Genomic DNA, 55676 nt, shown 5'->3' with positions numbered 1-55676 from the left:
AAGAAAGCCAGGGAAGGAGAGAATTTCAAAATCCTGAGTGAGCAGCAGCAGCAGCACAGCAGAGGGGTGCTGTAAGATGAAGGCTGAAAGCTTGTGTAAAACGTGAGCTACGCTGTTTGCTGTTAGCATGACAGCAAGCACCAAAATGAGGATTGGTTTGGGACTGAAATCCCTCCCCACACCCACTTCCACTCTGCCACCAACCCTGGCTGTGACCGAATGTCCCCAGCTTCACCGTTGATGGAAAAAGGGTACCGACATGTGACTTGAAAGGTGTCTGTGCTGCTCAAGGGAGTAAGGAAAGGAGCAAGTGCTTTCGAAACTATTCATTGGTTCTTCTAACACATGGGTTATAGTCAAGGCTATGGTTTTTCCAGTAGTCATGCATGAATGTGAGAGCTGGACTATAAAGAAAGCTGAGCACCGAAGAACTGATGCTTTTGAACTGTGGTGTTGGAGAAGACTCTTGAGAGTCCCTTAGGACTGCAAGGAGATCCATCCAGTCCATTGAATATTGAAGGAAATCAGTCCTCAATATTCATTGGAAGGACTGATGCTGAAGCTGAAACTCCAATGCTTGGCCATCTGATGCAAAGAACTGACTCATTGGAAAAGACCCTGATGCTGGAAAAGATTGAGGGAAGGAGGAGAAGGGGACGACAGGGGATGAGATGGTTGGATGGCATCACCGACTCAATGGACATGAGTTTGGGTAGACTCTGGGAGTTGGTAATGGACAGGGAGGCCTGGCGTGCTGCAGTCCATGGGGTCACAAAGAGTCAGACACGACTGAGCGACTGAACTGAACATGAGGGTTGGAGCTCATGTGAGAGCTTTGGATAATAAACCATGGAACAGCTTCTGCTATAGACTGTGACACTTTGGTGAGGGCTGGCTTTCCTCATCTCCAGTGAGGACATCTTGAAGCTTATCATGTGAAATTGTCTGAGTCAGTAAAAAGGGGCTCTGAAATGCTTCAACACACAGAATGAGATGGAGATTTGAGGCTTTGTGAGTCAGTGTTCTCGATCTGACTGTCCTTGGGGCAGCAGGTGCCCTGCATTTACTTCTGCTTTGTGGTCTGTGCCCTTCCAGGAACAAAGTCAGGGTCTCATAGTCATCACACCCTTTCCAGTGACTGACACAGAAGAGACTCAAGACATGTGGTGAATGGCTGGATACCAGGAGAGAGAAGAAAACACACGCTGGAAGAACATGAAATCAAGAATAAACCAAGGAGAGGAGTTTTCGGGCTGGAGGAGCTGGAATGGTTTCCCAACCAGAACTTTGAATGAAGGAAAGATGGGACAGGCAGGGAGTGGAAAGATAAAGGGCTTCCCTGGTGGCTCAGACAGTAAAGAATCTGCCTGCAATGCAGGATACCCAGGTTTGATCCCTGGGTCAGGAAGATCCTCTGGAGGAGGGCATGACAACCCACTCCAGTATTCTTACCTGGGGAATCCCATGGACTGAGGAGCCTGGTGGGCTCCAGTCCATGCAGTCGCACAGAGACAGACACGACTAACACACACACACACATGCATACGTGCAGAGCAAAGTGTGAACACAAGCACAGTGTACAGCAAACACAGGCACATTGGCAGGCCCCCCGTGCTCTTTCTAGCTGATCATGAAAGATGCACACACAGAGTGCTTGCTACGTGCTAGACACATGCCGGATAATTTGCCTTCTCGTTAAAATGATAAATACCTGAGTTCTAGGCACATCCCAGGATGGTAGGTAAGTGAGTGGGCTCTGGGTTCAAACCAATGTGTGTTTTAACCCCAGTCCCGCCATCTATGAGAGTGTGACTCTGGGCGATTTAAGGAATTTCCTGTAGCCTCTGGTTCCTTGTCTACCCAGTGGAGGAAACAGTACGTCTTCAGGGGTGTGTGTAATGATTAAACAATATGATGATCAGGACGTGCCCAGCACTGAACTTGAGACGCTCAGGCAATGTGACTCCTGCCCCCTTTCACTGCAGCCAGTGACCCTGGGCATCCCAAGGGCACATTGGGGTCCTCACGGGTTCGTGTTCGCTCTCAAATAGTATGCGCTGTGGGAAAGCAAGGTGCCTTTCCCACACCAAGATGGAGAGAGCTTTCTTTTCCTCCCAACTCAGGTCTTTTTATTTATTCATTTGGCCGCACCGAGTCTCAGCTGCAGCACGCGGGATCTCTGATCTTTGCTGTAGCATTCAGGATCTTTAGCTGTGTCAAGCAGAATCTTTTCTTTTTTTTTTTTAGTTGCAGCACGTAGGATCTAGTTCCCTGGCCAGGGATGGAACCTCAGCCCCCTACATTGGGAGTGAGGAGTCTCAGCCAGTGAACCACCAGGCAAGTCCCCCAAGCCAGGTCTTTATGGGAACCTTCAAATAGTACAATGTTTCAGCCCCTCGGCTCCCTTCCCTACCTCTATTTTTATCTCTTCGCATGTTCCTAGGATGTAGCTTCTTGCTGTGGCGACAGACACGAGGCTGGGTTGGGAGCAATCAGAGACAGATGGGAAGGACCTCCTGGAAGAATCCTGGCAGGAGGAGCTGGGAGGACGGTGTGTTCTCTGGCTCCACTGCTCCCCATGGCCTGACTCCAAAGCCCTCGTCCATACAGGAGAGCAGAGCCTCTCCCTACATCTGGGTCAGCTGCACCGAGATACCCACCCAATGGAGAAAAATACTTTCAAGCAAATATGCTCTTCTATTTGAAAAAATGCTTACACACTTTATACTCCACTCCAAACAGATCAAACCCCATTATTCACATCAAGGTAATATTTGTAAATCACCTATTTTTTTTTTTTTCACAAAAATCTATATGTAAGATGGATGCTCCAAGCATAAAACCACACAAAATGTTTCTTTTCCTGAACTTCAAGCACTGCTTGAAAGACGTCCATCTCTTCCAGGTGAAATGTGGACTTAGGTGGGAAACATGAGAAGATCCAAACTTCAAACTATGAGACTAAAACTTGGAATTTGGAAATTGATTCTTTTTGGACTTCATTCTCCACTTATTTTCATCAGTGTTGCTTATTTAATACTCACAAGCCAATAAGAGAAGAAGGAAGAACAGGTTTGCTATTACTTCCATTCCAGAGATGAAGGGACTGTGATGCAGGAAATTGGCATGCTTTGGTTGCAGCCTCCCAGGTTGCCACGGTGGATTTCAGTCTCGGAAAGAAGATTCTCCTAACAGCCGAATGTGAGAGCAGCATGGCAGGTGCTACAGCAGAGGGGGTTGCAAGGCCTGATGGGAGCACCAGGAGGGCACTCAGTGCAGCCTGGAGACTCAGGGAGGACCTGGGCTCTGCTTAGACAAGGCAGTAGTGACCTGTGAAAGGAGAACTCACTGCAAATTCAAGTCCTAAATGGACCAGCCGAACACAGGATGCTGTAGACTGAATGTTTGTTCCCCCCAAAACCCCTGTGTTGCAACTTTATTCCCAAAATGATGGTGTTTGGAGGTGAGGGCTTCAGGGGATGATTAGATAATGGAGATGAAACCATCATGGGATTAGTGCCTTTACAAGAGAGACCCTGGAGAGCTCCCTTCCTTTCCACCATGTGAGGAGACAGGGAGAAGACAGTTGTCTGTGAACCAGGAAGCTGGTTCCCACCAGACACTGCATCGGCTGGTGCCTTGATCTTGGCCTGCCTGGATCCCTGAACTGTGAGAGATCCATTTCTGTTGTTTATAAGCCAAACAGTCCATGGTATCCTGCTACAGCGGCCGAACGGACTAAGACACTGGGCCAGCCATTGAATGGGATGACAACTAGACAAACCCGAAGATGATCTTGTTGGTGATAAAGGCTCGGAAGCAAACAAAAAGGACCCCAGCATATTATGAAGAAGCTCTGTCCACCTTTCTCAGAAAGAAAAGAAAATCAACCAGACGGCTGCTCCCTTCACCTGATGCAAACACCACTTAAATGAGTCTTAAGTGTGAACTGAGTGTTAGTCACTAAGTTGTGTCCGACTCGTTGCGACCTCATGTTCTGTAACCTCTCTCCGTGGGATTTCCCTGGCAAGAATACTGGAGTGGGCTGCCATTCCCTTCTCCGGGGATCTTCCTGACCCAGGGGTCAAACCTGGGTCTCCTTCCTCACAGGTGGATTCTTGACCATCTGAGCCACCAAAGAGCAGTGCTAATGAGCAGAAATTCTCCAAGGTCCAGGAATCCCAGTCTTGACCCCCAGCCCCTCCCAACTCCTAGTAGGAAATTCCCCAGACACCGTCATCTAGCCATCAAGTAGGCACTGCAGCAAACGCCTCTTATTTGCTGAGTGGCTGTCTCCCCACATGGCTCCTAGAAAGGACTGGAAGGAGATTTTTCTGGTCCAGGGACACCCCGGGGACAGGGACAGACACTGTCATGCCAGGGCGAACACCCACTTGTGAGCAGTCACCCCATCTCACCAGAGTATGCGTAGCTCTGCCTCGTGAGGATAATTTACCAAACTGGAAATTGATGAGCAGCCAAAAGCCCTGAAGGAACAAATTCTCATTTCCTACGGAGCAGATTGAATGCCTGGATTTCTCATCTGCAAATAAACGTGGTGTGGTATCTCACACAACCCCAGGAGTCAGTTCGCCTTGCAGCATTAAGAAATGATGAGATGGCCCTGCTAAGTGGGCAGATGGCTCTACCTAGTGAACACTGTGTAGCCAAAATTCTGCCTCTGTACACCAGTAGCAAATTGAATCTCAGAGACAGAGGTTTGGTTGAAGTAGAAAAACATATAGCTTTATTGCTTTGCCAGGTAAAGGAGACCAGAGCCGGGTAATGCCCTCAAAACTGTGTGTCCTAGCCTATAGCAGGTAGTGAGGAGTTTTACAGTAATGGTTCAGAGAGGGTGACCATGATCGTGGATCGTGATGGTTTCATGAGGAGCTAAGTGAGAGTCAGCATCATCCACTTTCTGGTTCCAACTGGTCTGGGGTCTTCATGCTTCTGGGCTGCATACTGTTAACTTCATGTTAATATCACTTCATGGCAAATAGATGGGAAAACAATGGAAACAGTGGCAGACTTAATTTTGGGGGCTCCAAAGTCACTGCAGATGGTGACTGCAGCTATGAAATTAAAAGAAGCTTGCTCCTTGGAAGAAAAGCTATGACCAACCTAGACAGCATATTAAAAAGCAGAGACATTACTTTGCAAACAAAGGTATGTCTAGTCAAAGCTATGGTTTTTCCAGTAGTCATGTATGGATGTGAGAATTGGACCATAAAGAAAGCTGAGTGCCAAAGAATTGATGCTTTGAACTGTGGTGTTGGAGAAGACCCTTAAGAGTCTCTTGGACTGCAAGGAGATCCAACCAGTCCATCCTAAAGGAAATCAGTCCTGAATATTCATTGGAAGGACTGATGCTGAAGCTGAAACTTTGGCCACCTGATGCAAAGAACTGACTCATTGGAAAAGACCCTGATGCTAGGAAATATTGAGGGCAGGAGGAGAAGGGGACGACAGAGGATGAAATGGTTGGATGGCATCACTGATTCGACGGACATGAGTTTGAGCAAGCTCCAGGAGTTGGTGATGGACAGGAAAGGCTGGCGTGCTGCAGTCCATGGGGTCGCAAAGAGTTGGACATGACTGAACAACTGAATTAACTAACTGTTAACTTCTCCCACCTGGTGTTTCAGTATCTGCAAAACCACTCAAAGATACTGTTCTGTGTATCCCTTGAGGGGGAGCCAGGACCCTGCCCAAGGCTGCACTATTGTTTCTTGCCTGCTTCTCGCTTGTTTTTGCATCGTCTTCCTTCCCTGATTAGCAACTGTTTGAACCGGCCCTTTGGATCTCAGGAAAGGTCATGGAGGCTGAATGAAACCTATTTCCTGAGAGGAAAAAAAAAAAAAACCTGGAACCACACAGAGTTCTGCTCAGTTTCACCTCCACTTTGCAGGGAGATGGTGCTGGTAGCCGAGGGGACCCTACCTCCAGGATAAGGCCTTATGATAGGAGTGTGTGGCTTGGCTTTTCAGGAGATGTCCCTGACTGAGGCTGCAGACCCTGTAGTTTGTCTACTCAGTATCCATGTGCTGCCTACCAGTATACGTGAGTGCTAAGTCTCTTCAGTTGTGTCCAACACTTTGTGACCCCATGAACTGTAGCCCACCATGCTTCTCTGTCCATGGGATTCTCCAGGCAAGAATATTGGGGTGGGTTGCCATGCCCTCCTCCAAAGGATCTTTCCGACCCAGGGGTTGAACCCAAGTCCCTTATGTCTCCTGCATTGGCAGGTGGATTTTTTACTGAAGGGGGGTGGCGGAGGGTCAGTAGACATGTGATTTGGGTGAAGGGGGTGTACATGCAATCAAGCGCTTATTTTCGCAGAAGGTTTCTGCTGGACACAAGGAAAAGACTTCACCATGAAGGATTTTGATACTTTTCTAGCTCTGAGGAGATGCAAGAATTGGGCTCAGAAAATCTTCTCTGGAAAATATCTATCTGAAGGCCCGTTCTGCCATTTTCCCCAGAGCACAGAGTGCCTCATTCCTGCTCTCCACCCTGAGCTCCTTTCAGGGGGTGTTGAAGGTCAGCAACTGTAGCAGTTCATGATTTAATATGTGTAGAGGTCGATGACAATTGCCAGTTTGTATTGAAGTTGGCGGGCTTCCCTGGTGGCTCAGACAGCAAATAATCTGCCTGCATTGCAGGAGACCTGGGTTCAATCCCTGGGCTGGGAAGATCCCCTGGAGAAGGAAACGGCAACCCACTCCAGTGTTCTTGCCTGGAGAATCCCATGGACAGAGGCACCTGGTGGGCCAGTCCCTGGGGTCACAAAGAGTCAGACACGACTGAGCGACTAACCCTGAACACTGACTGTAGCTGGCAGTTTGTAGTTGATGGTCACCCTTCCATGTGTGTCTGCGTCTGAATTCATCTCTGTATAAGGACAGCAGCCTTCCTAGATTAGGGCACACCCCAGTGACCTCTTGTCACTTCCCTTGTGGCTCAACTGGTAAAGAATCTGCCTGCAATGTGGGAGACCTGGGCTCGATCCCTGGATTGGGAAGATCCCCTGGAGAAGGGAAAGGCTACCCACTCCAGTATTCTGGCCTGGAGAATTCCAAAGACTGTATAGTCCGTGGGGTCACAAAGAGTTGAACATGACTGAGCGACTTTCACTTTCACCAGTGACTGCTATTTAATGACATTTCCTCTCTAATTGATAATTGGGTCCTCTCTCCAAGCCCCGAGACACTGGGAAGTTAGGGTTTCAGTGTGCATTTTGAGACCCTCCAGTACCGCCCACTGTGAGCTTGTCTGTGATTGGCTGTATCTGCACAGCTCTTTGCCGCATCATAGAACCAGGGCATCGTGCTGTCAGGCGTTGCTTTGTCCAGGGCAGGCAGCCATCCTGGGAGACACAGGTGTGTGCACAGCCTATAGGAGGAGAGGCCCAAGTGAGAAGATGGACTTGCCGCCCAGCAAAGCGCCTGTCTTACGAGCAGCTCTGCATGGGGGCAGTGGGTGCTGGGGCCACACAGGCGGGTGACCACCTTCCAGGGCCGGCGCCCACTCACCAGTCTGCTGGTATAAGGTTTGTATCTGTCCACATGGCCCTGATGCAGGTTACCAGGCCTGGAAATTTGGCACCAATGGAAACAAGTGCTATGAGCATAACCATTAACCCTTCACTAGTTCAGAGAATAATGGCCAACGCTCTGATGGAGGCCGAGATGCCATGAGGAACGGTGGCTGCAGCTAAGTGAGGGATCAGGGCTCAGGCCCTTGAGCCACATTCAGGCTCTGCTACTCGCTTGCTCTGTGACCTTGAGCAATTAATAACCTTCTCTGTGCCCGAGTCCTCACCTCTGAAAAGGATGACTTCACCAGACTTGCCTCTTTGAGTTCCTGTAAAAAATAAGCAATTAACATTTACCAAGAGTGCCTGGCACTTTTCTCAAGGGTTTATTTTATTTTTATTCAAGTTCCAACATTTTATCCAATACCACAGGTTCCATGGGCCAATCGCTACCCTATTCTCAGCTTCTGATTCCTCACTGTAAATGTCGAGTCGGCAAATGCATTCAACATATATTTATTAAGCGCCTACTCTATACCTAAGGTCTGTGCTAGGAGCGGAAGGCTGGTAACACCATTCCTGTGTTCCTGTAAGGGTGGTGGTAAGGATTAAGTGGAACTGGGGCTGGTGCCAAGCACAGTTGGAGTGGTTTCTGTGTCCCTCCACTGTGTTGCCAGTATGTTTTCCAGCAGTCTGTGTGGACAACCCGGCAGAGGGTGACCCAGAGCAGCGAGGGGAAGGGAGGCAGAGAGAGACCAGATGTCAGGAGAGGTAGAAGGCCTGTGTCCACATGCATAGAGCGTAGGCCTGGTTCAGGCAGACGCAGGTCTGAGTTTTTCCTCCGCATCTCCATGCGAGGTTGGCAGCTTGCTCACGTTCTGGCTGTTTGTCCTGTTCTGAGAGATGGAGAAGATGAGGGCTGGTGTCTGCTCTGTGCCCACCCCACCATAAGGCTTGAAGGCTGGCGTGGCTGGCATCAGTTCTGACGGGTTTGTGCAGTGTCACGCCAGGACAAAGCCTGACCATCTCTGGGGAACCCCACCACAGAACTTGGCACTCACCCCTCAGCCAAATTCAGATCCTTCTTTTAAGATGAGGGATGAATTGTGGACGACAGCTCACAACACTGGCCCTGGCAGAAATAAATGCACTTTGACAAATGACAGAAAGGCCTAGCTTTGGGAATTAAAGGTTCTTCCTTATTTATGGAATTAGAGGTGGTTGGTAGATGAGAAGAAATTCGCTTAAAGACAGTCTTACCTGAATAAAGGACTTTCCACTCTTGAAATTTAATGGATGATGATCCTCTTGCTGGAATTTGTGGACAGGAAGCTTTGAAGTCAGATGCTGTGGTTTGTGGTTCAATGACACCTTCCCTCTCTCTCGGTGAAAAGAGAGAGAGCACTAGAGCTCTCTCACAGCAAGAGAAGCACTAGAGCAGGTTTGAAAAACCAGTTATCTGCTCATGTGTTTCTTTGCACAAGTCAGACTTATTTACCATTCAGACACTTTCTAACTTGCTGTGTGATTGTGGGGCTGTCGTTCATTCCTGTCTGGTTTTTGTGTCTTGAGGATGATGTGGCTTGAACAGATACCATCTAAGAGTGAGAAGGAGTCTTAGGAAAACTCGAGTCCAGTTTCTGACCTTACAGATGAGTCTGATGGAGAGAAAAGGGTTTACCTTGTGATTCCAGAAGTCTTTGGGCTTTAAATTCTAGACATCTCACACAACCCAGCAGAAAGTACCAATGTTAGACACACAGAGACAGCCTAACCCAGCAGATTGAGACTTTTCCTCGGCCATGCCTGCCAATGATGAAGATGGAGGCCGGATGAAGTGCTGCTTCAAAGCATGTTCATTTCCATTCATCGTGTCTCTGTCAGCCCTTGCCGGGTGAGAGGAAAGATAATGCAGCTGAATCTGATTCCCTACCCAACTGATAAAATGCTGGTGCCAGGTGCATGGGTGGGGAGTGTTTCCATCTTCCCCAGCCAGACAGCTCCATGACTCTTAGGTGGGAGATGTATTCTCTTCTGGGTTGATTAATAAACCCAACTTTGATTCTACCTCTTGAAATGGCTATTTGGACACAAAAGTAGAAAATAATGGGGCTCGAGAGAGAGAACCCTGATATCAGAGTCTAGCATCTGTCAGACAAAGGGAATTGTGGAGCTGAGAGGGGGCACACGTGTCCCCGAGTCCCCCAGCTCCGATATATGTGGAAATATCTTAATACCTTTGGGGTCAAACTAGTTGTTTTTTTCCTGTATTGTTCATAAGTTCCTTTGCTCTGCCTGATCCTTCAATGCTGCTATTCTTCAGGCTTCCAAGCTTTTCCATTCTCGTCTCCCATTGGGAAGGGAAGGGGTCATAGATCCTCCCTGGAAGCCTGACTCCCTTGCCAAGAAAAGCCCTGTAAACAAGTATGTGACAATGCAGACCACAGTTGCAGGGATCTCAGAACCCCTAGTCTACACTGGCGGGTTCAAGTTACTCCAGTATCTTCTCTACCCTATGTACTTGCAAATCTACCTCTTTAATCTAGAACTTTCCTCACATATCATCCTTCTGTAAGCCAGAACACCCTCTTCCATCAATACAGTAGGGACATAATTATGCCACCTGTGCACCCCGTTAGCTTTTAGTCTGAAATGAAATGCCCAAGGGAAAGGGTGACGGTGTATGACCAAGGGTCCTACAGGTATCTTGGAGAACCCTGATCAGGGTCTTCAGTGCTGAAGATCAGGCTCCTAGAAGAGGAACTGTGTTTGTCATTTTCACCTAAAAGAGCAGAATAAGGGACGGAATTTTGTGTGGCAGCCTATCTTAGGTGAATGGGAAAGGAAAATTCCTCACGGTGACAGCTGTCCCAAGAGAAGTTCAAAATGTGGTGAGATTCAAGGATCTGCTCTTGGCTTCTAGGGTTTATTTTGGAGGCAAGCTCTTGGTTGTCAATCACGTATTTCCAAACTCGGAATCTAATAGGTGTGTCTTGGGAAACAGAATTTCCACATCTATTGCAGTCCCTAGTGGAGCATTTCCTTGGGTTACAAGTGTGTGTGCTGTTTCAGAACAGTGTACAGCCTCCACTCCCCGATGGAGCTCAAGAGGATGGAATCTACCCCACAAAACATTAGAAAATATGCTCATGGCAACAGCACCTGCTTCTCCTGGAGTCTTACTTGGTGCTCTCTCTGTCTCTCTTTCTCTTTCTCTTTCTCTTTCTTTCTCTCTCTTTCTTTCCTTCTCTCTCTCTCTCTCTTTCTGTGTCTCTCTCTCAACAGAACAGAGGTCTGGGTAAAAGCCAAAGGCTTGGGCTCAAAGAGATCCCAAACCTTTACATATCTGTTTAATTTGAAGTCATTTCCAAGAACTTGTCCTTTTCTGCCCCTGCTTATACTATAGACCCTTCATTCATGTATGTGAAACTGTCACCAAAGCCCTCTCCGTGATTTAGAACTAAGATTCATTCTCAGAATGTAGGCTCAAAGTTGACAGACATGAGAACAATGGAGAAACAAACATATTGAGCAAGTCAGGCGAGGAAAAGAAAATGTTTTATCCTCATGGTGAAATTCACAAATCATCATCATTGACTTTCCTTCAGCCACAAGTGTGCTAATTACCACTGTTGATATCTATTTGCTTATTATAAGTCTTTGCAAGCTCCTTGGAGGTGTTTAATTTGATTGACTCTTCCTTTGCCCCTGATGGCTGTGATGCTCTATTTACCTGAAACTAATAAAATCAAGTTCTTGTGAAAATAAGAACTAATGGGAAAAGTCAAGGGCTTTACAGGAATCCTTCAGAGGTGTTAACAACCATCGGATGTGAGGAGAGAGGGAACTGGGTTTAAAATTTAAAAGTTATTAAAACTACTTAACTCTCAATTTTTTCACCTATAAAATTATACTGAGTACCTATTGTTGGGCTTCCCAGGTGGCCCAGTGGTGAAGAATCCTCCTGCCAATGCAAGAGACTCATGTTCGATCCCTGGGTTAGGAAGATCCCCTGCAGAAGGAAATGACAATCCTCTCCACTATTCTAGACTGGAGAATCCCATGGACAGAGGGGCCTGGTAGGCTACAGTTCATATAGTCATAAAGAGTCAGACATGACTGAGCACGCATGCACCTATTGTTAGGATTTATTGACGATTAAATGTGATCGTATATTTGAAGTGCTTGGCATATTGTCCAACATGTAGTAATTTTTCCCATGAATGCTGGTTATTTATTCATATTTGGTGCTACTGATTTTATTACTCAGATGAGACAAATTGTTTCTAAAATTGTATAGGAATGCCAAGGACCTAAAATAGCCAAAACAATCTTGAAGAAAAGTCTAAAATTCTCACACTATGTGATATCACAACTTAATAGAAATCTACAGTATCCAAGAGAGTGTGGCGTTGGTGTAAGACTAGACAAATAGATGAATAGGGTCAAAGGAATAGAGCAAATCATATATATCATCTGTTGTTTGACATTTCAATGGAGAGAAGAATAAATTTTCAACAAATGGGGCAGGAAGAACTGGATAAATATAAGAAAAAATAACACATAGCTAGAATATGGTGGGGCCAAGGTCTAAAGAAAAAATTTTAACCTTCAAAATCTGAATTTAACACTTGCCTACACTGCCATTCCAGCATGGTGATCTGAAAAGGGCTCTAATTTAAAAGCTAGCCATCTTTGTCAAGCTGCTTTCTCAAGCTGTTTACAAGGAATGAGAGGATAAGGTGAGACGATTTCTAAGATTACTATAGATTTGGGGAATCTGTCCCTAAATGGTAGACCAACAATTGGACCCCTGACCTTCCTGGGCACATCACTGTCCACTCCCCTGACTTTCTTCCCAAAGGAAATCTTGATCCTGTGGTCAGGGAATGAGGGCTCCCTTGGGACCCCAAGAAGCCCATTGTCACTGCAGAATACGGACAGATCCAGAAATATCTCAAGGGTTGGCAATGCACTTTCTCGCCTTGCTCCCTGAAATTGATTAGACTAATTTTTTAAACTCCAGAAGCTTTTGCAGGATATAGCCTTTCTCCAAAGTCATCAGAACACCTCTCTGGGCAGGTGAAAGTTAAAGTGTTAGTGCTCAGTCGTGTCTGACTCTTTGTGCCCCATGAGTTATAGCCCACCAGGCTCCTCTGTCCATGGAATTCTCCAGGCAAGAATACTGGAGTGGGTTGCCATTCCCTTCTCCAGAGGATCTTCCCGACCCAGGGATTGGACTCACATCTCCTGTAGTGCCAGGCATTGGCAAGTGGGTTCTATTACAGTTGAGCCACCAGGGAAGCCTCCATATATAATAGCTTACATCTGCTAATCCCAGACTCTCACCCCATCCCTCTCCCACCCCTTGCAAACAGTCTCTTCTCTATGTCTGCGAGTCGGTTCCTGTTTGGTAGATAAGGCCCTTTGTGTCATATTTTAGATTCCACATATAAGTGATATCATACAGTATTTGTCTTCCTCCTTCTGACTTATTACACTTAGTATGATAATTTCTAGGTCCACCCACCTTGCTGCAAATAGCTTTATTTCATTTTTTATGACCAAGTAGTATTCCATTGTACCATCGCACCATTTCATATGTACCATATCTTCTTTATCCATTTATCTGTTGATGGACATTTAGATTGTCTCCATGTCCTGGCTATTGCGAAAAGTGCTACTATGAACATTGGGGTGCCTGTATCTTTTTGAATTAGAGTTTTGTCCAGATACTATGCCCAGGAGTGGGATTGCAGCATCATATTAGAGCTCTGTTTTCAGTTTCTTAAGGAACTGCCATCCTGCTCTCATAGCGGCTGCACCAGTTTACCTCCCCACTGACAGTGTGGCGGGTTCCCTTTTCTCCACACCCTCTCCCGCATTTGTTATTTGTAGACTTTTTAATGATGGCCATTCTGACCCAGGTGAGGTGGTACCTCATTCTAGTTTTGATCTGCATTTTCTCTAATATTAGCAACTTTGAACATCTTCTCATGTGCTTATTGGCTATCTGTATAACATACTGGAGGTTTTAGGCAAGGGTAACAATGATGGTCTATGTTATAAGATGAGACTGAAATCTGCCTCTCAGAGGGAATCAACAAATGCTTGTTGAGTGTATAAATATGCATAAACGGTATAAACACCAATAATGTGGGAGAAACTGATAGTGAATTGATTAGCGTGTTTTTTTTTTCTCTCTGAGATGGGATTTCAGGGGGATTTTGCTTTTCCTATTATGCATTTCTGTATCTTACAAATATTTAAATCAATACATTTTGTCTTTTCTGTGAGGAAATAAAGTTTATTTTGTTTTCCTTTCTAAAAGTAAAATCTCTGCAGACAATGCCTTCTGTAGACAATAGGAATAAATTGCAAAGGAAATTGCCCTAATGTGACCCAGACTGGGACTGGGCAAGCTTTAGACATAAATAGAAAGGTCTTTTGATGATGCAATTTTAAAAGTGTCCTTGACATTCTTGAAGGTTTTAGCAGCCCCAAAGAAAAGAAAAAAACATAGAATCGTGTTGCTGAAAAAGATCTTAACAGTTCAAACAATCCAACTTGCATATTTTACCACTGTAGGAAATAAAGCTCTGAGAAACAGATATTTCATAGAGAAATCCACTCAAAAATCAACATTAATAACCCATTAGACATTGAATTTTTTAAAAGATTCAGTCACTGAAAGAAACAAAATTTAAGTTAAGAATACATCTAACCAAATGTGTGCAAGTTCATCATGAAGAAGATAAGAAAAAATATTTAAAACATAGAATGACCTGCGCTAATGAAGATCTATATATCGTGGTTAAGGATGGAAGATTCACCATCAGGACCTACAAAGTGGACTGACATGCAGTAGTGATCCAGTTATCCTAGTTCAAGTGAATTCTTTAGAAATGTGTCATTTTTCCCCCATATGTTAAGCATGGTTTTGCTGTTGTTCAGTCACTAAGTCCAACTCTGTGACCCTATGGACTGCAGCATGTCAGGCTTCTCTGTCCTTCACTATCTCCCAGAGTTTGCTCAAATTTATGTCCGTTGAGTTGGTGATGCTATCTTATTATTTCATCCTTTGCTACTCCCTTCTCCTCCTGCCTTCAATCTTTCCCAGCATCAGGGTCTTTTCCAAAAAGTCGACTCTCCGTATCAGGTGGCCACAGTACTAGAGTTTCAGCTTCAACATCACTCCTTCCAATGAATTGTTTTCCAGGCCAAATCCTGACAAGTTTTGGTTGATTAGTGGGTTGGTTTTTCTTTGTAACATCAATTTTTTTGCACTATAATTTACATTAAAATGTGTCTTATTTTCAAGGGTACAGTTTGACAAACATCTACATCAGGGTAAACAGCACCCCAGCTAAGACTTAGAACCTTTCCATTACTCGGAAAAGTCTCACAGGGCTTTTCAGGAACTTGGCAAACTGATCTTAAAATAGATCCAGTGAAGTAAAAGGTCAAGGATAACGTAGACAATTTTGAGGAATAACAAGGGGAAGGATTTTTCTTATCTAGAAGATATAAAGATTAATTTTAAAACCACAGTAACTAAGACCTAAGTAAACAGTCCAAAGGCATAGTTACAAGTTCCAGAAATAGACACACTCAGATACGAAATCTCTCTATATTTTCCAAACTCTATCTACCAAAAATGGCATCTCAAGCCAGTTATTGGAAGATGGCCATGTCAACTCGTTTACAGATTGCTTGTGGCTGCTCTCCTGCTCTGATGGCAGAGCTAAGCAGAGACCACATGGCCCACAAAGCCTAAATAAAGTCTGGCCCCATCTAGACAGGCATTTACTATCTGGCCCTTTCAAGACATTTGCTGAATTCTGAAGCTGCATGATAGGGAAGGCTAAAACCATGCTAAAATTATCTGTATTTCATACAAATTCTCATAATCATCGAAATTTAAAACTCTTTAACTCTTTTTACTCCTCTCATTTTTGCATGGCTTTTAGAAATTTCTGTTCTACACATGTCTGCTAAATTTGGGCTCTTCATCTCATGCCACATTTCCTTGTTTAATAAGGAATCACTTTCTTCTGCCTTTGGTATTTAGAGCAGATCTGATGATATTAAGTTATTGCTCATTTCTTTCAGAAGTAATTTTGTTTTCCCTTCATCTTTGAAGCTACTTTTGCTAGATATAGAATTACAGGATGAATTTGTTAGCATTCTAGTGGTTGCCCCCTGACTTACTACAAATCCAATACAAATCAGTTTTCTTATAATGGTAGGGCCTTGGAATGGTCTAATTATTACCTTTATTCTTTGTTGTTGTTTTAGATTACAATATATCAAGGACCCACATTCTAATCACTGAGTAATGACTAAAAGAATAATAACAGATGTATAACTAAGTTCAGAGAAAAAGCAACTTTTTAAATCTAAAACGATGCTGCTGCTGCTAAGTCGCTTCAGTCGTGTCCACCCCATAGACGGCAGCCCATCAGGCACCCCCGTCCCTGGGATTCTCCAGGCAAGAACACTGGAGTGGGTTGCCATTTCCTTCTCCAATAATCTAAAAGGCAAAAAATTACAAAGAACAGAAAAAGGAGCGTAGAATAAGTAGATGACTCAAATAGAGAACAAATAGGAAGGTTGATAGACCCCCCGCTTTTATTAGTGCTTACTTTAATTGTGAATGGAATAAACATTCACTTAAAACACTGAGATGATCAGAGTAGATGTAAAAGAAAATACAATAATACTTTTGCAGACAGGGGTCATGCCTTTAGTATAAGGATACAGAAACACACAAAGTGAAGGATGAAATGTGCATATCTTGTGACTACCTAAGAAAACTGGTTTAGCTATACTAAGGTAGACTTTAAGGCAAAAACATTACCAAAGAAAAAAAGACATTTCCTTAACGAAAAAGGAGCCAAATCACCTGGAAGGAATAACAATTCCACGCCTGTATATAGCTTCAGAACACATACAGCAAAAATTGACAGAACCTGAAGGAGAAGTAAAGAAATTCACAAGGATACTGGCAATTTTATAACAGTCCTTACAATAGCTGCTAGATCATAAAGGAAAGAAAAATCTATACAAAGAAAATCAGAACAATGAACAGATTATTTCATGTCATGAACCCTGCACCTATATATACATTCTTCTCAAGTGTACATGACCACTTTCCAAAACTTACCATATAATGGGTTGAAAAGCAAGCCTTTACAAAATTCAAATGGTTGTGATTATTCTTATTATACTGTTGTTGTTTAGTCACTAAGTCATGCCTGATTCTGTGCAACCCCATGGACTGTGGCCCACCAGGCTCTTCTGTCAAGAGATTGCCCAGGCAAGAATACAGGAGTGGGTTGCCATTGCCTTCTCCAGGGGATTTTCCTGACCCAGGGATCAAATCCATTGGCCGGTGGATTCTTTACCACTGAGTTACCAGGGAAGCCCCTTATTATATTATCATAGTAAAATTAAGCTAGAAATATATATGGCAAAAGATAAATTTTAAATCATCAAACTATAAGTTAAGCAATATGCTTTTAAATAATGCATCTCAAAGAAAAAATATCACAACAAAAAGCAGAAAGGTTTTGAACTGAACATTGAAGAGACAAGATAGCAAAACTTCTACAAGGCAACTAAAGCAGTCCCTGGAGAGAAATGTACAGCCTCAAATTCACATACTATTAGAAAGGGAGTGAAGGTAAAAATTAATTTGATTCTATCTCAAAAAATTGGAAAAAAATGAAAAGGAAGCATGTAAGAAATAAGTACTAAAAATAGAAACTGATAGAATTAGAAAAATGTGAAATAGAAAAGTTCATCAAAACCAAAAACTGATTCTTTGAAAATATCAATAGAATTGCTGATTCCCTAACAATACCATCAAAAAAAGCATGAGTGAATGAAAATGTTTTACCAAGGTCAAGAAGTAAAAGGGAGAAATAATCGATCTTCGTACATCATTGATGGGAAAGTAAATTGGGAAAGCTACTTTGAAGAGCAGTTTGGTAATATAATACAGATGTTGATAATTCTGCCCTTCTGTACAGAAGCACCATGGGGATATGGCGTCAGGTCCTGGTTCTGAAACCTGGATGTACCTTAGAATTGCCTAGCAAGCTAAAAGCCAAATTAAACCAAGAAGATTAATGAAACTGGAATGTCTAGGGATCGAGTGTGCCTTCATTCTCCCTTCTTTTGAATTCTCTCATTTTACAATTCTTTTCAATGTATAGCCAGAGTTGAGATACACTGCCCAGGGGAAATACATATAAATGTTCATAGGAGAGAATGTTCTCTGTACTATCCATAAGAGAGAGAGAAAAAAAGAAACTGTATCAGTATTTATCAACAGAAACCTTAATAATAAATTTGGAAGTGTTCAGTATTGGCATACCAGACAATATTTGAATGAATGCCTAAATACATTACATGGATGAATCTCACAAATGTGGTAGGAAGAACAATTGCACTATGATAAGGCCAGTATGATACCAATTTTGGAAAGGTGAAAAAAAAAAAAAAACACAAAAAAACTATATGTTTTAAAGTCAAAGGAGCAAGGCAGTAAAGGGCACAGAATCTGGTTGGCTGGTTCAGACAGCGGCCTCCCAGAGATGAACATGACCTTAGCCATCACAGGATTTCTGTGTGTGCCTCACGGTCCCCCTTTATAAAAGGAGGACGCTCCCACTTGCCCCTCGAAGGACTGCGGCAAGGGCTGGAAAAGCTGGCAGGTGTGAAGGGCCTGGCACGGGGCATGTGATGGGGAGTTGTCTGTTGTTACTCTTACAGCACGGGCCTCAGCTGTACTTAGTCTTTCTGCCCTGGCAAGATGTTAGAACAGAGTAGAACTGGATGGTGAGTGTACACCTGTCTTTATGCTATTTTCTTTCCCATGCACTTAAAATAGTTAAAACAAGAAAAGCAATCTGAAGCCCAGAGACCAAGGTCGCTCAGCGGCTCAGAGAAATCCAGAAGTCGTCTGGCGCCAAAGATCTTGCCCCTAATTTAGCCAATGTGATACAAGAAATTAAACTCAGTGTGTGTGTAGGAATCGTTTCTATTCATTCCAGGCACTGAAGATTGGCCTGCCGAAGCCATGGTTTCCAAAGTCTATTATAATTCTTTAATTAGTTTTTTTGTTGTTGTGTTGGGTTATGCTTTTATAATACTTGGCTTATCTCTCCTCCATTGACTTATGACTAGAAAGTTGCATGGTACAAAAGAAAGAAAAATAACCACCCCCATGGCTTCCTATCTCACTGAGAATAGAATGCAAAAAAAAAAAAAACTTTCCAAGGGTGCATGTAGTATCTGGCCCCCAAATGCATTTCTCTCTTTGTCTCCTACAGCCCTCTCCTCTGTTCGTCTGCTGAGACCATACTCACGACAGTTTTTTCCCCTCTTCCAGATCTCCTAAACATCCTCCCATCTCAGAGTCCTGGAACTCACTCTGCCAGGGGCCCTTCCCACAGGCTGCTCGGGAGCCTTCTCCCTCCCTCCCTTCCGGTCTGAGCCCACCGGAGGAGCACCTGAGCACCAGTCTAAAATAGCCATTCCCCAACATTACTCTCCACCCAGCCTGGTTTATTTGTCCTCGTGACTTACTCATACTGGCCCCCAACATGCATCAGACCAGGGCACGGATACAGAGAGAAGCCCAATAATAATAAATCCAATTATTTACAAGCTACAAGCCAAGCTTGGCAAGCTGTGAGTAACATGTTTTCTAATATCCCTACACTGACAAATATGCAGTCATAACCATCTACCAAGCGATTTGCATTTAGATTTTTCAGACTCCTCTGAGACGTGTACTAGAGAGCATGGAGGGTGGCCCTCTGGTTCCCAGACTCTGTCTCACGCCCTTCTTTTCTACCTCGGCTCATAGAGACCAAGGGAAATGGCCCCACTGCTGATTTTCAACTGCCCTGTGTCTTTCCTCCTACAGTTCACAAGGAAAAGGGGGTCTGATTTTCTCGGCGTGGGCAGAGCCTTTCCAGTTACCAGCTCTTCCTCACACACACATACGGCTGCCCAACAAATGACTCAGCGCCTGGGGTCGCGGGCAGAGACAGTCACAACAAAAGAAGTCAGATGCACAGGCAGACTGACACGCCTGGCACAAATCTGTAGCTCAAAGACGTCAAAGCTCTGGTCCTCATCATACAGTCATGATGGACTGTATCAGGCTGCAGCCCAGACATGGCAGAGGGTTTTAAATACATGGGATCTAAAATCACTCAGCTCAGGGTCAAATCCCGGCTCTGTCACTTACCAGCTCTGTGACTTTGAACAAGGCAGAGAATCGTCCTCTGGCAGCTCCAGAGGGTATTTGAGGTGACTGCTTGAGTCAGTGCAAGTGAGCAGAACAGGGTCAGGCAGTTATTCAACTTCCAACCAGTTGGGCATTAGATTGTCGTAGCCTTCAAAGTAGTCCTCTCTCTAACCCTCCACCAAATCCTCATGGTTTATAATAGAATCAAGGACGAATAGACAACTTAGATATCTCCTTAAAAATAAGTTCTGAGATGTAGGCTTTATATTCCATAAGGTTTCAGAGAAAGAAAAGGAAAGTAAGCGCTGAAATCAACCAGAAAATCTTCCTGGAGGACATGGGACCCAGATGAGCACAGAGGATGGGGATGTTTGGCTGGGGAAGGACTCCCCAGAAACGCTGCTTCCTTAATGAGGGTTGAGTGTCCCAAGGGCAGTATTGTGTTTAATATTCGTATTGGAGGATAGTTGATTTATAATGTTGTGTTACTGCCAGGTGTACAGCAAAGTGATTCAGTTATGCATGTTGCTCAGCTAAGTCACGTCCAACTCTTTGCCACCCTATGGACTGCAGCCTGCCAGGCTCCTCTGCCCTTCACTATCTCCCAGGGTTTGCTCAAGTTCATGTCCATTAAGTCAGTGATACTATCTAACCATCTCATTTTCTGTCATCCCCTTCTCCTCTTCCCCTCAATCTTTCCCAGCATCAGAGTCTTTTCCAATGAGTCAGCTCTTCACATCAGGTGGCCCAAGTATTGGAGCTTTAGGTTCAGCATCAGTCCTTCCAATGAACATTCAGCATTGATTTCCTTTAGGGTTGACTGGTTGGATCTTGCAGTCCAGGGGACTCTCAAAAGGACCTAACTTTGTTGGCACCTGGATTGTGAAATTTCTAGCCTCTGGAACTACAGGAGAATACATTTCTGTTGTTTTAAGCCAGCCAGTTGTTGTATTTAGTTATGGAGCTCTCGCAGACTACTATAGAAGCCACCTGTGATTTGTGTTCAACATCACATAGACATCAGGAACTCAAAGGGTGATGACTGTTGACCTCGTATCCACCAGCCCTGCCTAGGGGGGCCTTTTGCATGTCTGTCTCACTTCTGGTGTTGTGGGGTGTGTGCGTGTGTGTGTGTGTGACTATCACAGCAACATGTTAAGTTGTTTCTCCTGGATGCAAACTTCTTCTGTGATGTTGGACCAACTGATGTAAACTTGTCATCCACCTTGGGTTTACAATAAGTACTTGAAGCCTATGGACTCAGAGTGGGAGACCAGCCTCTCAGATGACTCCTAATGACTTCATATCCTGATATTTACACCCTGATATAGTAGTCACTCCTCTTTCTGAGAATAGACTCCTTTTAACATCAGTTCCCCAGAACTGCCTCTTGCATCAGCATTTACTCATTCATCCATTCAATAAATATCTATCAGGAGGAATTATATTCTAGACACTATTCTGACTGTTATAGTTGCTGGGGATATAGCAGTAGACAAAACTGACAAAAATCCCCACCCTCACAGAATGTACATTCTAGTAGGTGAAGCCAAACAATAAAACAAAAAATGGAAATATATAGTGTTCAGTTCAGTTCAGTTGCTCAGTCATGTCCAACTCTTTGCGACCCCATGAATTGCAGCATGCCAGGCTTCCCTGTCCATCACCAGCTCCCGGAGTTCACTCCGACTCACGTCCATCGAGTCAGTGATGCCATCCAGCCATCTCATCCTCTGTCATCCCCTTCTCCTCCTGCCCCCAATCCCTCCCAGCATCAGAGTCTTTCCCAATGAGTCAACTCTTCTTATTTAATATAAGATATATTATATTGTTGGCTTCCCTGGTGGCTCAGATGGTAAAGAATTTGCCTGCAATGCAGGAAACCCAGGTTCAATTCCTGGGTCAGGAAGATCCCCTGGAGAAGGGAATGGCAACCCACTCCAGCATTCTTGCCTGAAGAGTTCCACGGACAGAGGAGCCTTGCCGGCTACAGTTCATGGGATCTCAAAGAGTCAGACACGACTGAACAACTTTTTCTTCCTAAGATATACTATATTGTAGATACAATATACTACAGATTCTATGGAGAAAAATAAATCAGAAAAAGAGGATATGAAGCTCTGAGTCAGGGAGAGGAAGTTTCCATTTGACTGAGTGCTTTAGCCAACTTTCTCTGCAGTAATAACCCTTTGCCAAACCTCATTGACTTATGACAGCCATCATTTATTTCTCATTTGTGGGTCTTGAGGTCAGCTGCAGTTCGGGTTTGTTCAGCTGGATTCCACAAATCTTCCCAGTCCAGGACTCAGTGTGTGGGAGGGGGCAGCCTCTAAGATGACCCCCAAGGACCTCACATCCTGATATTTACACCCCAGTATTATATCCTCCGAGTATAGGCTGGGTTTAGTGACTCAGTTCTAATGAATGAATAAAACAAAAGCAATGAGGTCGCACTCCTGAGATTAGGTTATAAAAAGACCGTTTCTTCTGTCTCTCACTGGCCCTTTCTTATTCTCGCCCTCTGGGTCCTCATTCTGGGGGAAGCCAGTGGCCATGCTGTCAGCTGCCGTATGGCGAGGCCCCCAAGGTGAGCAACTGATGTCTCTGGCCAACAGGCAGTAAGATCCTGCAAGTCTGGTTCAGGGTAAGTCAGGAAGTCAATGCTTTGTGCTCCACAGGGCAGAAAATGAGAATGAGAGAGGGTGAGAGAACCTCTCGCTGGGGAGGCAAGGACAGACACCTCTTAGAATGTGGCATCCTACTAGGATGGAGGAAAACATAGAAAACATATTTTTCACAAATTTATTCCAGGAAAATCAGATGCTGTTTTCTTTCTTTTTTGGAAAGAGTGAAGTGTGATGAAGACAGAATTTTTTTTTTTTTGTAAGTTTCCCAACTGAGGAGCTGTTATTATTTTTTCTTTGCTATTTTTTTTTTTTTTTTACTGATCTGATATTTTGGATATCTTTTTTCACCATGATCTTTTTATTGTTTTTCTTTCATAGAGAACTAGAAATACAACACTTGCTACTTCCCCCCACTCCTCCAAAATCTGGTTTTTATGATACCCAGATACAAGACTATTTTGGGATCCCTCCGCCACACCTTTAAATAAATCTATGTTGATGCTTTCAGAGTGGCTTTGGGAGGGGAGATTCAGTCCCAGAGAGGCACTGAGACCATGCTTGGCTCTGACAGGCTCCCTTGAAAGGTGCAGCATATGCTGGGGTCAGGAGGGCTCCTACAATTGCTCTCACAAACTGAAACTCAGGATTTTTAATCAGGGCACGTGTGTTCAGTTCTGCCACTTAACATCTGTGTGGCTTACAGCAAATTCCTTCATCTCTCTGGTTAATTTCACTCACCTGAATATGGATATGCACGTGGTGGTGCTCTTTTCCCCTCCAAGTTCTGATAGACTTTAAATAACACAGTACAGAAAAAAAGAGCGTCCCAAGTGGGAAACTAACTTCATATAACGATGCAATGGTCGTAAGTCTGAGAAGGTAAGTGAATGTTCTTGGGAAAGTATAAGCCACTGTACATATACTGGACCTTGTTATTGTAACTCTAAGAAATTGTTGGTCCCGTCTTTCCAGGGGACATGATGGAGCTAGGTGGGCAGTGGGAGTTCTGATTATTGAAGGCTGAGAGTTAAAGTCAACTCAGGGGCCTGATAACCTTTGAAATCTATGAGTCTCAGGATAATCATGATCCTAGATCATGCTAACCCGTCTCACACCTTCATCTTTCTTCTCTTATTTCTTATTTCTCTTTTATGATTTTGTCTCCTTCATCCTGTCTCCTCTGTGTCTCTCAGGGGGGTACACAGCATGCGAACCGGCCACCTCCAGCGGCAGTCTCCTGACAGCATCCATCTGAACAGCTTCAGGGAACACTGCACACCTGAGGATCCGTCTGCAGTGACCACGCCCAGCAGGGGGCCTGGCCATTTCCACCCATAACCTGGTCAGGGAAGGTATAACCGGCTGGGGATGAACCTGGGGTGGAAGTGTCAGGATTCAAGGGCAGGTCAAAGGTCTCCTTCCAGGGGGTCCAGCCCAGAGTGTCAGGGTCAGGAATCAAGCTCAGATGGTCCTCTATTCCCTGGGGGTATGACTGATGACCTGGGCCTGCCCTCTAGAGAAAACCCACCGCACTGGGCATCTTGACCCTCCTAAGAAGGCTGAGGGGGGCCAACAGGACAGGGTGAGCCTGGGGCTGGGCACTGGAGCAGGCGGGTCACAGTGAGGGAGAGGCTGGGGAGCGGAGACTTCAGGGAGGCCTGGAGATGTAGCCTCATGATCGAAAATGAGAAGCAGGTGGTCATGTCACCGAGCGGCAGGAGGCTGCCGCCAGCTTCCTGATGCCAACTCCACTCTCATTTCAAGGTGATGGTGGTCCTCTAGGCACTGAAGTCATTTTCTCAGAATTTAATCTGAACCACAGGTTTCTGGAATGGACTTGGTCAGGGAGTCAGGAGGAGACTGAGCTGGGGAAGAATTCCAGGAAGTAGTGGCCAGATGCTCCAAGGACCAGGAGCAAGCAGGTGTTAGGGTTTTTGGCTTGTCTCCTCTTCTGGAGCTTTCCCCAAGGCCCCACACACATACTCCTCTCTTCCTCCCCCAAGTATTTAGTGCCTCTTGATCTCAGTTTTCCCTCAAACCAGCCCTGGAGAGAATCGGATTAACAGAGCCTGGGCTACAGCAGGGACTTTCAAAAACTTCAGGAATTTTTTGAGTGACAATTGAAGTTACCCAGAGGGCATACGCATGCTAACAGGGGTGAAAGACGATACTTTCAGCCAAAGAAAAGAATTTCAAGCAGTCTGAGCTCAGATCCTGTGGGACTAGAGGGTTTTGGTGTGTTCTATTTAGTATTTTGTGGCTCTTAAGTTTCAATTTATATTCACCCACATCTCTCCACTTCTCAAGAGGCAAGCATTTACACAATCCCCCATCTACGTGTGGCATGTAGCTAAACCTTTCAACATATATGATTAGCAAGCATTTATCTTATTCAAACTTTTCAACAGTCCTCTGAGGCAGGTTTTAAGAAATCTCGGTTCATTGTTTTGTTTTCAGGAAAAGAAAGAGCTAGGCCTTTGAATTGCCAAGGGTGGGAAAACAGCGACAGAACAGAATCTGGGACCCAGGTCTGGCAGACAGCAACCTACTAGGCTTTCACAAATCTTCCTGAACAGAAGAGTCACCTAAGATACTCATGGACAAGGCAGCTGCTGGAGGCCCCAGCTATGAGCACAACCTACCTGGCTCAGGGTAGGAGCCGTGGGCCTGGTTCCTCAGAAGCAGGTAGAAAGAAGGTGCAGGACACTCATTGGGGAGAAGCCTCAGATCTTCATCTCTAGGGGTGCAGATTCGACTGTAATAAGTCATGACAAGGCTTCTGAGGAACCTACTGGAAACTCTGGAGCTGGGATAACCCTTCAGAACCGGCCTGAGCTGGAAGAAGGGGGCCACATTTTACTCCACTTCTTGAGCAACCCCTGGGTATGAACTGGCCTAGAAGGTGAGGGATGCGGCCCAGGGCTGAGTAGCCTTCCTCAACAGTTCCAAAAAGAGTCGAGAGCGGACAAGTCAGCCAACAGCCTTCCCAGCAGCTGGCAAAATGGGTCCTTTAGTGATGAAGGGGAATTTGAGCAGCACAAAACAACAGGAATGTCTGTATAAAATCCGTGGGGATCATGAAGTTCCAAGGGTGATTATCATGGGGGAAGGCTATGGACTTCATTGTCCTCACCAATAGTTCACGAAGGCCAGTAGGGGGAAGCAAAGAGCTTTCCAGGTGCTACTCTGGAGCGTTAAGGTGAAGTAGGAGCCTGGTGAACAGCATCACCTGGGAAGAAATTGCAGGGTGCCCACAGGAATCCAGGGTTTCCCTGGTGGCTCCAATGGTTAATAATCTACCTTCAATGTGGGCGACTTGGGTTCAATCCCTGGATTGGAAAGATCCCCTGGAGGAGGGCATGGCAACCCACTCCAGTATTCTTGGCTGGAGAATCCCCATGAGCAGGGAAGCCTGGAGGGCTACGGTCCATAGGGTCTCAGAGTCCGACATGACTGAGCAGCTAAGCACAGCATGAGGGAATCCAAGCAAGCCCAAGACTGAGCTATCAGTAGCAGAATCTGAGAAGGGGTAAAGGATGGGACCCAGATCACAAGAAGATATGCCGTGCAAAGAAGTTGAGCAATACCCTACAGCTGTTGGGGGACCCTTGAGTGGTTTGAAGCCCAGGAAGTAATGCATTTAATGGGTGTTAAGGAACTTTCTGCCTGCGAGGAGGATGTCTTATTAAAGGACTCCACCTCTTTGCAGTCACACAAATTACTTATCTTCATTATCCAGATTGGAAAAATTGTGGGAGGTAATAATGCTCACCTTATATGGTCTCTTTGCCAAGGAAGAGAGATTCACTTATTCGTAAATAAGGGAAATTTTCTCTCTTCTTTCTTCTTTGCGACTTTCTCTCTTTCCTTGTAACTCTTGTGTCTCTCATTTTTTATTCTTCTCTTCTTACTATGCTAAGTAGGATCTCCAGTAAAATGTCAAATAGACATGCTATTTGATAGAAGAGCATGATAGAAAGTATTTGCTCCCGTTTTCAATATAGTAATAGAAATGCTTCTAACAGGTCACCCTATGTATGATGCTTACTATAATGTTTTAAAGTAAATACTGTTTAGTCAGTTAAGGAGGCTCCCTTTGGTTTCTATATTTCCCATAAGAATTTTTATCATAAATAGGTGTTGAATTTTTTTTTTATTTAACACTTTTTTTTTCCTGTGCCAAGTGATAATAACCTTATCTTTTCTTCCTGAAATATGTTAAGGTATTTCATTGCCTTAGTGAATGTTCTGGTTAAACCATCTTTGCAATTCTGAGATAAAATGTTGCCATCTGAAATTTTTTTTTTAATTTAATGCCAATCACCCTAACCTATTATAATACATGGTCATGTCGAGAACCCTTCTACATAAGCATTTTCCAAGAGGTATCATTTGTCTTCAAGAGAAAACCATGTATCCAATTGTCTCCCTCCCCAGTTTAAATCTTTCAGTGACTCACCACTGTCTTTTGAAGACAAGATCCTTTGATGCACATGATTTGATTCTCAAATCGTGTCTCCAAATCCTCTGCCTATCTCTGGCCCATTTTCTTTACTCATTGCATCTAACCTGGCATCAAAGCTTATTAACTTTCCTCTAAAACATATGTATTTATTATATTTAATATACAATGTTACATTTTAGTAATGCTTATTTTAATGTATTTAATAACATATATATATATATATATATAGCTAATGAAGAAGGCGATGGCACCCCACTCCAGTACTCTTGCCTGGAAAACCCCATGGACGGAGGAGCCTGGTAGGCTGCAGTCCATGGGGTCGCTAAGAGTCGCACATGACTGAGCGACTTCACTTTCACTTTTCACTTTCATGCATTGGAGAAGGAAATGGCAACCCACTCCAGTGTTCTTGCCTGGAGAATCCCAGGGACCGGGAAGCCTGGTGGGCTGCCATCAATGGGGTCGCACAGAGTCGGACACGACTGAAGCGACTTAGCAGCAGCAGCAGCATATATATATAGCTAAACTAAGAATCTTTCATCTCGATTATTGCAATGGGCTCTGGAACAGTTACACAGTGCTACTGTGGGATACAGATTGGTTCCTGTATTTGTATATACATAAAGCTTGAAAGCTCCTTCAGTTGGCCCAGTGGCATGCTAGAGTCTGTTCATATCATCTTCTGAGCATCCATTGTTAATACTCAGGAATTTCACAAGCCAGTTGTCAAACTGTTATTAGCTTGAAATTGACTGTGGTAGAACAATTTGCTCTAGGGAAAAAAAATGGCCAATACTACAAATCAATGAATTAAAAAAAAAAAGCTTTACCCATGATATAAAGATTGTAGCCCATGATCAAGCTTCTCTGCTTTGTGCCTGGTTAGAAGTTCTAGTTCCCAGAACTTCTATATTTCCTTGATTTTGTGGTACCTTCCTTCTGAGTATAATGCATTTCCTCTCCCATCTGTGAGCACCTCCTCCTGGACTCAATTCAGTGCCCGTCCCCTAAGGTAGCACTTAGAGGGCGCTTCTTCTCTGCAGCTCTACAAAAAGCACTTATCACATGATTCCCTAGTCATTGGTTTCTGGGTCTGTATGCTCTGTAAACTTCTGAAAGGCATTTCTCTTCATTATTCATCCATTTATCCTCATGGTTTGTCCACTGTCTAGCACATGACAGGCACCGCATATATGTTGGACAACTAAGGAGTAAATAAAAGATCTTCCCACCTTCCTTTTAGTTCCCGTGTTTCCAGCAAGATCACCCAATTTCCAAGCCATGACTTCACGCTCTCTCCCCCTATTCCTTATCTATAAGGAGAACTGCAGCATGGCACCACTTCTAATCCCACCTTTATCCATGAAGCAGAACTCTTGAACCAACCGCAAGTTCAGAGGGAAATGGAACTGAATGGAAATTTTTCTCATCTGATGAAAGAGCACTAGAAAAATAATCACTGGGGCAAAATCATTGAAAGAGATTATTCTTGTTATCTATTGCTGCATCGCAAACTATCCTCATGTCTGGTGATTTATTTTTCTCCCAGTTTTGTGGGTAAGAGATTTAGACCCACAAAGTCTGTGGGGACTCCTAACCATGGGATGTCCAGGGATGCAGCTGGGGTTGGATGACCCATTTCCAAGCTGGCCTCTTCACACACAAGTTCAGCATTTCTATGTCCTTTGGTCCCTCTGTCTCCACAGGTCAGGTCCTCTGCAGGGGCTGCTGCATGCAGGGTGGGCTTCTCTCAGCATGGTGATCTCGGGATAGCTGTCCTTCTCTGGGGGCTATCTTCTAGGAGAACAAGGCGGAAGTTGCCGATCTTAAAGGGCAGCCCTAGAGAGAGTATCAGATTACGTCCTGTGTGAAGTGAAGTGAAAGTAGCTCAGTCGTGTCTGACTCTTTGCGACCCCATGGACTGTCCATGGAATTCTCCAGGCCAGAATACTGGAGTGGGTAGCCTTTCCCTTCTCCAGGGGATCTTCCTGGAGATCGAACCCAGGTCTCCCATATTGCAGGTAGATTCTTTACCAGCTGAGCCACCAGGGAAGCCCTGTGTAATCTATGGTAAAAGCAGACCCAGGCCAGTCTGGATTCAAGGAGAACCCATTTTCAGGGGGAAGAGTATCAGACACTTCATGTTTATCTCTAATCTGCCACAGAGGGGTCTGGCTTCTGTCTCGCTCTGATAGAAACAAGGGTGGCAAACTATACTGGGGAGGAAGATATGAAGCCCAGAGGTATCCCCCGTGAAATGAGTTACTGTCTCCAAACACCTGGAGTACTACCTGGCACCAGCTGCTGCTGCTGCTAAGTCGCTTCAGTCGTGTCCGACTCTGTGCAACCCCATGGACAGCAGCCCACCAGGCTCCCCCGTCCCTGGGATTCTCCAGGCAAGAACACTGGAGTGGGTTGCCATTGCCGTCTCCAATGCATGAAAGTGAAAAGTGAAAGTGAAGTCACTCAGTCATGTGCGACTCTTAGCGACCCCATGGACTGCAGCCTACCAGGCTCCTCCGTCCATGGGGTTTTCCAGGCAAGAGTACTGGAGTGGGGTGCCATTGCCTTCTCCAACCTGGCACCAGACATGTCGTCAAATCCCCCAAAGGTGGTACTGAACTCTTTTTTTCTAACATTAATCCCAAATCCATCTCAGCTGACGTAACCCCTCATCTAACCTCTAGCAGTTCCCTGAGTCGGAAGAGTAGATAGAACCTGTGACTTTTAGAGAAAAGGCCCTGCCTCACTATGGTGAGCAGTCAGTTAAGAAGTATTCTCACTACATCTGAGCGAACAGAAGTGAGAGGCGTCTAGAGGTGATTGAAATGCAAAGAAACGGCTCCTAAGCCACTGGAGCACACTAGAAGGGGAGGCAACAAAAATAAGCATACAAAACAAACAAACACAACAAGTTCTTTCCAGACATCTGGATTTCAAGGCTTTAATGCATTTCCCGAGGAATATAAAGTTTAATCGCTAAAGGATTTTATGCTTATAGATCATTACCGTCAAGGTTAAACAGGAAACAGATGGCATACTCAAAAAGGGTGAATGAAAATAATGAAGCAGAGAGTCTATTAACAAAGGTGAGGGAAACATTCAGAAAAATCAGCAGGAGGTGGTGGAGCACAGAGGTGCAAACAACAGCAAGAGGTAGGTATAACCCCGGGGGGGCTAACAGGATGCAGGGTAGAGGCTGATGCTGAAAGCCCGCAAGGATTGGAGCTGTAGGGAAGGGCTGTTTCGTGGGAGCTGTGACCTGGGGAGAGGAGCCCCGGCCCTCCCAGCTGTGGCCCAGGAGAGAGGGACCTCTCTCAGCTCCCCTCTGATCTCCTGTTACTGCCTCTCTTGCCTGAACTCGATCGGAAGGAAGGTCCTAGGGAGCCGAAAGGACATGGCCCGCAGCAGGTAGCCTCCTGGAACACCCGGCAGAGTGAAAAAGTGCGCCAAGTGGGTCTGGAGAGATGGATGTGGTGGTTGCTCAGTCATTCAGTCGTGTCTGACTCTTTGCCACACCTTGGACTGCAGATGTATCTTACACAACCGAGTTGGCCTGGTAACAGTATTCAATTTAAATCTTAACATTTGAATATATGTCAACAGCTGTATCCCTATGGAAGAAGACTCTGGAATGATCTTTATCTTCCCCCTTTTATGTACAGAGGTTTTAGAAAAATGAATCCATTTTATTCTTTCTCTTAATGTATATGGAAGCTGTATCAAATTGACATTACAGAACTAGTAAGTTTATTCAACAGAATAAGCATGGTTGACTGTTGAACCATCAGCATAGAGGTATGGGTTTCAATTAGTGATTTCTGATGAAAAGGAGAAATATTAAGGCAACTAAAGGTCCTGGTGGTCCCATGGCTAAGACTCCGTGGTCCCAATGCAGGGGGGCCCAGGTTTGATCCCTGGTCAGGAAACCTGATCCCACATGCCACAACTCAGACCCACTGCAGCCAAATAAACAAATAAATAAAAATAAAGCAACTAAAGATGGCTAGTAGGTACGTAGGCCAAAAACAAGACAAACTCTAACTGGTGGCTCTAAAGGAGAAAACCCAACAAAGGTACAGAAGGCATATTTAAAGGTAAAATATAAGGGGATTTCTCTAAAATATAGAAATGATATAGGAAGACAGATGAATCTATCACTTGGGGAATTGTTTCAAATTCTTCAACTCCACGGCATTTCTTAGTTGATGTATTGAGCTCAACAGTTAAAAAACAATACATTTCAAGCAGAAAAAAAATTAATCACACACAAAGGAAAACAAAACGTCAAGCAGAACTCAAGCCTTCCAGATCCACTTTAAATGTCATAAAACAACAGAGGAATATCTACAGAATTCCAAAATCAACAAGTTTAAGCCAAGAATGTGATTCAAGGTGAGATTACCGAATGCATATTCTTGGCTAACAGACTTGAGATTGTTTTTAAGTTTTTACAGACATTGAATATAGTTTCCTATCTGATACAGCAGCACCTGTTGTTTATCGATTTTATATATAGTAGTATCTGACTCCTAATTTATCCTCTGGCCCCTTCCCCCTTTGGTAACCATAACTTTGTTTTCTATGTCAATACATCATTTCTTAATTCTATAATAGAAAGAAAACTCAAGAAAATATATTTAGATGATGTGAGAGTATATCTAGATGTTTTGTTGTTGTTGTTCAGTCGCTAAGTCATGTCCAACTCTTTGCAACCCCATGAACTGCAGCATACCAGGCTCTCCTGTCCTTCACTATCTCCCGGAGTTTGCTCAAATACATGTCCATTGAGTCGACGATGCCATCCAACCATCTCATCCTCTGTCATCCCCTTCTCCTCCTGCCTTCAATCTTTCCCAGCAGCAGGGTCTCTTTCAATGAGTCAGCTCTTCGCATCAGGTGGCCAAAGTATTGGAGCTTCAGAATCAGCCCTTCCAATGAATATTCAGGGTTCGTTTCCTTCAGGATTGACTGGTTGGATCTTATAGTCCAAGGGAGTCTTATGAGTCTTCTCCAGCACCACAGTATCAATTCTTTGGTGATCATCTAGATTAAATCATCTAATTGAATTTTAGGCCACTAAACCCTCTTGTAAACTGATAGGTAAAAACTCCAGAAATAATATTTGTCCAGAACAGGACACAGGAATTCCAGGAAGAATCATCCTCTCTTGCTCCTTCTTGGATATTCCTTCTTGTCTTAGAAGAGCTGGTCTCAAATTTGATGTCAGCTCTCTGGTGTATCTCAGTAAGCACTAGCACCTGGAGGTTAATGACCATTAAATAATGGATGTACTTCAAATGATGTACTTTATAAATAACTTGGGGAAAATGCAAGGTTACCTCTGTGAAAGCATCACTCTTGCTTGTATTCCCATGGGTTTTCTTAAAGTGTTATTCTGGATGTCATCCACATCCTGGGGCTTGCTCTGTGCCCCCTGAGGCTGGCTCTGTGCCCCCTGAGGCTGACCTGAATTTCATACATCAATGAATTCTGTGGGGGGCTACAAGCAATAGCCACAGATTCCTCCCCTTCCTGTATCCATGCTCTACTACAGCATGGCTTTGTGGTTCTTCCCATCAAGAAGTAGAGTCTATTTCTCCACCTATTCCTCCTCTTTCAGCCCCGGAGTCTGAGTCAGCTTGTGATTTACTTTGACCTTTAGGATGGAGCAAAAGCAAAACTGTGGGGGAGTTCTGATCCTGGACCTGATGATCCCTAAGCTTCTGCTCTTTCTTAGAACCCTGACAGCACCATACGAGGAAGCCTGGACTCCCTTCCCTGAGAATCAGAGACCAAATGGAGACAGAAGTTCAGCCTAGAGCCAGCACCAACTGCCAGACATGTGGGTGAGGCCACCTGGGACTCACCTGCCCCAGTTGAACTGCCAGATGATGCCACTGCCGGAGCCAAATGGGGAGTGACAGCGAAAGAGCCACCCAGTTGAGCCCATTCCAAAATGCTGAACAACAACAGAATCTTAAATTCCAAGAACATTCCCCAGTGGTCCAGTGGTTAAGACTCCGTGCTTCCACTGCAGGGGGCCTGGGATGGACCCTGGTCAGGGAACTAATATCCCACATGCCATGTGGTATGGTCAAAATTTTCTTTTTAATTCCAAGAAAATTCAGCGAGATTTCTAGGAATCGAGTGATCTGGGGCATGTTGATGTATTTCTTCCAAGGTGAACTACAGGCTTCTGTATCTGGTCCCTTCTCCCTCTATGAAATAGACACAATGCCTCCTGGGTCTCTCTGGATCTTAGAGGTGACATATGCTTCATTTGGTGACCCGTTTTTCCAAGTAACATGAAGGCTGCCCACGCTGATTAAGAAGCAGAGGGAAAAAAGGCACTGGATCACGTCAGAGCTGTCACTCAAGCTGCTCTGCCCTCAGGCTGCGTAACCAGCAGATCTGATGGTGTTTGAAGTCTCTGGTAGACACAGATGGTTTCTGGAGCCCATGGCAGGCCCCATGGAAGAATCACAGCACAAATTTTGAAGGATTTAGAGTGAAGCTATGCCATCATCTTCAGATCCTATTCTTCTGAGAGTCCCTGGTTTGATATAGGCCCTGGTAGAGAGCAAATGTTTGGCTGCAACACACCAAATTACTAGACAACATGATTTCTCCATCGTGAATCGGATGTTGTCTGACACATCACGTTACAACCCACTGGCATGCACTGCAGCACTCCATCATCAGGGAAAATGGTGTGTACCGATTGGATTAATAGGATCTGAAGGTTCAAGCAAAGTCCTTGGGCAGATGACCATGACTCCTAGGACTCTTCCTCTGTCTGCATCATCTCCCCTCCCTCGTTAGTGCCCATCACCTCAAGGGGAATTCCCCATGACCAGTTAACTAAAGAAGAAAATAGGCAAGCCTTGTTGACAGAGAGTTCTGCACAAGATTCTAGCAATAGGCCAAAGGTGGACAGAGGCAGAGCTTCAGCCACAGAGAAGACCTAAAGGGCCATCAAGGCAATAAACTGAAGGCCTTGCAGGGGCCAGAACCTCAAGAAGCACACACACCTCTGGCTATTCAGTTTGCTTAAAAGAAGAGGTCTCCGTCTATACTGGTTCATGAACACTGACTAACAATTTGGCTGGAGAGATGAGGATTCGAAAGTAAGATGGTTGGGAAATTGATAATGAGGGTGTCCGGGGAAGATGTGTGTAGATAGACCTCTCTGAATGGGCACAACCATGAAGACATTTGTGTCATGAGTGAATGCTCACCAAAGAGCACCTTCGCCAGAGGAGGACCTTCATAACCAGGTGAGTGAAATGATTCATTCTCTGGATGTCTGCTGACCTCTTTCCCCAGTCATCTTGTCTTTATAATCAATGGGCTCATGGGCCCAGGGCATGGTGGCAGGAATGGAGATTAAGCCCAGGCTGGGGCTGACATTCATCGAAGCCAGCCTGGCTGCGGTCACTGCTGAATGCCCCACCGGCCGACAGCACAGACTGCAAGTGAGCCCCTGATGTGCACAGAAGTTGGGTCAAAACACGGTGGATGGGAAGCTGCATGGTTCACTTGAAGAGCCAGGAACTAGGAGTGACAAGTCGGAGGTTTCCATTTCTTCTCCCAACAACAGCAGCAGAAACATGAGTGGCTACATCTGTAATGAAGTGAGGGCACAGGAGAAAGTTGAAGTTGGAGTCAAGAGCTGAGATCCTGAGTGGTGGGGTAGGGGTGGGCAGGGATCAGCTGGGAGAACTGGCATCAGCTGGATCAGCTGGCAGCAACTAGGTACCACTTCATGGGTGGGGGACTCTGTCACTGTGTTAGGAAGCCCGGACAACAATGACCTGAGGGGCCCTGGAGGCATTGATGCTGTCTGCTCTGGGTCGCTCACTAGCTCTGTGACCTTGGCTGTGTCTCCAGTCCTCTCGGAACCTCGGTACCCTCATCTGTCAACTGCAGGGCTGCTCGGGAGGGATGAATGAGATACACCGTATGTGCAGTTCACGGCACAGCGCCTGTGCTGGTGTGCTCATGGCGTGACCCCAGGTGAATGTCCTCACCCTGCTCTCAGACGCTGCTGTCGAACTAGGTCAGTGACTGCTAAATTGAACAAGCCTCAGAATCACTCAGAAACTTGTTTAAAATACAGACCCCTGGGGCCAAACCTGGGTCTGCTGGTCTGGGATGTACAGAGGCAGGACCTGAGAGGCTGTACTGTCAAACAATCACCCCAGGGGTTCCGGTCCGCAGACGGCTCCGTGGACGGGGCTGGAGGCCTCAGCACAGATGCCCTCCAGGGCCGGGCCTGCACGCCTCAGGTTCCAGGCTGTGTGGTCCTCTGGAGGTCACCTCTGCACACCATCTATTTTCAGATCCACCTCCGGGCTCCGGCCGAGTCTGTGCAGATTACACTGGACGCCGTCTCTCCTCATCTCTCTGCTTCCTAATCTAATTATCACAACAACCAGATGTGACAGGCTCCCTCTCAAACCCATTTAAACGTCTCCAAAGGCACCTCTCCGTATTCAAGCCTCCTCTAATTTCCCCCCTCCCTCCTCTAGAGGGACACCTTGGCTCCTGGCGCTCTCCCTATGCCAATTAGCAATGAAGTATACTTCTGCTGAAATAATCCGATTATGGGGCACTGAATAGCAGCCACAGACTGTCACACTCAAATCCTCATCCCCAGAGAAACTCAGGTCAACCCTCTTAGCATCCAATGGGCTCAGCCTCCTGGAATAGGAAGGCATCTTGCTCCGACAGCCACACTTCTGAGCTCTTTGGTGCATCTGGGCCTCTCTCAGTATCTTTGAAAATGGGATGGAGGTAAAGGGCTCTCCCCACCTCCCAAAAAAGCATGTGTGTGTTGATTCCTAGTCAATATCCTGAGTTCATAGCCTCTTAGAGACCATCCCTGGGCCGCTGGCTGACATGGCCCCACCAGGGTCCACCACTCACCACTCATGTTTCCACATCCCCTTCCTTACCTTTTCCTATTCCGGAATCATCTTTTCTTTCCAGAAGAGTAAGTGGCATCTTACCATACCCCTCACTCCCCATTGTGCTCTTCTCACTTTACGATACCTCCTGGCCACCTTGCCGTGTCATGCATTATCCACCCATGCATTATTTTTAATGCCCCACCAATCCCACAGTGTGGATTTTTCTTAACCATGGATGGACATTAAATTGTTCTCCTCCACTTTCAGACAGACCATGCATCCCTAGAAAACAAAGAATTAAGAAACTGGCATAAACAACATCGATCAGGGAAGACTTCAGGGAGGAGAAAACATTTTAAATCACTGCTGGCAAGGAGATCCAACCAGTCCATCCTAAAGGAAATCAGTCCTGAATATTCATTGGAAGGACTGATGCTGAAGCTGAAACTCCAATACTTTGGCCATCGAAAAACGGACACATTGGAAAAGACCCTGATGCTGGGAAAGATTGAAGGCAGGAGGAGAAGGGGATGACAGAGGATGAGATGGTTGGATGGCATCACTGACTCGATGGACATGAGTTTGGGTAAACTCTGGAAGTTGGTGATGGACAGGGAGGCCTGGCGTGCTGCAGCCCATGGGGTCTCAAAGAGTCAGACACGACTGAGCGACTGAACTGAACTGACCACAGATCACATCCCATTGAACCAGCAGACCTGCCCCAGGTCCCCCTCACCTAGCTGAGCGCATGGTCCCCAGCATGGCCTGATTCAGGCCACCGCCATCTGGACCCATCAACCATTCCAACCTACACCGGGAGAACTGCAAACCCTGGGTTATTTATGATTTCCTGAACATGCTGTGCTCTTCTCCCGCTTTCCCTTCTGGAACTCACCCTCTCCCTCTCCCTTCAGCTGGAGCTCAGACTCCCTCCCTCCCTCCCTCTTCCCCCGCCCCCCAGCCCCACCAGAGAAATTTACATACTAAAGGCTTAAGGAGGAAAGGGACTGATTTAACTCCCATTCACAGGCTGCACCTTCTCCTCTCTCTTCCTTCTACACCTGGCCTCCCTCTGTGCCAGTTTTGTGGGGGCAGCAGGCCCCCCTTCCTGGGACTGGCAAACCTCTCCCCCAGTGGAGGGGACGTAGTTTGGAATATCTGGACGTGCACCGGTCTTCTTGTGGTTTGGGCTTCCACTGGTCTGCAGTCATCCTGGACTGTCTTAAAAAACACAATTCCACTGAGTATATTTTAAAGATCTTATTGGCTTCATTCAACAATTTTCGGGTAGTAGTCAATGTAGCAGACAGAAAGGACTCCAAGGAGCTGTACAAAATGAAAGACTTTTATGGGCAGAAGAGAGCAGATATGAATGTTCCGCTAGACCAAAAAAAAAGCAGATTGGGCTACGACAAGGTCACTTTTCTTTAAGGGATGGCAGGGATGTCTCAGCCAGGTGACCTAACTAGTCCTGATCAGACGATTCCTGATTAATCTGTGGTTCCATTTCTGGGAGAGCAGCAGCTGTAATGGAGGTGAGTCTTGGTGTGGTGACGTGGACTTAGCAGAAGCAGCTCCATGCTGGGTCTGCTGCCTTGTTTTTAACAACTACAGCAACAGTCCACTCAGCTTGACCATCCCTCTCTCCCTCCTGCAATAGCCCAGCACAGATGGGGCTGATCACGTTTATCAATAATCTTGAGGGCAGGGCTTTGGCCAAGGACAGGTCATAGGACCCGCACAGCCAAGCAGAATTCACCTTTGAGGGGGTCTCTATTCCAGGTGCTGGATGAGAAACGCTCCTTTTTCCCCCAAGAGTGCTGAGCTGGGACTTGTCCCGTGGAGTGGAGGGCAACACTGGGACCGCCGGCGATGCAGAGACCAGCGGAGCTTCCGGAGCGGACAGAGACGAGGGGCAGGTTGTTCCTGTCCTTCCTGATTCTCTGAGCTGCCCCAGACTGCTTTCCAAGTGGTGGGATGGTAAATTCCTTTCCTTTTTTAAAAATTTAAGTCACTTTGACTTGGCGTTCTGACACTTGAAAATATGCGTTTGACAAATATATACCAAATTTAGCAGCTACACAGGTCCTTAGTATTTAGCTGAAAGGTTCTGCATTCTCCAAGCTCTTGTATCTCTCTGAGCTCACCCTGTTCACTCAACTCCAGGACAGGCATTTTTTTTTCTGCTTCTCAAAATAAGCTCAGGGAATTTGCAGGCATTTTCCATTCAGCTTAAGGTTCTCTCTGCCCAGGTCGTCTCGCGGCTAGCTTCACAGTTGTGCCTCCAACAGCTAGGATAGCACCTGGTGATAAATACTTATCAAATAAACAAATGAGGAAGGTGACAAAGCTTATTGGAAAAGACCCTGGTGCTGGGAAAGATTGAAGGCAGCATGAGAAGGGGACGACAGAGGACGAGATGGTTGGATGGCATCACCAACTCAATGGATATGAGCTTAAGCAAACGCAAGGAGATAGTGAAGGACAGGGAAGTCTGGCGTGCTGCAGTCCACAGGGACGCAAAGAGTCGGACATGACTGAGTGACTGAACAACAACGAATAGAACAAAGGGCTCAGATCTTGAAGCAGATGGGGGAGCCTGGTCTATGGGGTCGCACAGGATCGGACATGACTGACGAGACTTAGCAGCAGCAGCAGCCCTAAAATCACACAAACTCCACCACTTACAAGCTTAGTTTTCCTTAGAAAAAAATAATTAACATTCTGTTGCTACTTGCAATGAGGAAAATATTCATACAAGGTATTGCTTTTTTTTTAAGTAAAAGAATTCTTTTATGTTTTGGCTGTGGTGGGTCTTCACTACACGCTCTAGTTGCGGTGAGTCGGGGATGTGGGTGGGTGGGCTCCTCTTCACTGTCAGCTACGGGCTTCTCACTATGGTGGCTCCTCTGTTGAGAAGCACAGTTTCTCAGCACTCAGGCTTCAGGAGTTGTGACACACGGGGTTTATTGCTCTGTGGCACACGGGATCTTCCTGGACTAGGGATTGAACCCAGGTCCCCTGCATTGCAAGGCTGATTCCTAACCATTGGACCACCAGGGAAGCCCCATAGTATTGCTTTTTAGTTGATTTATCCTTTACTTCCAACAAGACTGGAAGATGTGAAAGTTCTATGTTAACTGCAATGTGCTGACTGCATGATGATGACTACAGCCAGAAATATTAACCATGGTCTTCTGTATTCTAGACATTGTGCTGATAGCTTTATTCTGTTCATTAAAACACTCACCACAACTGGGAGGCAGGCATCAATATATCATCTTAATGATGAGCGGCTGAAACCTGGTGATGTAAGTAGCATCTTAAAGTCAGCTGGGAAATATGGAGCTTGGGATTTGACTCTATCACAGTCTACAAGGAGATGCCATGCAAAGTGGACCAAACAGCCAGCTGATAGTTGGACTAAGTGATCTGATGGTATCTTTAGAGCCCAGGGATTCTGTGGTCTTTGTGGTCAACCAGCTCCCATTTATAATCTATTTCTCCAGAACATCTCTGCTTCCTCTTGGCTGTCATTTAATCAGCTCATCACTGCTACTGCTAAGTCACTTCAGTCATATCCAACTCTGTGTGACCCCATAGACGGCAGCCCACCAGGCGCCCCCATCCCTAGGATTCTCCAGGCAAGAACACTGGAGTGGGTTGCCATTTCCTTCTCCAATGCATGAAAGTGAAAAGTGAAAGTGAAGTCGCTCAGTCGTATCTGACTATTCGCGACCCTGGACTGCAGCCTACCAGGCTCCTCCATCCATGGGATTTTCCAGGCAAGAGTACTGGAGTGGGGGTGCCATTGCCTTCTCCAAGCTCATCACTAGTTGGGACTCAAGACACCCCTGATCATAGACAGACCTTGTTGAAGTGAATTCAGGATATGCCATCATTGGGAAAGAGTGGTGTTGGCTTCACCTGTGGGCTCTGGATCCAGGATGTCTGAATTTGAACCATCTCTGCCTCTAACTGGCCTCACCAGCTTAGGCAGGTTACTAACTTCCTCTGTCTTAGCTTCTCCAGGATAAAAGGGAAATAGCCAGAGACTGTCCATACAGGATGGTTGTGAAGATTCCATGAGTCAACATAACTAAAGCCCTTGGACAGGTATCTGTCTGGCCCACAGTGAGTATTCCACAAATGTGCACTATTAAACAGAGAGCTGTGTAGAAATGGAAAGAAAATGAGTCAGAATGAGCAATTCTGAATTATACAACACCCCCTGGGAGCAGAAAATCAAATTCATCTCAGAGCCAGCTCACATAGTGCAATACCCTTTTGAATCCTTGAATTTCTTTACAGCATGCCTCTATTCATGCATTCATTTGAGGGGAAAAAACCTTATGAGCATGGCTAAGATTCTCATTCCTCCCCCTCTCCCACCTGAGCCGCAAGCAATTAGTAGCAAGCTGAAGGAGACAGAGAAACTTTTGTTCGGCACAAATCCTCCCAGTAAGAGAGTAAGGTAGCCCTGTGTGTAGTCAGAAGAAATCCCACCGTAAGCCTTCTGGGCAGGAGGCTAGCCTCTAGAGGCCCTTGTAAATTGCCTTCCAAGAAGGAGGTGCACTTCTCAGAGGTGGGCCCTGTGTTTGCAGAGCACCAGGTGAGTCTGTCCACAGAAGTATCAAGGAGACGTGCTCTGCTTAACGGCAGAGGTGAGGGAGACTTTGATAATAGAATAAGGGATGGAATCTAGAAATAAAGAGGGGCCTCAGAGATTGATGTTACTGAGGGAGCAGGTGGAGAGAACTGAGGGAAAATACAACTAAACAATCGCAGAAGAGGCACAGATGCTAGAAAGAAAGAGTCCCTCCATGCCACTCCAAAGGGTGAGTGGTAAGGAACTAAGTGAAATTTCTAAGATGGCATTTCTCTTTCCTATGGGGGGATTTATTTTTATACACTCACATGTTCAGAAGTGGAAGTTACTGCTTGGATTAGGTGATGAGCTCACCAGTACTGGAGGCATTTAAGCAGTGCAGGGTTACTCACTGAGGGATTAATTAGCTTGGGATTCACTTGTTTCAAAAAGAGAAACACTGATTCATGATTCTGAATCGTGCCCCAGACAGGGTGGAATCCTGGAGCCTGTCCTCCTCCTCCCTCGTGAAATCTTACAAGGATAATTGAGTTAAAAATGCGGCTGCCAGGGTGGTCCCTAATCGCACCTGTCTGGTGTGTTTATAAGAAGAGAGTAGAACACAGACACTCAGAGGAAGGGCTTCCCAGGTGCCACCAGTGGTAAAGAACCCGCCTGCAATGCAGGGGATGTAAGAGCTGCAGGTTCAAACCCTGGGCGGGGAAGATGCCCTGGAGGTGGGCATGGCAACCCGCTCCAGTATTCTTGCCTGGTGAAGCCCATGGACAGAGGAGCCTGGTGGGCTACAGTCCATGAGGTCTCAAAGAGTCGGACACGACTGAAGCGGAAGGAAAGACCCTGGGAGGACACAGGGAGAAACGGCTGTCTGCACAGCAAGGAGAGGGGCCTCTGAGGAAACCAACCTTCTCGATAGCTTGATCTTGGACTTCTGGCTTCCCGAGTTATGAGAAAATTAATTTCTGCTGTTTAAACCACCCCAGTCTTTGGTATTGCTATGGCAGCCCTAGCTATTGAAGACAGAGGAACAGTGACATCTAGGTGACCTTTATTTGACCGAAGGGGAGCCTAAGCCTCAGAGAGATTAAGTGATTTGCCCCAAGGTAAGCAATAAAAGATGATTTGAACCAAGTCAGTCTGATGCTACAGTGTGACTATTTCTGTTCTGTGCTGCTTCTCAAGTGCAGGATACCATTTCCAAGCGCTGTAAGAAGTAACAGCTGAGATCCTCCGGCCGATTGTTCTCTTGGTAAGCATCCCACCAAATGCCTTAAATACCTCCATTGCTAGAGAGCTCACCACCTATCAAAGAAGCCATGTACATTTTTGAACATCTGAGCATGTAAAAATAAATTTTCCTTATATGGGAAACAAATGTCATCTGAGAATACTCACTCAGTTCTTTACATCTCTCTCTTTGGAGCAGCATGGAAGAAGTATTTGTTTGTGTCCCTGGAAAGTGCTTCAAGTTCCATTAGAGGACAGTTGTGTCTGTATTGTCTCTCTCTTCTCAAAACAAAGCAATGACAAAATCATGAAAGCATTCTCATGTCATAATATTTCCAAATTCTTTCTTTATAACACTAAAATTAGGTCAACAGAGAGTTGCCTAGTCCAATTAGCAAAGCCATCCTTAAAAAATGGACAAGCATGATTTGAGATGAGTGTAATTTGGCATCCTTACCAATTCACAGGCACAGGAAATTATTCACCACCAGTTTGCCTTCTCCCCGAGCCAAAGACATATTGAGAGTGACCTAGAGCATGGACTCGGGCTGCCAATGGATGAAGCAATGAAGTGAAAATCACCATCTGTTAAGTGGAAATGAGAGCCGCTGAGAGGAACCTGGAGGAAGCGGCTTGTCTCAAAGCAGAACCCCGAGACGGGTGCCCGCACAAACCGTGGCGAGGAAGAGTCCCGTAGGTACTCCATCCCCACCATGCACTCCAGCACATGGCAAGGCTGGGGGAGCGTGCGCCATGGGGCTAGAGTTCCCAGGATGCTGGCTCAAGTCGAGATGCTGTAACAGTAGGGAGGGACATGTGACAGCCTCTCCATCTTTCCCATTCCCTGGCTGTCATCGCCTCAATTCCAGGGTTCAAGTCATTTCAAATCATTGTCAAGGCCATGTCAAGGTCCCCACCATGGACAGCAAGTGAAGGTGATGCTCTCTGAGCTAAGTTGGAGCCCAAAGAGATACACAGGCCTTGTGTAAACATCACTGAACAATTTTGACTTGATTCAGCCAAAGGACCAGAGGGTACAACCTGGAACCAAAAGATACAGTGAAAATGCTTGAGTGCAGAGCAGAAGAGTTTAGGTGACTGATGTGCAGACATCTGAGGGACATAATATTAGCTGTTACTATTTGATGACACAGGGAGGGATATGTATTTTCAAATACTTTTTAAGTAATATATAATTTTCTACCTTCAAATGTATGCAAATATGCAAAGAAAGCTAATAGAGAGGCAGAGTAAACAGTCTCAGAGAACTGGCTTTAATTAAATTACCCATTAAGTATTTCTTAATGGCTTCTTCTAATGTGCCTGAACATTTACTATGAAGTACATTAAAACATTTTTTTCTCTCCTAAGAGCAATAAAGAGGATGAAATACCTTGACAAGCTTAAAATAGATGGACACAAGTGAGTTGAAAACAAACAAAATAATGAAAACCAAAAGAGCCACCCCCCAGACTAAAATCTGACAAAGTCTTTTTGACTTATGTTTATACAGCTCCAACATAAATCTTAGTGTGAGACTATAAAACAAAGGGCTTCTGGAATAAAGTAAGCATAGGATATTAGCCAAGATATTAAAAAAAAATGCTGGGTAGAAACTGCCTCTCCAGGTAGCAACTGTAATAAGTCTAAAATAATTTTAATAGTATTTAAATGGTAATTCACCATTACCAGCCACTTGGTGCCAACATGGTCACACATTAAAATGAATGTCAGGTCCTACTATTGCATGAGAGTCTTGAGCAGAGGTCAGAAAAGTTTTCTGTAAAAGGCCAGATAATAAATGTTTAGACTTTGTAGCCATCCAGTCTCAGTTGCAACTATTAAGCTCTGCTGTTGTAGCATGAAAGCTGCCATTAACAATATAAAATGTGTTCCAACAAAACTTTATTTGCAAGAACAGACAGCAGGCTCAATTTGGCCCACAGACTGTAGTTTGCCACCCTCTGGTATCTGCTAAAAATCTAGAATTCAGAGCACACATGGGCCATTCTCATGGAATTCAGAACTTTTCTGACTTCTTAGGTAGAACTCTGTGGTAGATTAAAAAAAAAAAAATCAGCCCCAATTCTTTGCAGCTTCTCCCAACAAGAGTGTAGTCTATTTTTCCATCCTCTGACTTGCTTTGCTCTGATGTCATGTCAAGTTAAGCTGGGGCCCCAGGAGGAGATGCACGCTTCTTCTGTCACTCTTGGACCTCAATTTCCATGGCAACGGGTCTAGTTTCTGTTGTTGTTGGAGGAGGACTTTTCATGGAGAAGAATCCTGGTGCCCCTGTTCAATTTCTGCTCTGGGGGTTGAACAAATTCACCAGTAAGTCCCAGTCAAGGTCAGCTAAGCCTGGATAAATGAGCAGACAACCTAGCCAAGCCCAGCCTAAGTACTGACCCACAGACTTACAACATCCATAATTGATGTTATGCAAAACCACTACATTTTGAGATGATCTATATGTAGTAAAAGCTGATTAAAACCATTCTGCCACCCAATATATGAAGCAAACTTATTTTGTAATGTAGGCTTTCCAAAGGGAAGAACAGTCAGAAAATCAACTGTGCTTTTGTTTGTACACTTGTTCTTAATACCCATTTGCTTAACTAGCTTCTCCTGCTTTGATATCTGATTTGATTGCATGAATATATTAAAGAGGATTAGATTCTTCATCCCCAATGCTGTGGGGATACAGGCATACTTTTGAAATACTAATCTACAGAAACCTGTTATCAAGGCATAATCATTTTTGTTTATGACCATATTGGCACTGAGTGGCTAATAATATTGCATTAACTGTCTCAGACTAATGAGAGAAGAATAAAGCAGATTATCGGGTAAATAATGTGTTTATGTCTGGATCAGTAGAAGAAAATGCTAGTGAGCTGCATGAGACAAGATTTTTCAATAGTTTAGAGTGAGACACATAGAGAAAATTAAGTCTGTATATGGCAAAGAGCAGTAAAGCCATGAAAAATTCAACAAGACTTGTCCTGTAGCAACTGTGATCATCCATGTTACAATTAGCATTTCATTCCAGCAAAATAACTTCACCTATCATATTAGTGTTGTCATTTTGAATTTCATTGTTTTCTGGTGGGTTTTGGCATTTGTGTTATAAATTTTCTTTGCTTCTGTTGCTGTGTTAAGGAGTTTGTTATTCTCTCAAAGTAAGAGCATGGCCTTTTTCTTTTCTTTCCTGGCTGCACACCATGCATCATGTGGATCTTAGTTCCCTGCCCAACTAGGAATTGAAGCTGTGCCCCCTACACTGGGAGCACAGAGTCTTAACCCACTGGACAGCCAGGGAAGCCCAAACAGCCTAGCCTTTAACCTTGCTAACCCCACTTCTGATACAATTCACTGAGATAATCTGGATTAGATGCCAACAGACTGAGAAAATCTCTTCCCTTCTCTGGGCTTCAGGCAATCACTAAAATATGTTATTCTAATTTGAACTGTGGTTCTCAGACTTCAATGAACATGTTAAGAATCATAGTTATGAGATTCATCTCCAGAGATTCTCATTAAGCAGTGAAGGGTAAGACAAAAATAAAATATAAGGCAAAATTGAAAGATATAAGATCAGTTCAGTTCAATCGCTCAGTCGTGTCCGACTCTTTGCGACCCCATGAATCGCAGCACGCCAGGCCTCCCTGTCCATCACCAACTCCCGGAGTTCACTCAGACTCACGTCCATTGAGTCAGTGATGCCATCCAGCCATCTCATCCTCTGTCGTCCCCTTCTCCTCCTGCCCCCAATCCCTCCCAGCATCAGAGTCTTTTCCAATAGAAATAGACAATTTAACAAAACAGCTGAATAATGCCACACTTTTAATAACATACAGAGCAACTAGACAGAAGATAACAAGTAAATGGAAGACGTGAACATGATAAACCAAAACTGAACCTACCAGACTTATGTAGAGGACTCCATCCAACCCTGGCAGACACACCATCATCGCAAGCACACATTCTCCAGGACAGACCACATGTGAGGCTGTAAAGCAAATGTGAATAAATTTAAAAGAAGTTAAATCATACAAAGTATGTTTTCTGACCATAGAGGAATGAAATTAGAAATCAATAGCAGAAGGGAATTTGGGAACTCTACAAGTATGTGGACATGAAACAATACACTGCTAAATAATCAAGAGGTCAAAGAAAAAAATCACAAGAGAAGTTAGAAACTACGTCAAGATGAGTGAAAACAAAAACACAGCATACCAGAGCTTATGGGATTCAGTTAAAGCCGTCTTTAGAGGGCAAGTGATACTATAACTGCTCTATTAAAAAAGAGAGAGACCTCAAGCTGGTAGCCTAACTTCTTAAGAAAATAGAGAAGTAAATGTTAATGAACCAAGCAAAAGGAAGATTAGATTAGCATAAATCAGTGAAATAGAGAACACAGAAACAAGAGAGAAAAGTATTAACTTGTTCTGTGGAAAGATCAACAGAATTGACAGTCTTTAGGTAGACTAACCAAAAAAAAAGAAAATACTCAAATAACTAAAAGCAGAAATGAAAGAGGAGATGTTGCTATGAACTTTACAGAAATAAAAAGGATTATAAGAAAATGCTAGGAACAAGTTTATGCCAACAGATTAAACATCCTAGATGAAATGGTTAAATTCCTAAAAGAACAGAAATACTAAAATTGACTGAAGAAGATAGTTCTAACTAATCTCTACTTCTAACAAGTAGAGACTGAATCAGTAATCAAAAATTTTTCAACAAAATGTCCAGAACAACCTCCATTGGTGAAGTCTACCAGTCATTTAAAGAATTAACACCAATTCTTCTCAAATTTTTGCAAAAAATAATATATCACTTCCCTCAACTCATCCTGTGAAGCCAGTATTATCCTGATACCAAAATCAAACTACAACATCTCAAGAAAACTAGAGATCAATATCCTTTATGAATGTAGATGCATAATCCTCAACAAATTACCAGCAAACCAAATCAGCAACATATGGAAAGGATTATACAACCCAACCAAGTGGGATTTTATCCCAGGAGTATAAGATTGGTTCAACAATCAAAAACTATCAATGTGATACACCATATTAATAGAATATAGGACAAAAACCACATGATCACCTCAGCAGGTGCAGAAAAAGCATCTGACAATATCTAACACCCTGTTATGATAAAAACACTCAACTAATCAGAAACAGAAAACACTTGCAACCTGAGAATGAGCTTGACATGATATACAAGACAAACCCAGCAGGATTCTGAACCACGGAGAGAAGGCAGGCCAGCCAGGAGCCTCAGGACCCCAAGCATGAGAAGGCAGGGCTCTCCCTGGGTTTTCTTTCTGCCTCACGTATCTCAGATTTAGAGCTGAAGGAAACAGCAACTCAGAAACACCAATGGCTGCAACCAAAATGCTCCAGCGAAAGCCCTTCTAGCCAAAGGACCAGGAAAGAGGCAGCCTAGCGAGACAGAGACCTTTTAGACAATAACCACCCTTTGCCCTACAAACACCCCTGGAAAAAACTGGCCGTCCACCCACACCAACATGTGGAGCCAGAGTCCCTCCACCCTGTGGATACTGTGCTGAGGGCCCCCTCCGTCTCACTAGGATCATGGTCACGCAGGGAGTCAGGGTTGTCATGCCTGCCCACTGGTAATAAGGCACAACTTCCCCTTCCCAGGTCAGTGGGGACCACATGGGCAGCCAGGACCCCATCCCACCCAGCAATAAGTAGGAGACTCCTCCTTGGGTGTCACTGGAGGGAGGTCCAGGAGGGATCCCAAGCTCCTGCCTCCACCTGGTAGAGAAGAGTCGGTGCGAACGTGAAATGGTACAATCATGATAGTAAACAGGCTGTTTCTTAAGGAAATGAACATTCACCTGCCTTTTGATATAGCCGTTTCACCCGCAGGTCACCCCAGCCTCTCCAAATAAATGGAAGTTCAGGTCCACACAAAGACTTGTGCACGAACACCCCTCGTTGCTTCATTTCTAACAGACAAATACTGGAAACCAGCCCAAATATCCATCAACAAGTAAATGCATAGATGTGTTTTGGGATGTCCATGCAGTGAACTAGTGCTTAGAACAAAGAGAAAGAAACCATCGTTGCCTGCAACAGCATGTGTGGATCTCCAAATAATTATCCCCAGTGGAGGAAAGTCGGATGAAAGAAGTCCACACTGCATGATCCCATTGTATAAGCTCACTACTGATACGTGGGAGGACTTTCCTGGCAGTCCAGTGGTTGAGACTCCATGCTTCTGATGGAGAGGGTGTGAGTTTGATCCCTGGTGGGGGAACGGAGATTCCACATGCCACGGGAATGGCCAATAAGTAAACAAACTAAAACACATTAAAAATTCACTACTGGTACAAATGAACTTACTTACAAAGCAGAAACAGACTCACCGACTTTGAAAACAAACAAGAGTTACCAAAGGGGAAATGTAGAGGAGAGGATACACTAGCAGTTTGGGATTAACATATACACCCTACTAAATATAACACAGATCATCCACAAGGACCTACTGTACAGCACAGGGAACTCGACTCCGTGTCCCACAACAACCTGGATAGGAAGAGAACCTGGAAAAGGATGGATATATGTGTAACTGAATCACTTAGCTGTGCAACGGAAACTAACACACACACACACAATTCACCACTCTGTGATAACTCAGTGAAGGTTGATGATCACCTGGGAACCTGAGTATGAGGAAGCATGCAAGGAAGACGTTACCGAGGTCTAGATGCAAGGAAACTTGGGGACAGTGGTGCATTTGTTTATCATGGCCATTCTCTGTGTTCATCATCCCCATGCACCAGCACTCCTAGTCCTTCTGGGTCTGGAGCACTGATGAGTTAAATCAGACGCCTTCATTAGGTTAAAAAAATATCCATTTCTCCTCTGTCTAAATTTGAAAAAAAAGTATAAAAATAAGGTTTGGGGCAAAATATAAGATTTTATCAGTACTCTTGGAAAGCATTGCCCTAGGAAAGCAGACCACTTAATAAATGCATAGTCCTATCTGCACAGGCCTGCAAGCTGAATTCTGAATGTTTCAGTCCACAAACGAGGGCTGAACACTGGAGCCAACAGAGCCGAAATTCTCTGAATCCAGGGAAACCAATTAACACCTTAGCATGCAATAAACTAAAATGCATAATGGATCATAACTTTAAATTTATTTTAATAAATGGCCCAATAATTTGAAGTTCAAATAAATAATTCCTCCTCCTCTCTCTCTCAGCGCTACAGCTTGGAAGATATATGATAAGCTGAAATCATGGTGCAGTCTTCAGTGGGTCCTTTTGACTGGATTCTAGTCTTAAAGGCATGACCGAAATGGCTCCTGAAAAGGGTAACAGAGCCCTGCACTCTCATACTTGCCAAGCATAGGCCTGAGTATAGATCTTGGCTGTTGCAGCAGCCCACAGTGAGAGCTGAGGCCCTGCATCTCTGGTACCTCTCACTTCCCTCTACTCTACAGGGACCTACTTGGATCATTCATATTGGAAGACTTGCCATGTTGCTAGAAACATTTCTCCTGCCTTTAAAAAAAAAGGTAATCATTTTTAAATGGAAGGATAATTGGTTTACAATAGTGTGTTGGTCTCTGTCATACATCAGCACCAATTAGCCATAGGTGTACATGTGTCCCTTCCCTCTTGAACCTCCCTCCCACCTCCCACCCCATCCCGCCCCTCTAGGTTGTCAAAGAGCAAGGATTTGAGCTCCCTGAGTCATACAGCAAATTCCTACTGGCTCTCCATTTGACATATGATAATAGACGTGTTTCTATGCTACTTTCTCCATTTGTCCCACCATCTCCTTCCCCCACCTGTGTGCACAAGTCCATTCTCTCTGCATCTCCATTGCTGCCCTGCAAATAGATTCATCAGTACCATCTTTCTAGATTCCATACATATGCATAAATATATTTGTTTTTCTCTTTCTGACTTACTTCACTCTGTATAATAAGCTCGAGGTTCATCCACCTTATTAGAAGTGACTCAAATGTGTTCCTTTTAATGGCTGAGTAATAATCCATGGTGTATATGTACCACAGCTTCTTTATCCATTCATCTGTTGATGGCCAGACCATCTCCCTGTCCAGGAACTGTAGTCCAAAAGTGAGACAGAAACATTTCAAGTGTGTTCTTTCAATCGCATGAGGCAAAGTCAAAGATCATCTTTATACCGGGCACAGAAATATCCATCCTCAGGGGCATTTCCTCTTAAAAAATGAACTGTTCTGATTAAATCCTTCCCAGGTTAAACTAAATCTATGGGGGGAAAATGTTCCAAACTGTATTATGTTTTTAGAAACCTCTTCTTAACTGTCCTAAAGATGGAGAAGGGGCAAACAAATTTTATTTCATCAATAAAATATATCCCCAGTTCCTAACACTCATTCTTCAAGTTTTTATTGACCACCTACTATGTGCTGATCACTTTTCCAGCATTTGTGATGTAGCCATGATAAAAGAGGCAATATTCCTGTCCTTAGAGAGGACATTCTAGAGGAGGCAGAAGATAATTAAAAGAGGTAATAATTAAAACAGGTAAGCGCTAGAGTATGGGAGAAGTGATCATGTTTTAGGGAGAAGACTGAATTCGAGAATGGAGATAGAATGTCAGGGGGGAGGAGGGGCTGCAATCGCACAGATAAGGAAAGCCCACCCGGAGAAGGTGAACTTGAACACTGACTTAAAGGAGATGCGATGAGCCACACAATATCGCAGGGAAGGGGTTCCCAGCAGGAAAAGCAAGGATGGGGCATAGCAGCAGGGCTGCCGTATTGGAGGGACTTCATGGAGGCCCATGTAGCCAAGGAAGAGACTAGACTCAGAGAGTTAATGGGGTCATGTCACCAAGATGCTTGACCCTAAGGACTTTGATCTTGCTCTGAATAAAAGCGGAAACCATCCAAAAGTTTTGAGCAGGATATGACATGATCTGACTTGGTTTTTTTTTTTTTTGGCTTGTTTGTTTTTCAATTGTGATAAAATACACATTACATAAAACTTACTTTCCTAACAACCCTTTTCATCTTGCAAAACTGCTTGCAAAACTGAAACTCTCTAATCATTAAATATCTCCCCATTCCCCCTCCCCCCAGCCCCCACCACCATGCTACTTTGCATCTCTATCAGTTTGACTACCAAGGGGCTCCATATTATTGGAATCAAACATGTGGTTGCATAACTGGTTTACTTTGCTTAGAATAATGTCTCCCAGGCTCCTCCATGGTATAGCATATGTCAGAATTTTCTTCTTCTTTAGGGCTGAATTATACTCCATTGTGTATATATATACACCACATCTTTTTATCCATTTATTCATCAATGGATACTTGCATTGTTCTCACTTTTTGGCTATTATGAATAATGCTGCTATGAATGTGGGTGTGCAAAGAGCTCTTTAAGACTCCTTTCAACTCTTTTGGATAAATAAATATGCACAAGAGGAATTGCTGGATTGTTCTGCTATTCTATGTTTGATTTTTCAAGGAACTCCATACTATTGTCCATAGCATTAACTTGGGCACTCTTGCTGTTGTGTGTAGCAATAGACTATAGGAGGACAAGAATGATCTCAGGGAGGTCACCAAGAAGCCTTCTTAGGTATGTTTCCCTGCCAGACTCCAAGATAGAAATCTGCATGAAGAAACTTTAGCAGGGATCACCTTGGATTTATGTGGGGAGTGGGGAAAAAAACAGATTTAGCAGAGGGAGGGTTTGTTCAGACATGCAGGTGCAAGAAAGCTTCATATGATCCCAGGGGTCTTGGAAGCTGGAATGGTCCTTTAGTGTTGTCCAGACTTAAGAGAGCTGGGTCTTTCTACCCTATAGGGGCCAGAAACTAGATGCATACTGACTCCAAGACAAAGACGGGACTTGCGTTAGGCAGCTCTCTTCAGGGAAGGACAATTCCCAGTGAGGGACTCACTGAGAACCTTCAGCCACCAGCCCTTCAGCAGTGGAGGGAATGCGGGCTCAGTTCTGAGCGGGCCACAGGGTCTGGGAAGCACACCATAGCACCCTCCACACAGGCTACTGCAATGGTCTGTGTAACTGGCAGTGCTGCTTGGCCAGGGGTCTTAGCGGTCAAGGTGAGGAGAAGTGCTGAATTCTCGAACTGTTTTCAAAGTAGAGCGAAACTTATGTGTTGATAAACTGGATACGTGATGTGAGATTTAACAAAACTAAGCTAGAATGAAGCCAAGACTGTTGACCTAGCAACTAGAAAGATCAAATCGTCATGACCTGAGATACAGAAGACTCTTGGAGGAGCAGGTCCTGGGTGGGGGTGGGCGGGGGTGTGGATGCTCAGGAATTTCATTGTGAACCTGGGAACCAGGGCTACTGTTGAGCAGAGGTTGAATATAAGAGTGGGTTTCCAAGTGAAGTTTCATCTGAGGATATAAATGTCAAGGTCATCAGCAAATGGATGGTACTGGAGGCCATGAGACCTTAAAAGATCACAAAGGAAGTGTGGTTAGAGAAGGGAAGAAGACATCTGAGGACAGAATCACCAGGAAGTCCAACTTCGCAGGAGGGGACCCAGCCCAGACAGAGAGGGATAGTCAGTGTTGCCTGCTCTGCAGGCGCTGCTGCCCTCTGAGGTCCTTCCTCTGCCTTACCCAGCTGCGTGTGCCCTGGAAGGCTGCCACCGCTTGATCCATCCTGTGGGTGTGCTTGCCGTCTGGTTCCCCTTTGGGTTTATCCAATGAGCATCTCTGTCTGGACAACAGAGGATACAGGTGGAGTGACGGGCACGTCTCCCTGCCATCCCTCCTCAGAGCAGCTCTGGCAGGGATTACATTCTCCAGGACCACTCTCTGTGCACCCCCTTTTTTGGTTCCAACTCCCAACAAGGTCCTTTAACAACATTTGCACCTTTCAGACCCCTTCAGGTCTGAAAATGCCAACAGCTTCCTGGGGTGCTTATTCTTCAGGTTAATAACATCCCTTTGCTCTGTCAGGCTTCTCTCAACATTCATGAAAATTTCTCTTTAAAATCCCTGCTATTTTATCTATATCTGCTAAGACCTCAACTAATATACGTTTTTGTATATGTGTTCAGTCACTCAGTCATGTCTGACTCTTTGTGACCCCAGGGACTGGACCCCAGCCGGCTCCTCTGTCCATGAGATTTTCTAAGCAAGAATACTGGAGCAGGTCGCCATTTCCTACTCCAGGGTAATCTTCCCAACCGAGGGATCAAACTTGTGTCTCTTGTGTCTCCTGCATTGACAGGCAGGTTCTTTGTATGTGTTGTCCTGGAAGAAAAGAAACATTTCCCATTTTGAAGGAGAAGGCTGAAGTCAACAGCACGACTCACAGTTTAACTAAGATGCAGGCTCTGGAATGACCACAGGGTTTCACAGCAGGGAACAGATGTTGATGTTATCAAGTCATGTCTTTATAAGCGGGACAAGGGCTCAGAGTCGAAGAGAGAAAAGGAAGAAAAGAATTTGAAACAGCAAGAGGAGACAACTATTTTAGGCAATTTTTCTGTAAACAGGAGCAGAAAATGGAACAGAGCAGGGAAGGAAAAGTGAGATCAGCGCTGGGTTTTTAAGGTGGGAGAAATAATAGCGAGCTTTCAAGCTCAGGGAAGCCATCTAGTCAAGTGGAGAAGTGGTGATGCAGAAAGGAGTGGAAAATCACTGTCTCTGCGTCCTTGAGTAGGAGAAGAGGGTACGACTGCATGTAGGACAGGAGGGGCTGGCCACGAAATGTTACTTCAAGAATTTATCCACGGTACTGGGAGGGAAGGCTGAAGGTGTAGGGACAGATGCTGATAGATGGGGAGGTGTGGGCGTGAAAACATGTGGAATTTCTTTTCTTATCAATTCTATTTTCCTAACTAGAAGCAACACCTTCCCCTGCCCCGAGAGTGAGGATAAGGGACAGATTGCTGGTCTGAGAGGGACAGCGTGTCACCGTGCAGAGTATGGGAGCGTGACCAGACCGGGAGAAGGTGTAAGGTGGTGAGGTTACATTAAAGAGCACAGCTTAGAGGTTCAGCTTCCCCAGGGGCTCAGACAGTAAAGAATCTCCCTGCAGTGCAGGAGACCCAGGTTCCATCCCTGGGTTGGAAGATCCCCTGGAGAAGGGAATGGCTGCCCACTCCAGTATTCCTGCTTAGAGGTTCAGAGTCATATATTTTGAGTGGGACCGTGGTTGTTCTGGGGCTCTCCTGCCATGTTTAGCTACTTGGATGCAGGCACAGAGCAGGAAATAATTCTTTTACAGGCTTGGATTTTTTTCTAAGACAGAAACAATAAAGCAAGAAAGGGCAAGAGAGGAAGAGAAAGGATACAGAAAGGGAGTCCTTATCATGATTTTTCAGGAATTAGCATGTCAAGGAGTGTGAACAGTAGTGTGTTGGTGTGAAGTACTAGAAGTAGATGATGTATTAAATGTATCATTCCACCCAAGATACACTGAAGATACAAAAGGATTTTTGTATACATTCCTTGTTCCCCAGGAGTTTGAAGTCTGATGGGACAAGAGAAATTTCTCATGGTAGGGTAGGGGACAGGTTCACCAACTGTCTTTGCAAACTTCTGAAATACAAGGAACTTGGTTTGCAATTTCTGATTCAAGACACTTCCCAGAAACAAGAGACATAGATATTACATGTTACATATCACATCGCTCCGTCCTTGAGATGAGGAAACTCAAACTTAGTTCCTTGTCTCTTGGGGCTTCCTTGGTGGCTCAGTGGTAAAGAATCCGCCTGCCTATGTAGGAGACGTGAGTTCAATTCCTGGTCAGGAAGATCTCCTGGAGGAGGAAATGGCAACCCACTCCAGTCTTCCTGCCTGGGAAATCCCAAGGAGAGAGGAGCCTGGCGGGCTGCAGTCCACGGGGTCACAAAGACTCAGACACGACTTAGTGACTAAACAACCACCACCTTGTCTCATATTGCAAGAGCCAGGGTAACTCAAGCCAAGTGTCTTAGTTTGACCTGCTTTAACCACATACCTCAGACTGAGAGGTTTAAACATTTGAAATGTATTTTCTCACAGTTGTAGAGGTTGGGAAGTCCAAGATGACGACAGCCCTGGCACCTCCTGATGGAGACCCGCTTTCCCACTTTCAGACAGCTGCGTTCTGTGGCTGGGTCCTCACCTGGCCATTCCTCAAAGCATGTGGACGGACACACACACACAGATCTCCCCCTTCTCATAATGCCACCAGTTCCTCTTGGATTAAGACTTCACTCCTATCACCTCATTTAATCCTGTGTTCAGTCACTCAGTCATGTCTGACTCTTTGCGACCTTATGGACTGTAACCCATCAGGCTCCTCTGTCCATGGGATTCTCCAGGCAAGAACACTGGAGTGGGTTGCCATTCCCTTCTCCAGGGACCCATTCTCCCAGCCCAGGGATCAAACCCAAGTCTCCTGCATTGCAGGCAGATTTTTTACCGTCTGAGCTACCAGGGAAGCCCCATTTAGCCTTAATTACCTCCTAAACACAATTAAACATTAGGGCTTCAACATATAAATTTGTTGGAGGGACATAATTTCAGTCCAGAGCACCAAGATCTTCTGATTCCAGAATCCATCATTCTTGCCACTTGCTCTAAGATAGACAAATGCAAAGAATTGTTGCAGATGAAACAACAAGTTCTTTGGACATGTCCTTTCTTACTGGCCTCAAAATCCTTGCCGTGATCCTGCTATAAAATAGACTTTAATATATTACCTTCACACTGATGTATTTGAGAGAACAATGTAACTTAGATTTATAAGTCTACCAGAGGTGTCCTTGATAAAGTGTAAAAGCAAATCTCAGCCAACAGGTATGGTGTGATACCGTTTGTTCTCAGATGACACTGGGCTGGTTTGCTTGGCTATTGTAACATAGTCCCTGGGCTGGATGGCTCAAACAACAGAAATTTTTTCTCACAGTTCCGGAAGCTAGAAGTCCAAGGTCAAGGTGCCCTCAGGATCGGTGCCTCCAGAGGCCTCTCTTCTTGGCTTGTAGATGCTGTGTTCTTCTCGTATCCTCACCTGGT

At 44.9% G+C, this 55676-nt stretch overlaps 2 long non-coding RNA genes across 4 annotated transcripts; one reads left to right on the top strand and one right to left on the bottom strand.

Annotated features, from left to right (window-relative positions):
• The first annotated feature begins 22536 nt into the window (after window positions 1-22536).
• LOC129626555 (uncharacterized) lies at window positions 22537-44785 on the top strand. 2 transcript variants are annotated; one of them, XR_008702012.1, is made up of 6 exons: window positions 22537-23308; window positions 23623-23781; window positions 37592-37781; window positions 39833-39943; window positions 41598-41664; window positions 42110-43564. It is a non-coding gene; the product is annotated as an uncharacterized LOC129626555 (long non-coding RNA). The 2 variants fall into 2 exon arrangements; XR_008702013.1 differs by lacking the exons at window positions 22537-23308; window positions 23623-23781 and adding an exon at window positions 37244-37344 and having other exon boundaries at window positions 42110-44785.
• LOC129626556 (uncharacterized) lies at window positions 33479-36931 on the bottom strand. Of its 2 annotated transcripts, none has more exons than XR_008702014.1 (4): window positions 36794-36931; window positions 35855-36091; window positions 35033-35315; window positions 33479-34521 (listed from the first exon to the last, which is right to left on the bottom strand). It is a non-coding gene; the product is annotated as an uncharacterized LOC129626556 (long non-coding RNA). The 2 variants fall into 2 exon arrangements; XR_008702015.1 differs by lacking the exon at window positions 36794-36931 and adding an exon at window positions 36546-36670.
• Window positions 44786-55676: the final 10891 nt, after the last annotated feature.

Source organism: Bubalus kerabau, chromosome 14 (assembly GCF_029407905.1).
Source record: "Bubalus kerabau isolate K-KA32 ecotype Philippines breed swamp buffalo chromosome 14, PCC_UOA_SB_1v2, whole genome shotgun sequence".
NCBI classification, from domain to species: domain Eukaryota; kingdom Metazoa; phylum Chordata; class Mammalia; order Artiodactyla; family Bovidae; genus Bubalus; species Bubalus kerabau.
This window is presented reverse-complemented; position numbering and strand designations above follow the sequence as displayed.